A 72,089-nucleotide genomic window follows, 5' to 3' on the forward strand; every position below is an offset into this window, starting at 1 on the left:
ATGAGAGCTTAGGACATCAGGCCTAATTTAGGCCCAAGCTTGAAGTATAAGGGTTTATGTAGGTGAGTTGTTGGCCTGCTAGCGAGGATGGGCAATATTTCAATGGCAACTTTATTTCATCCTGCTGAGCTAAATTTCTTGGAATATGATTCAATGCTGGCATTATGCCCATTGCTATCCTTCAGCACTGACCCTGTCAGAGTTTGCAAGGTCAGTGGGGTGGCACTTAATTTGCATAGAGCAGGCGGGCGCAAATGCCGCCCTCCCATAAACCTGGCCATTTTGCCAATTCTTTGTGGGTCTGGGTCACACATTCACCCATACGGAAGCTGGCGCACCCTGATTCACTCGCCACCCTTTACAAGGCAATTTGGGAACTCCCGGAAATAGCTGAGACATGACACAACCAGCCTCCGCCATTTCCCAGAAGCTTCTGCTAGTCTTGTGCCAGAGTTATGGTGGGAAATCAATAGAACCCCTGAGGAATTTCAGCCCCCATATTTTAATTGTAATTTTTTCATACTTCTGAAGTACATTCTGTTGCCAAGATTTTCTAGGTCTCATTGTGCAAGAAAATTAGGTAGAAATTTTTCAGGAGGAGAGGGTTTGTTGGAATTCGACTGGGTAGAGCAGGTGTGTAACAAACCCTTCCCTGCCCCAAACAAATAGGACACCTGCGAAAGGCAAGGTTTACAAAGATAAAGGCATGACGTACGGAGATAGCAGGAAAAAGAAACGACAGAGGAAAGAAAATAGTAAAGAGATAAAATAGAAATGACCTCTAAGGTGGATGAATAAGGTAAGTTAACTGTATAAATGGTGGATTGAAGACAGTTCAAATGAATCATGAATGCCACGTTTTGAAAGTGCAGCATTTATATAGCGCCTTTGAAGTAGTAAAACATCCCAAGGCGCTTCACAAAAGTGTTATTGGACAAAATTTGACACTGAGGCACATTAGGGCAGGTGTCAAAGAGGTTGATTTTAAGGAGCCTCTTAAAGGAGGAGAGAGGGGGAGAGGCAGAGAGGTTTAGGGAGGGAATTCCAGAGCTTAGGACTTAGACCGCTAAAGGTATGGCTGCCAATGGTGGGGTGATGAAAATCGTGGATGCACAAGAGGCCAGAATAGGAGTAACACAGAGTTTTTAAAGGGTTGTTGGGCTGGAGGAGGTTACAAAGACAGGGAGGGGCGAGGCCATGGAGGGATTTAAACACAAGGATGAGAATTTTAAAATTGATGCGTTGCTGGACCGGTAGCCAATGTAGGTTGGTAAACACATGGGCACTGTGTGAACAGGACTTGGTACGGGTTAGGATACGGGAAGCAAGGTTTTGGATGCGCTCAAGTTTACAGACATGATCAGGACAGTAAGAACAAAGAAGTAGATCATCACAGATAAACGGATAGGGCTCTATTTTAGCACCCGCTATAGGGTGCGTTCCTGGCGGGGGGGCTCCCAAACTCGGGGAATCCCGGAGCGGGTCGGGAGCCCGGCTCCAACCCGCCCACTTCTGGGTTCCCCACAGACGCGCCGAAGTACGCGCGCAGCCCCCGCAGGTTGGACTCCCGCAGGCAATTAAAGCCGGTGGGGTGCCACTTGAGAGTATTTATTCAGGTATTTCAGGTCATTAACAGACCTGATTAAGGGAATATGTCAGGAGGGGTGGGATTTTAGAAACAACTGGGGCTGTTTCGCATTATGGGGGAAATCTCCCAGTTGAAATGGACGTATTGCAGCTGTCAGCCTGTGGCAACTGCAAAGGTCCATTTGACAGGTGGGGGGGAGACCCTCACCCATTGCAGGAGGCCACTCTGTCACTTTGGACAAAGTTTGGCCTCCACCACCCTCCTCCTGACAATCAAATTCACCAACTTGCACACTTACACCGGTGTCCAGACACATGTACCTACCTTGCGTACCCCCTCAGATGTACATCTTTCGGATGGGGGCCGCCGTAGCTGCAGTCATGACCTCCTCGGAGGGCGAACAGCATCACCAGCCTCACCAGCCTCGCCGGCAACGCCGTCCACCTCTGACACGTGGAGCTCCACAACACAGTGCTGTGACACATCCACCTGCACAGCAGGAGGGAGGGCTACCGCAGAGAGAGATGCGTCACAGGGGGCATTACCCTCGCCACAGGGTCCACAGACCGAGGCTCAGCTTCCTGGACCTCTCTGAGCAGCAGTGCACACGGAGGCTCAGAGTCACTCGACATGTAGACGTGGACATCTACAGCCTCCTTCATGGCGAGCTGCTCCCGGCTGGCCCGAGCACCATCTTCTTACCTGTCGCTGTCAAAGTCACCACTGCCCTCAACAACTTCTCCTCCACATCCTTCCAAGGTGCCACCGGGGACATCGCCGATGTTTCTCAGTCATTTGCACAAAAGAGCCCTGCAAAAACACCTACACCCACTCTGCAGTGACACAATGGGTGGCATCAGTTGTGGGTCTTCATTGTGATCCTCAGGAAAGGGCATTATTGCACAAACCAGACAAGATTCGCAAAGACGTGGCAGTAGTGGTGCCAATATAATATGTGATGTGAGTTGGTCAGAAATTCAATATAAGTAAAAACCATGACAAACCCTCAAACACCTTTGTGCATCCCCTTCATGCTCACGACACGTTTGCCTTACGCTGGCTACTGCACATATGTGATGCATGCCCTGTGGCTGCAGCACAGGTAGTGGCAGGTTGAGTGAGGCTGACTGTGAAAGAGATGCACGAGAGGGTGAGTATGAGATAGAGCCATGAGATTGTATGAGGATTGGGTTGAGTGGTAGTGGCGGGATGAGTACTGGCGAGGTGAGTAAGTGCAGGTAAGATGAGGATGAGCTTTGAGTGGGTGTGAGGGGTGATGTGACAGCGTAGTGTTGGCAGTGCAGAAGGAGATGTGGGGTGGGGGTGGTGATGTGGCAGATGGAGTGTAGGGGAATGAGTAAGTGTACTCACTTTGGCTGACCTACTTAGGTCATTGCAGTGCCTCCTGCACTGTATGCAGGTGGGAGATATGTTGCTGGTGCAGGTGACCTCCTCTGCCACCTCGAGCCAGGCCTTCCTGGTGGCAGAGGCAGGCCGCTTCCTCCCGCCCGCCGGGGGGAAGATATCTGGCCTCCCCCTCCTCCTCACCCCATCTAATGATACCTGGAGTGAGGCATCATTAACCTGGGAGCAGCCTTCCCCCTGGGCTGCTCCATGCTGTAATTTTTTCTATTTGTTGCAGCATCTGTCAGTGGAGGACTGCCCCTTTAAATAGAGCTCCTCCAGCTGACAGACCTTACTGCGCATGCGCAGCCCGCCCGACGCGCAGATCAGCAGTGGGGAACCCGGAAGACCAGGTAAGTGGATCCAATTAGGCTGCGATCGTGCGCAGGGCAGACTGATTTCGCCGGGCGTGTCACCCACGCGCCCAATAGCCCCCCGCCGCAAACCCGCAGCCCTGGCAATATCGAGCCCATAATCTGGAAAACAGATGAGGGAAGAAGAACATATCTATTGCTGGCCTCTTTGAAGGAAATATAATTACATGGAGCCCCACTGAGTTTGTACAAAAACTTCTTTAGAACATAAGAACATAAGAAATAGGAGCAGGAGTCGGCCAATCGGCCCCTCGAGCCTGCTCCGCCATTCAATAAGATCATGGCTGATCTGATCCTAACCTCAAATCTAAATTCATGTCCAATTTCCTGCCCGCTCCCCGTAACCCCTAATTCCCTTTACTTCTAGGAAACTGTCTATTCTGTTTTCAATTTATTTAATGATTTAGCTTCTACAGCTTCCTGGGGCAGTAAATTCCACAGACCTACCACCCTCTGAGTGAAGAAGTTTCTCCTCATCTCAGTTTTGAAAGAGCAGCCCCTTATTCTAAGATTATGCCCCCTAGTTCTAGTTTCACCCATCCTTGGGAACATCCTTACCGCTTGGTTAGTTGGCCTACCTGCAAAGGATGGAGTTAGAAACACAAAGCAAACATGTTGGGGGTAATTTTAACCCCAAAGAACGTTCAGGTTTGGGGAGGGTGGGAGGTAAAAATAACAGATTTTTGAAGTGGGACCACAACCCGGCTTCAACTTCCAGGTTTAACCCAGGCCCATTTGGATGCTTTTGCCCATCCAAAACCCAAAAGTCCCATCCCTATATAATTCCAGCGGGCGGATTGTTAAAGGGGCAATTTGCCTCATTACAATGGTTGCAGCATTTAATTTTTTGTGGATTATAAATGTAAAACATAATTAACCTTACCTGCATGGGTTTCCCATTGCTTCTGATTCTCATCCAATAAGAGGAGGCGAGAAGGTCTGAATCCATGAGGTGAGTGCCTTTATTGCATTGTTTGTGGGCCAGGAGAAGTAGCAATGCTTCATCCAGGCCCAACAAGCTCACCTGGTGCAACAGGACCCCCGTGATCAGTCGATTCCCCCCCCACCCCTCAGGTAGACCCCCCCCATGGCCAGCCCCCCTCCTCCGATGTCTCCAACCAGCCTCAGGGTGTCTCCAGCCTTCTGATGTCTCCAGCCTTCTCCGACTTCCGACTGTTCTCCCAACCCGATCAGCGCCCCCCACCTCCATGATCTTCTCCAAGGAACCCCACCCTCGATCTTCTCCATGACCCCGCCCCCCTCCCCAATGTGGTCCATGGCCAATGATCTCTCTCTCTCTCCCTCCTCTCCGATTCATGGCTCCTTTCTCTCCAGTCAGGCAGCTAGCCTGTCAATCTGGCTGGCTGGTGCGCGGGGAAGCTGGAAACAAAAATAATTACCTCCACTTGCGTCACGATCGCAGATGTAAAGCACTCACTTGACTTCCGGGTTCCCCACGCGAACATCTTCCCATCCGCTCGGTTCCCAGCTCCGAGTGAAGAGCATGCCCTTTCTGACGGCAGCCCAAAGCCATCATTGGTGGAGATGCCTCGAGTGATGTTGGAGTGACTTTTGAAATTAGATTGGCTTTTGGAAAGGAGAAAAGTTGATCCACAATACAACTGAAATTGAACTCCAACAGGAATATTCAGTGCTGATTCTGAAGAAGAAAAAAAGGCTTTCTAAAAATTAAGGGGTCTCTGGGAGCAATGGGTGTGCAGGGTATTTTGTATCTGTGTGAAAATCCATTCCCACTGAACGGCCCATATCATCTCTATACAAGAAGAATTTGAACGTTAGATGGATATAAAATTTGAAGGGTATCTTAGCCTCAGTGGAGTGTTAGATGGGGGATGCATTAAATTGGTGCTTGTACTGCTATTTTGCAAGAAGCCTTAGGGGTAAGTGAGCAGATACTCCTGAGAGGGAGGAATACATGGTTAGGTTTATTTGTTATAACGATTTTCACTATGAAGCATTCTTAATGTTATTTTCTGTGTTGGGACAATATTTGGGACAATCCTTAACAACTGTTGAGCAATAGATATGAAAAACAACTGACAGATTTCTATATGTATGTACTGTTTGAGTATAGCTGCAATTTATTTTATCTTCTTTTGGTATTTTATACTTGAAGTTGAGTCTGTTTAACAACAAAAAGGCTGATTTTCCTCTCTGGCCTGTGAATGTACTGGAAGTGTGCTCCTGCTGCCCTTATAGTACACATTTCTTGTTTTGCTTCACTTGCATATAATGAGTATATCCACTCTTCAGAAGAAGTTGGCGTGTTGCCATAGGCTTTGAGAAGGTTGTGGGTTCAAGTCCCACACGAGAGACTTTGAGCACAAAATCTAGGCTGACACTCCAATGCAGTACTAGGGAGTGCTGCACTGCCAGAGGTGCCGGCTTTCAGATGAAAAGTTAAACCGTCTGCCCTCTCAGCTAGACGTAAAAGATCCCATGGCACTATTTCAAAGAAGAGCAGGGGAGTTATCCCTGGTGTCTTGACCAATGTTTATCTGTCAAACATCACTAAAACAGATAACCTGATCATTCTTTCATTGCTGTTTGTGGGATCTTGCTGTGGGCAAATTGGCTGCCACGTTTCCTACATTACTTCTACAAATACATAAAGGGCAAAAGGGTAACTAGGGAGAGAGTAGGGCCTCTTAAGGATCAACAAGGTCATCTATGTGCGGAACCACAAGAGATGGGTGAGATCCTGAATGAATATTTCACATCGGTATTTACGGTTGAGAAAGGCATGGATGTTAGGGAACTTGGGGAAATAAATAGTGATGTCTTGAGGAGTGTACATATTACAGAGAGGGAGGTGCTGGAAGTCTTAACGCGCATCAAGGTAGATAAATCTCCGGGACCTGATGAAATGTATCCCAGGACGTTATGGGAGGTTAGGGAGGAAATTGCGGGTCCCCTAGCAGAGATATTTGATTCATCCACCGCTACAGGTGAGGTGCCTGAAGATTGGAGGGTAGCAAATGTTGTGCCTTTGTTTAAGAAGGGCGGCAGGGAAAAGCCTGGGAACTACAGACCAGTGAGCCTGACATCTGTAGTGGGTAAGTTGTTAGAGGGTATTCTGAGGGACAGAATCTACAGGCATTTGGAGAGGCAGGGACTAATTAGGAACAGTCAGCATGGTTTTGTGAGAGGAAAATCATGTCTCACGAATTTGATTGAGTTTTTTGAAGGGGTAACCAAGAAGATAGATGAGGGCTGTGCAGTAGACGTGGTCTACATGGACTTCAGCAAAGCATTTGACAAGGTACCGCATGGTAGGTTGTTACATAAGGTTAAATCTCATGGGATCCAAGGTGAGGTAGCCAATTGGATACAAAATTGGCTTGACGACAGAAGACAGAGGGTGGTTGTCGAGGGTTGTTTTTCAAACTGGATGCCTGTGTCCAGCGGTGTGCCTCAGGGATCGGTGCTGGGTCCGCTGTTATTTGTTATTTATATTAATGATTTGGATGAGAATTTAGGAAGCATGGTTAGTAAGTTTGCAGATGACACCAAGATTGGTGGCATTGTGGACAGTGAAGAAGGTTATCTAGGATTGCAACGGGATCTTGATAAATTGGGCCAGTGGGCCGATGAATGGCAGATGGAGTTTAATTTAGATAAATGTGAGGTGATGCATTTTGGTAGATCGAATCGGGCCAGGACCTACTCCGTTAATGGTAGGGCGTTGGGGAGAGTTATAGAACAAAGAGATCTAGGAGTACAGATTCATAGCTCCTTGAAAGTGGAGTCACAGGTGGATAGGGTGGTGAAGAAGGCATTCAGCATGCTTGGTTTCATTGGTCAGAACATTGAATGCAGGAGTTGGGATGTCTTGTTGAAGTTGTACAGGGCATTGGTGAGGCCACACTTGGAGTACTGTGTACAGTTCTGGTCACCCTATTATAGAAAGGATATTATTAAACTAGAAAGAGTGCAGAAAAGATTTACTAGGATGCTACCGGGACTTGATGGTTTGACTTACAGGGAGAGGTTAGACAGACTGGGACTTTATTCCCTGGAGAGTAGGAGGTTAAGGGGTGATCTTATAGAAGTCTATAAAATAATGAGGGGCATAGATAAGGTCGATAGTCAAAATCTTTTCCCAAAGGTAGGGGAGTCTATAACGAGGGGGCACAGATTTAAGGTGAGAGGGGAGAGATACAAAAGGATCCAGAGGGGCAATTTTTTCACTCAAAGGGTGGTGAGTGTCTGGAACGAGCTGCCAGAGGCAGTAGTAGAGGCGGGTACAATTTTGTCTTTTAAAAAGCATTTGGACAGTTACATGGGGAAGATGGGTATCGAGGGATATGGGCCAAGTGCAGGCAATTGGGACTAGCTTAGTGGTATAAACTGGGCGACATGGACATGTTGGGCCGAAGGGCCTGTTTCCATGTTGTAACTTCTATGATTCTATGATTCTTATGATTCTATGATTACAACAGTGACTACACGTCAAATAAGTACTTAATTGCCTGTAAATCACCTTGGGACGTCCTGAGGTCATGAAAGGCAGTATGTAAATGTAAGTCTTTCTTTTTTCTTTTGTTTTTTAAGGTGATTTAACGGTGCACTTCCCTGTGCCTGGCTGCTGTAATTGTGGGCTAACTGCATTGTCCCAAGTCTGGCTGCATTGCCAATTACATTTGGTAGATGGGTTGCATTTGGTCTTTTTCTTGGCTGACAGATTCCATTTGGCATTGTTTATTTGTCAGGATAGTCTCCTTTTATGTCTAGAAAATGTTTTGGAAGAAGCAGGATGCCCAGCCTTGAGAAAATGCCACTGAGACATTGTTGCAGGAGAAACCATGAACGGAGGGCAATGCTGTTTGCCTGCCAGGGCCATGAGGTTCCCAAGGCTGTCTGTAAAAGAGCATGGCAGGAAATGATGGATGTAATTAATGCCATCAGCACGGTGCCAACAGAACTGGGTGCAGTGCCAGAAAAAAAATCAATGGGGTCATCTTTAAATATGCAGCTCGGGCTATGGTGATGTCAAAGGGGCCTGATCTGCTGTTTTAACCTGAGGCCTGAGCCAGGAAGTCGTGGTGGCTACCCACTAGACAAAACCTGCCAGAAACAGCAACCAAGGCCAGAAGGAGCCCAATAAGGTGAGTTTTGTAAATGTTTTTTTTAGTTTCCTTGTGAACAAAGAGGAGCTGGAGTGCTCCTCTGAGCCCCACGAGGAATCCTTGGGTCTCCCCTGCCCCAGGCTTCCTCCCTCCTCCCCCAAGCAGGATTCCCCTCCCATAGCACTTACCTTGTGTCAGAGAACGTATCTCGGGGTTCCCTGTCGAAGGCCCCCTGCTGACTGATTTTAATGGTCGGGCAGCTGCTTCCCGCCTACTTCCTGGCCATTTTCATCAGGATGTCGGCAAGTGGCATGCTAATGAGGCCTGGCCGTTATAAAGAAAGAACGAACGGACTTGTATTTATACAGCGCCTTTCACGACCTCAGGACATCACAAAGCGCTTCACAGCCAATGAAGTACTTTTGAAGTGTAGTCACTGTTGTAATGTAGGAAACGTGACAGCCAATTTGCGCACAGCAAGATCCCACAAACAGCAATGTGATAATGACCAGATAATCTCTTTTAATGATGTTTTTTGAGGGATAAATATTGGCCAGGACACCAGGGAGAACTCCCATACTCTTCTTTGAAATAATGCCATGGAATATTTTATGTCCATCTGAGAGGGCAGACGGGGCCTTGGTTTACGTAAGAACATAAGAACTTAAGAAATAGCAGCAGGATTAAGCCATTCGGCCCCTCGAGCCTCTCCCGCCATTCAATAAGATCATGGCTGATCTTCCACCTCAACTCCATTTTCCCTCCCTATCCCCATATCCCTTGATTCCTTAGAGTCCAAAAATTTATCGATTTTAGTTTTGAATATACTCAACGACTGAGCATCCACAGCTCTCTGGGGTAGAGAATTCCAAAGATTCACAACCCTCTGAGTGAAGACATTTTTCCTCATCTTGGTCCTAAATGGCCGACCCCTTATCTTGAAACTATGACCCCTAGTTCTAGACTCTCCAGCCAGGGGAAACAGCCTCTCAGCATCTACCCTCTCAAGCCCTCTAAGAATTTTATACTTTTCAATGAGATCACCTCTCATTCTGCTCAACTCCAGAGAATATAAACCCATTCTACACTATCTCTCCTCATCGGACAACTCTCTCACCCCAGGAATCAATCGAGGTTTAACATCTAATCCTCAGTACTGCACTGGGGGCGTCAGCCTAGATTATGTGCTCAAATCTCTGGAGTGGGACTTAAACCCACAGCCTTCTGACTCGGTAACGAGAGTGCTACCAACTGAGACACAGCTGGCACGGCCGAGTCTGCCTACTGCCGCTCCCGGTCTGGCACTCCGCTTACTAGGCTGCGTTCCCGTCTGGGAGTTAAAATCAAGCCCACTGTTTCCCCACTGGAGCACTCAAAGTACGAATAGTTACTCAAACCTTGTTGCTGAAATCATTGACAGACTTGTTATCCAAGTCGCTAGCTGTCTCTTTAATATGGGGCATTTCAAAATGCAACCTCCAAACTCATAGTGCCCACTTTATGTAGGTGTGGCCTGCCTCTGACCTGCAGCCACCAGAAACAAAGGAAGGCTTTTCTGCAGCTCCCAGAGATGTCACTTGACCACGGATCTGCACAGCAACGCCTCATTCGGGGCTAAGGACAATCTGGATGGAGATCCGGTGAAACAGGTCACCACCCATTTTTCTTCCACTATGCTCCCAGAAAATCGGTGTATTTGGAGCATCTATAGAGGAAAATCGGCCTGACAATATTTATAGTTAATTATATTATTTCTAAGGAGAAAGGAATAGAAGGTTATGCTGATAGGGTTAGATGAAGTAGGCTGGGGGAAGGCTCGTGTGGGGCATAAACACCAGCATGATCCTTTTGGGTCCAATGGCCTGTTTCTGTGCTGTACATTTTATTGAAGATGGTTGTTCAGCCTTCCTATAGAGAAAGCAGAGTGGCCACATTTTACTATTAAATAGACAAGTGGAATTTCGTCCTCCAGTTTTAACCCCATCAGAGTTTGTGGGGTCAGTGAGAGGGCACCTCATTAGCTTGGACCAGGCAGGTGCAAGACCTCTGCCTGCCCCATGCCAAACTTTGACCTCCACCCACCCTTGGGGGGTGGGGAGGGCGGGGTGGGGGGAGCCCAGTGCCTTTCCCTTTCTCTCCCCACCCCACCCCCCAATCATCATCAGCCCTTGGGTATAGAAGCCAATCCATGACATTTATATCATTTTTTGTTTTATTTCAGATTTCCGGCATCCGCAGTATTTTACTCATGATATCTATATGGCGGGGGGAGGGGGAGGGGGAGGGAGGGGTCCAAGCCACATTTCATGGATGGTTTCTATCAGTGGTGATCACATGCATCCTTGCCTCCATTCATTTAGCTGCCACACAAATGTCAGGTCACAACTGTAGAGCAGGACCAGGAACTCCTGGATAAGGGAAGCCCTGCCTCGGGCCTTGTAAGGGGCAGATAGAAATTTTGCCCCTTACAAGACACTGAGGAAAGTCCAGGAAACAGCAGAAACCTGATGAAACCTGCACGAAATTTCAGCCCAGTGGCCTGGGTTCCTTTAGGATTACACTGTGTTTAGCTAATTAATTTAGTTGAGGGGAATAAACCATGAACTATTACTTCACCAACTAATTGAAGCATAGCTCAGATTAGTGCAGGACATGGAACGAATTGCGGAATCTGATACAAAATTGCTCTTAGGTGATGCAGATGAATCCCTCAAGCCTCAGGGGTACCAAAAGGTGGCCCTTGAGGGGTCATGATGCCACCACTTAATGGGTGTGGACCTGTTCCAGGGAACGCATTTCCCAACTTCCCATTTGGAAATCAGTACAGGAGAGGCAGAACGGTTTCAATATTGGAGAATCCGAGATCTCGGATATCTGGCAGGTGGGCAGATTTGCTTGTTCTATCCACTTCTCGATCTTATGACTACTACTGATGTCGGATGTATGTTGGACGCTGGATTGATTACACTGGTACTTGCACAGATACGTGTGAACAGGTAAGAGTATTTAGGCTGGAGATATCAATTTTAACCAAAAATTTTATTTTAAAAAAAACATGTTTTTTTGGACCTCAACTATCAGGGGAAGTGATCAAAGAAAATCTAGTAAAGTGATGAGGATCAGAGAGACTGAAATATCAATAGTTTTGTGCCAGGTACGAATGGCTTTTATTATTTAGGTTTTATGGATGTATTAACATCAGACTGCTGTCATGCATGCTACTACAGCAATATAATGAAATGATTAATAGAGTTATTACAGGAATGATAAGATTTGTGTTAACTTGTTTGATCCTAAAACCAGAAAGAGATCTTGAGAATTACAGGCCAGTTAAAGAGATAGATTGCATGATCTTGGTGAGTTGACAGTGCGGGTGGAAAAAGCTCCTGTTGGTGAATTTAGATTAAGTGGTTTTTATTTGCAAATAAAATGTCAGTACTAAATTTGCCATAGAAAATGTGCTTGCATATTTTTTTTTATTCATCATTTATATTTCAGAAACAGCCCATTTCCCAGCTACTTCACCAGATGTTCATAAAGCACTCAGCTGTTCAATGAATATAGACTGTTTGCAACATACCCTCCCAACATCTAGATTGGCTCTTAGGGGCCTCCATATCCTGTGACCGTGCACTGGTTAATATGTTTGTGTAAAGTGGAGATGTGCACTATTTTAACACAACCAGTAACCTTTTCAGAATAAGCAGATGAATGACTACACTAAATAGTGCACAGAAGCATTTGAAGCAATTGCATTAACCTGTGCGTTACCAGACTAAAACAAATCCCTATGTGTTCTAATAAATGGTCTGATAAGATACACAGAGATCAGACATACATGTATGTATTACCATTAATTCATTGACCTGTCTTGTCTTACATACAGAGGCGACTCCATTGTGGTTTTAGAACTGATTTAATGAATGTACACACCAGCAAGACCCACCAACTGGCATTGTGTAATCATAAAATCGTCACTATTGTGTCAAAAGTCTAAAATTTCTAGGTTTTTACACACTGCATCTATGGGGTCGATATTGACCCTCTCCGTTAAAATACAACAGGTCATTTCAGTTTCATTGTTGGACCCAATTCTCCTCCTGGAATGGAGAAATCCTTTTCTAAAGAACCACTTCTGAATTCGTTGTGCGCCATTTTTACGGCGGCGGGTAGCGAAGAGTTTGAGTGTCCCGTCTTGGAGAGGTGGGAAACTTATCATATTTAAATCAGGCTCCCACAGTACAGTTGGGAGCCTGATTTGAATTTAACAGTTTCCGGTTGGGTTTCCCAAGGCTCGGGAAACCTGGCAGCTAAATTGAAACGGGAGCAGCCGGCTGCAGAAGGTAAGTGCTTTTTAGAGTACTCCTTGTGAGCCAGGAGAAGTAGGGTGCTCCCCCGACCCCTCGAGCAAACCTTCGGCCTCTTTTCTGCCGATCTCAGCCTCTCCTCGCAGCCGCGATCAGCCGATCCTCATCCCCCAAACCCTGATCTTGAGCCTCCTGCACCGCGCTCAGCCGATACCCCCCCTCTCCAATCCTCGGTCTCCATCCTCCTACCCCACAATCGGCCGACCCTCTCCCACATACCCCGATCTCCAGACTCCTGCCCCACTATCTGCTCACCCCCTCTCCAATCCTCGGTCTCCATCCTCCTACCCCACCATCAGCCGACCCCCTCCCACATCCCCCAATCTCCATCCTCCTACCCCACGTTCTGCCCACCCCCCTCCAACCCCCGATCTCCGGACTCCTGCCCCACGATCTGCCCACCACCCCCCCCCCACATCCCCCGATCTCCAGCCTCCTGCCCCACAATCTGCTCACCCCCCCTCCAACCCTCGATCTCCAGCCTCCTGCCCCACGATCTGCTCACCCCCCCCCTCCAACCCTCGATCTCCAGCCTCCTGCCCCACGATCTGCTCACCCCCCCTCCAACCCTCAATCTCCAGCCTCCTGCCCCACGATCTGCCCACCCCCCCCTCCAACCCTCGATCTCCAGCCTCCTGCCCCACGATCTGCCGATCCCGACCCCAAGCCCCAATCTATCCCGATTGCCGGGAACCATCCCCAACGGTCTGCAGCTTTGGCCTCCTGCCACTGTCTTTCCCACCTGGCAGCCAGCCAGCTTCTCAATCTGACCAGCTGCCGGGCGGGAAACAGAATAAAAAAATGATAATGTAGGTCCTGCCGATTAAATTAGGTAAGACCTCCACATCCCTGGGATTTCCAAGTTTCCCTCTCCCCCCCCCACCGCGCTCCCCCACTCCCTCCCCGCCTCCCTGTTAATACCAGGGGCTATAATTCTGATTCATAATTCATACAAGGATACTTAAAAAAAAGTGGCTAGCAAAATCAGTCATGTCCATGTCACAATCTACATGGAATGATTTTTGTCTGATTGTGCTCCTGTGAAGCACTCCTCCTCCACCTGGGGCCTTTTACTGCGTTAAAGGCGCCATATAAATGCAAGTTGTTCAAAATGGGAATAGTGCCCGAGGATTGGAAAGTAGTTAACATTAACACCAATACTTCAAACAGAGGCATAAAGATGACACAGGAAACTACAGGGAACTGAGTCTAACATCCATTGTGGATAAATTAGAATAATAAAATGCCTAGGTTGGTATTGTAAGAGGAATGTTGGCCTTAATTGCAAGGCAATTGGAGTACAAAAGTAAGGAAGTCTTATTATAATTGTACAGGGCTTTGATGAGTCCTCACCTGGAGTATTGTGTACAGTTTTGGTCTCCTTAACTATGGAAGGATATACTTGCCTTAGAGGCGGTGCAGCGAAGGTTCACTAGATTAATTCCTGGGTTGAGAGGGTTGTCCTATGAGGAGAGATTGAGTAGAATGGGCCTATACTCTCTGGAGTTTAGAAGAATGAGAGGTGATCTCATTGAAACAGATAAGATTATGAGGGGGCTTGACAGGTTAGATGCTGAGAGGTTATTTCCCCTGGCTGGCGAGTCTAGAACTAGGGGACATAGTCTCAGGATAAGGGGTTTGCCATTTAAGACTGAGATGAGAAGGAATTTCTTTATTCAGAGGTTGGTGAATCTTTGGAATTCTCTACCCCAGAGGGCTGTGGATGCTGAGTCTTTGAATATATTCAAGGTTGCGATAGACAGATTTCTGGACTCTAGGGACTCAAGGGATATGGGGATCTGGCAGGAAAGTGCAGTTGAGGTCGAAGATCAGCCATAATCTGATTGAATGGCAGAGCAGGCTCAAGGGGCCGTATGGCCTACTCCTGCTTCTATTTCTTATGTTCTTATGAAGTCAGGACAGATTTTTAAGCCTATTCCCTTCCTCACATACTGTAAATCAGTCAGGAATGTGCAAAATTGATGCCCTCCCCCCACCCCCGGTAATTTCCTCCACCACTTTGCCGAAAGTACAGCAGAAACCCTGTTCGCACTGTGTTTCCAGCGAAGTTACAGCGGTTAAGAAGGAGCAGCTCGGAGAAAATTCCCAGCCTTAATTTCCATTTTCTTCAATTTTTATTGCTGGTTTTTGGAGGGAGCCAGTTGTGGAACCAAAAATAGCCAAATATTGTCGACAAAATTAACAGAAAACTTACTGGAATACAGCATTCATAAACAGGAAATCCTGAAAATACATAGCAGGTCAGTCAGCCTCTGTAAAGAGAAAAGACAGGTTTTGACATTTTGGGTGTGCACCCTTCATCAGCATTTGTGTGGGTGTGTGAAAAGGTTTGAACTTTCAGCTTGGGTGGCCCTCTGGTTTCACCTTTACTTACTGCCTCCACGCTCTTATAGGAACCTAGGAACAGGAGTCGGCCTTTCAGCCCCTCGAGCCTGCTCCGCCATTCAATTAGATCATGGCTGATCTGTACCTCAACTCCATTTACTGCCTTAGCTCCATATCCCTTGATACCCTTATCCAACAAAAATCTATCAATCAGCCTTGAAAGCTCCAATTATCCCAGCATCCACAACCATTTGGGGGAGAGAATTGCAGATTTCTACCACCCTTGTGTGAAAAAGTGATTTCACTCCTGAATGGCCTGGCTCTAATTTTAAGGTTAAGTCCCTTGTTCTTGATTCCCCTACCTGAAAATAGTTTCTCTGTATCTACCCTATCGAATCCTTTTAACATTTTGAACAACTCGAGCAGATCACCCCTCAATCTACTGTACTCAAGGGAATACAAGACAAAATTGCAAGCCTTAAAGCCAAAATTGTCCAAAGTGGCCTCTCTTAATTGTAGGCCATGATTTTAGCATGGTGGCGTAAGGTCAGGGTGGGTGGATTTGCACGTGGGGAACCCGAAGGCAAAGTGAGCCCGTTTAAATCTGCGATCGTATCTCGATTAAAGCCCACTATTTAAAGAGTCTTACAACACCAGGTTATAGTCCAACAGTTTTATTTGAAATCACAAGCTTTCGGAGGCTTGTGATTTCAAATAAAACTGTTGGACTATAACCTGGTGTTGTAAGACTCCTTACATTTGTCCACCCCAGTCCATCACCGGCATCTCCACATCATCACTATTCAAAGGGCCAGTCGAAGAATGGATTTCGAAGGAGAAATGGAGTCCAGAAAAGCAAAGGCTGCTCCTAGATTTAATGATGCCTCCTGGGTGTACTGCTGTCTGCAGTGAGAGCCAGGAGGGAGGTAATGATTCCAATGGATGGCAGAAAGAAACCTGGCTCTGTAACTAAAAATGCTTGACTGGAGGTGACAGAAGAGGTGAGCAGCAGGAGCAAGGTGCCCAGGTCTTGGGTTCAGTGTAGGAAGCATTTTAATGACCTGACCAGGTCAAGAAAAGTGAGCTGATTCACCCACACCCTGTGTTGTTAAACATCACCCCCCTCCCCACCCCCGTCACTCTGTGTTGGCACGCCTATCCCATCACATAACTCCTCACACCCACTTAAAATGTCAGCAGCAGCAACCATCCCTCACTTTCTATGCACTTCCTCAACTGCCCATTTATTCACCCACCACTGCCACTCACCCCAATCCTGATGCAATGTCATGTATCTGTCTGATAGTCAACCTCTGATGCATCTCTTTCATGGTCTGCTTGACCCAAAGCAATGCATTCATAACATTAATACATCACCTTCAGTCACTCACAGGTCTGTTCTTTCTCCCCTTGTAGGAGAAAAGAGCACAAAACAGAAAGTAGAGGAGCAGGACTAGAGGTGGCCCAACACATAATGGAGGTGACAGATGTGGAAGTGGAGGCCATGGAAATAAGTTGGACCGTCACATGCTCATCCATCGGAGATGGAGAAACTGGGAACCCGCAGATGGCTGGTGACAGAACTTAAACATCTTTCACACACAAGATGAATTGATTTTATCAATGATGTAACCGTGCCAGTCCTCAGTATGGTCATTGGAAAGATTGTCACTTTTGCGATGGATCAGTAATATTGCTTTCTGTTGTCTTCCAGGGCCTTCACGGGGAATCAGCAGAAATGGAAGAAAGCCATTCCTCAGAGGAGGATTCCTTCTGAGGATGCACCGTCACAGGATATATAGCCATGCACCAGCGCTGATACTTTGGTGGGTCCTGTTAGACAGTTAGTTGGGTTGTCACCTGGTGATTCACCACTCAGGTGAACACGAGCAGATACTCGTAGCAGGGGCAGCTGTGGAGAGTCCGCATCAGGGGGCACACACCTCTCCAAGCTGCTCAGCTGGAAGATAGATGCTGAACCCCGGGGGCCATCGTTGAGAAGGAGAATGATAGGCAGCAGCAACTTTGCTAGGTAATGGAAAAAAACGGTATGCACACTCTCCACAATAGCGGAGAGAATGGAGGAGTCCAACTACATCGCTAGTGGATTGGTGGTGCAGTAAAGTGTGAGAATGTCTGCAATGGAGAGAATGGTACTTTCCATTGAACTTCAAGCACGGCTCTCAAATGAGTCCATGCGGGCCATGTGGACTCTGGATGCCAACATGGCTGCCGCCTTAAACAGGCAAACAGATACATTAATCATGGCCTTAGAACGCGGCACATCTGCTCTGCTCACCAACCTGCTAGCCAGCAGAGTGGTGAGAGTGATGTTGCGTCGACCCGGGAGAGGGATGATGGCGAAAGGGGACATGGAAGTGCGGACTCCACTCAAAGCGCTCCCACATTCCCCCCCACCCCTCCCGCAACCAGTACCCACAATGCTGCCTCCTCTCCCGATGGCCGAGTCTGCCCCTGCACAGGTGCAGGTGGAGCAGTCTTTGGTGGTGCCCTCGCGGGCTCCAAAACCTAGAGGGTGTAGGCTGAGAGCATCTCAGTCAGGGCAGGGATCTGAGCAACCTGCCAATACCACTGCTGACGCCACAGGGAATGCACCACGTAGAAGCAGTAGAAAGAGAAAGGCTCAGCAGCTTTAATTCACCAAGGGGGTTTAATGAGCTCTCATGTTGTTAAATTATGTATTTTTTTGTTATAGCACATTAAATTTAATCATTATCACCACCACTGTCACGTCTTGGCCATTATTGAGTCCCTTTTGTGAATTCGCCCTTTCATGTGCTTCATCATGAATGCCAAGACATGATGCTATCCATTGGCGCATGTGCAATGGTTGAATGCTTGGTTGAAGGACTGTTTTGTGCAAAGGGAGGGGTCTGTGGTGGTGGTTGTTCCAGGCGGTCTGAATATTTCAAAGTCTTCAATTTATACATCTCATTATTAGAATCTATTAGAGATTAGGGCATCCCTGGCATCACTGTACGCGGCTGCTCTGGCAATGGGTTCCCCATCTTCATTTTCCTTCACCTCAGATGTACTAAGGAATAGATCCATTGCGATTACCATCCTGATCTTGTCAGTTTGAGGGGCTCCAAAATGTTGGTAAATTTGTCGGAACACAAGAATTCTCAACAAAGAAATCTCAGTCTAAACACAAAGAACTCTTGGGGAATGAGGCAGGCCAAGTGGAACAAGTGTCAGTGAACAGCGATCATAGTATTATAAGGTTTAGTATAGCTATGGAAAAGGACATGGACCACTCTAAAGTAAAAATACTCAATTGGAGGACGGCCAATTTCAGTGGGATGAGAACAGATCTGGCCCGGGTAAATTGGAATCAAAGCTTGGCAGGCAAAACTGTAATTCAACAATGGGCAGCCTTTAAGGAGGAGATGGTTCAGGAACAATCCAGGTACATTCCCACGAGGGAGAAAGGTAGAGCAATTAAAGCCAGAGCTCCGTGGATGACAAAAGAGATAGAAAGTAAGATGAAGCAGAAAAAAGGGGCATATGACAGATATCAGGTTGATAACACAAGTGAGAACCGGGCTGAATATAAAAAGTTCAGAGCGGAAGTGGAAAAGGAAATAAGAGGGGCAAAGAGAGAGTATGAGAATAGACTGGTGGCAAATATAAAAGGGAATCCAAAAGTCCTCAATGGGCATGTAAACGGGTAGTAAGAGGAGGGGTGGGGGCTGATCTGGGACCACAAAGGAAACCTACTCATGGAGGCAGAGGGGATGGCTGAGGTACTAAATAAGTAATTTGCACCTGTCTTCACCAAGGAAGAAAATGCTGCTAGAGTCTCAGTAAAGGAAGATGTAGTGAGATACTAGATGGGCTAATAATTGATAAAGAGGAGGTACTAGAAAAGCTAGCTGTACTTAAAGTAGATAAGTCACCCGGTCCGGATGGGATGCATCCTAGGTTGCTGAGGGAAGTGAGGGTGAAAATTGCGGAGGTACTGGCCATAATCTTCCAAATATCCTTAGATGCGGATGTGGTGCCAGAGGACTGGAGAATTGCAAATCTTACACCCTTGTTCAAAAAAGGGTGTAAGGATAAACCCAGCAACTACAGGCTAGTCAGCTTAACCTCGGTGGTGGGGAAACTTTTAGAAACGATAATCCGGGACAGAATTAACAGTCACTTGGACGAGTGTGGATTGATTAGGGAAAGCCAGCACAGATTTGTTAAAGGCAAATCGTGTTTAACTAACTTGATAGAGTTTTTTGATGAGGTAACAGAGAGGATCAATAAGGGCAATGTGGCTGATGTGGTATATATGGACTTTCAAAAGGCGTTTGATAAAGTGCCGCATAATGAACTTGTCACCAAGATTGAGGCGCACGGAATAAAGGGGGCAGTAGCAGCATGGATACAAAATTGGCTAAGTAACAGGATGGAGAGAGTAGTGGTGAACGGTTATTTTTCGGACTGGAGGAAGGTGTACAGTGGTGTTCCACAGGGGTCAGTACTAGGACCACTGCTTTTCTTGATATATATTAATGACTTGGACTTGGGTATACAGTGCACAATTTCCAAATTTGCAGATGGCACAAAACTTGGAAGTGTAGTGAACAGTGAGGAGGATAGTGATAGACTTCAAGAGGATATAGACAGGCTAGTTGAATGGGCGGAGACGTGACAGATGAAATTTAACGCAGAAAAATGCGAAGTGATACATTTCAATAGAAAGAACGAGGAGAGGCAATATAAACAAGAGGGCACAATTCTAAAAGGGGTACAGGGACAGAGAGATCTGGGTGTATATGTGCACAAATCATTGAAAATGGCAGGGCAGGTTGAGAAAGTGGTTAAAAAAGCATACGGGATCCTGGGCTTTATAATAGAGGCATAGAGTACAAAACTTTTTTACGCAGCGAGTGGTTAGGATCTGGAATGCACTGCCCGAAGGGGTGGTGGAGGTAGATTCAATCATGGTTATCAAAAGGGAACTTGAAAGGAAAAAAATTGCAGGTTTACGGGGATAGGGTGGGGGGGAGGGTAGGATTAGCTGGATTGCTCTAGCATATAGCTGGCACGGACTCGATGGGTCGAATGGCCCCCTTCCGTGCTGTAACCTTTCTATGATTCTATGATCCTAACTCCCAGCCAAATGTTTGTCTGAGAGAACTGAGTGTCTTTTATTGAGATGTTTAAAGGGCCAAAAGAGCTTCAGCAGCAACTTGCCTCCATTTCAGAACGGCGTGTTTCAGAAGCCACAGGAGATTCGTTCAGGAGTTGTTAAATCCGTTACTGTTGCAGAATCCACAAAAAGTGAAGTACCTGAAGTGTTTCAACTACTTGAATTGGCCCTTTAAATATCGACCCGCTGGCTTTAAGTGGCAGCGGGACTTCCGGGTTTCTTTTGCACGCACGCATCCTACGTGCTTGGGTTAAACCCAAAAGTGGACGCGTTGGAGCCGAGATGCTGTCCTACTCCAAAAAGCTGCTACTTTAACCTCCCACCCATCCCCAACCCACCCGTCCTTGGGGGTTAAAATTACCCTCATAGTTTCTGATCCCAACTCCAGTTCTATTCCTTTGGATTATGTGCCATCTTGTGTAAGCAGTGAGCTTTCTATGTGTTAGCAAGTGACCATGCATCAAACAGCTAGTTGTGTTTCAATGATTTTATGTGTAAAGTTCCGGTAAGATGTCAACATGCCAAGGTTTTCAGTTGTATGTTGTAGATTCTGTGTGTGCCTTGCTTGTGTACGGTATGCATGATGAGCAATAAAAGAGCTGTACGGTTGAATGAATGGAGGTTTGGCATGGGCCAGCTGTATACGTGCAACTGGTTGACAGGAAAGCCTTTTGTGGCATGTCATCTACCTAGTAAATCCATCCCTGGAAATTCTTACCTTGGCAGCTTCCCATCTTCTTCCTCATCTGTTCCCAGATCCTGCGGGTAGTGTACACAAAGCTGATTATGCCCTTCACTTCCTGCTAGGCATGATGTACTGCTCTCCTCTGACAATGGTCCCTTGGTGTGTTAAAAGGGGAAAACCACTGCACACCCATTTCATGTGATTGCCCTTTCACTTTGCCAGCCGTAAAATAGGTACTTTGCTAATCTATCATATGCTGATGTACTCCATTTCCTGCCTTCACATTTGTTTTGGTATCCACTATTTTTTTGCTGGCCACTTCTTTTCCGCACACAGCCAACAATATTTATACCTATATGTTGTATCCTCTGTTTCTACTGATCTCCCTATTTGACAAGCTTACAGTTCATTTTCATATCTAGATAATTTATGTAGATTAGAAACAACAGGAGACAAGCATTGACCTTTTTGGGACTCCCTTCCACATTTCCACACCCCACCCTCAGCCCAAAACAATGCTCATGCTTACTTCTTGTTTTCTACTTTTTAACCAGTTTCTTGTTCAGCAAGTATTCATGTTCTATCATGGATACTTGTGGCTTTTGGTTTAATTAGAAGTCTTTCATGTGGAACTCTGCCAAAAGCTTTCTGAAAGCCTAAATAATTTCATAACATGAAGAACGACCAACTGGATGAAAATTGCCTACATTTGTGGACTTGTACCCTGAAATAAATACACATTTTTAGGAAAAGAAGGTAAAATTGAGGAAAATGGAGGGAAAAAATAAAAAGAACAATATACATTGATGTTCAGGTAGAGAAACAAGCAATCATAACTCTAAATATTTCTATTATTCATAATCCTAATTTGTACCATCTTTACAGACCATTCTCACTGCAGATTTCCCTTACTGTGTCCACATTATTCTAGATTGCAACCCCTTTAGTTTACACCAGCCTTCATACCACTGTGTGCGATATAACAGAACCCATTGTTTGACACATAACTACATTTTACAGAACTAACATACAATACCCCTTAGGCTCCATCTTCGTCAATTAGGAGTCATCATGCATTTCCAGCAGTGATATTTACTGTGCTATGTGCAAGATATACTCAGCTAGATTGCTAGATGCTTTGCAGGTGGTTTCAGACAGCATCTCAGGACCGTGAAAGCTAAAGGCTTTTCCAAACCTATTGTTCCCTCCTTCACATTATCAAACTGTGATTTTCATGAACTTCCTGCCTATGTTTTTCGTTGAGATGCTTGTTACAATCAAACAACAGCAAAAACAACACTAATTTTACTCATAAATTATAGAATTGTATTTTTTTTAATTCATTGATGGGATGTGGGCATCGCTGGCAAGGCCAGCATTTATTGCCCATCCCTAATTGCCCTTGAGAAGGTAATGGTGAGCTGTCTTCTTGAACCGCTGCAGTCCGTGTGGTGAAGGTTCTCCCACAGTGCTGTTCGGTAGGGAGTACCAGGATTTTGACCCAGCGACGATGAATGAACGACGATATATTTCCAAGTCGGGATGGTGTGCGACTTGGAGGGGAACGTCCAGGTGTTGGTGTTCCCATGCACCTGCTGCCCTTGCCCCTTGTTTTCACACAGTTATTTCTTCCACTATATAAAAGTCTAACTCTATATTCCACTAATCCCTCCCCTATCAGCAATTCCCTCTTTACGCTGATTAAAATTAATGCTCATTGTAACTTGCTTTATGTTCATAATTAACTTCTTCTGTCATTGTGATTTTTCTTATCCCTTTTAACTACCTTATTATTCATCTAGCTTCACCAATTATAGCTAAAGAAAGAGGCATCACATTGACCCACTTTCCTTTGGAAAACTCTGGATCAGGCTGTGTAATCATATCAATTTTAATTGGTACACACCAGGCAAATTAACCGATAGGTCAAAATGGTGGGTTAGTATTAATAGAAGATAGAGTGCCGACTGGAATAGTAGGGATGACTGATGGATATGCTGAAATTTTAGTTCAACTTTTTTATTTGTATAGCTAGGCCAGGCAACCATTTTGAGAAATACTGCTCCAATTCCAATGAGTTTATTGGTATCGCTGCAGTGTATGGTCATTTTTTTAAAAGATGGCAACAGATATTTTAAAAGTGAGATCTGTGATTGGAGAATGAATGTAAATGGTAAGTATGATTACTTTGGGGATAATTTTAACCCCTCCCCCCCAGCTCAGGCAGGGGGGAAACGGGTGGGGGGTTTAAAAATTTAAAAATGGGATACCCGACTCGGACGTGCCCACTTCCAGTTTTAACATGGGCGGGTTGAGAATGGGCAACTGATCTGCTCACCAGAGGCAGGTCAGTTATTTAAATGTTTTAATGAGGCTGCATGCCTCAGTTTTTAGCTCTCTTTCAGATTTAACGCTGGCCGGCCAGGTTTCCCTGGCCTCGGGAAACCCAACAGCTGAAGGGAGGCGAGAACGGCTGGATGGAAGAGGTAAGTGCCTTTCTGGCATTGCTTATGGGCCAGGATGAGTAGTAATGCCTCCCCAGGCCCACCAAGCTTACCCGCTTCCATCCCCGCAATCCGATCCCCACGATCTCCGACCCTATCCCGATGTCCGACTCGCGATCTCAGAACCCCCCCACCCCAGCCCCGATGATCGACCCACGATCTCTCTCTCCCTCCCTTCGTCCGCTCCACTCCCTGGCTGTGGCCTGGTGCCGCAGGCCTCTCTGCCCAACAGCCTGCCAGCTTCTTAATCTGGCTAGCTGCAGCCAGGAAACGGATTCAAAAAAATTTTAAATCAGGCCCTACCGTTAAATTCGGCAGGACCCCTGGGATACCCGTATTCCCGGGTTTCCTGGCCACTAATCCTGCTCCCCCCACCCCTCTCAGCCCTCTGCTCCCTCCTTGCCTTCCTGTAAATATCAGGGCCTTTGATTCTGTGCAGCTAGAAAAAATAATATTTGGGTGGGATCGGAAGTGATAAAGCATTGTTGTATTTCATAGAATCTGTACGATCAGCTTCTATTACAATCTCAGACATTGCTGTACAGAGAAGCACATAAATTAAATAGTATATCCGTTGTGCTTTTCCCAATTGACAATGAAGAACAAGAAGAATAGAAAAACTGAATATTTTAAATTGTGAGAAACTACTGAATGTTGGTTTTCAGAGAGATTTGGGTGTCCTTGAACATGAAACACAGAAAGTTAACATACAGGTTCAGCAAGCAATTAGGAAAGCAAATGGCATGTTGGCCTTTATTGCAAGGGGGTTAACATAAGAACATAAGAAATAGGAGCAGGAGTAGGCCAATCGGCCCCTCGAGCCTGCTCCGCCATTCAATAAGATCATGGCTGATCTGATCCTAACCTCAAATCTAAATTCATGTCCAATTTCCTGCCCGCTCCCCGTAACCCCTAATTCCCTTTACTTCTACTAAACTGTCTATTTCTGTTTTAAATTTATTTAATGATGTAGCAAGAGTAAGGAAGTCTTGCTGCAAGTATACAGGGCTTTGGTGAGACCTCACCTGGAGTACTGTGTACAGTTTTGGTCTCCTTAGCTAAGGAAGGATATACTAGCCTTAGACGAAGGTTCACTCGATTGATTCCTGGGATGAGAGATTGAGTAGAATGGGCCTATATTCTCTGGAGTTTAGAAGAATGAGAGGAGATCGAATTGAAACATATAAAATTCTTAGTGGGTTTGACAGGGTAGATGCTGAGAGGCTGTTTCCCCTGGCTGTACAGTCTAGAACTAGGGGATAAAGTTTCAGGATAAGGGGTCGGCCATTTAGGACTGAGATGAGGAGGAATTTCTTCACTCTGAGGGTGGTGAATCTTTGGAATTCTCTACCCCGGAGAGCTGTGGATGTTCGGTTGTTGAGTATATTCAAGGTTGAGATCGATCGATTTTTGGACTCTAGGGGAATCAAGGGATATGGGGGTTGTGCATGAATGTGGAGTTGAGGCCATGATCTTATTGAATGGCGGAGCAAGCTCGAGGGGCCATATGGCCTACTCCTGCACCTATTTCATATGTTCTTATGTTCTAAGAAATACATTTCTATCTTATACTTAGCTAGGATGCACTGCACACACAAATTTGTGCTCCCAATAATTTCTGCAACTGAAAATATCTGTTGAACTTCCCCATTTACTAGGATGCTACCGGGACTTGATGGTTTGACTTATAGGGAGAGGTTAGGCAGACTGGGACTTTTTTCCCTGGAGAGTAGGAGGTTTCGGGGTGATCTTATAGAAGTCTATAAAATAATGAGGGGCATAGATAAGGTAGAAAGTCAAAATCTTTTCCCAAAGGTAGGGGAGTCTATAACGAGGGGGCATAGATTTAAGGTGAGAGGGGAGAGATACAAAAGGGTCCAGAGGGGCAATTTTTTCACTCAAAGGGTGGTGAGTGTCTGGAATGAGCTGCCAGAGGCAGTAGTAGAGGCGGGTACAATTTTGTCTTTTAAAAAGCATTTGGACAGTTACATGGGTAAGATGGGTATAGAGGGATATGGGCCAAGTGCAGGAAATTGGGACTAGCTTAGTGGTATAAACTGGGCGACAGGGACATGTTGGGCCAAAGGGCCTGTTTCCATGTTGTAACTTCTATGATTCTATGATTCTATGATTCATTGGGCCGACAACCAACAGCAAAAACATATAGTTCTCCGATATAGAACGGTTCCAGGGATGAGGGACTTCAGTTACGTGGATAGACAGGAGAAGGTGGGGTTGTTCTCCTTAGTGCAGAGAAGGTTAAGAGGAGATTTGATAGAAGTGTTCAAAATCATGAAGGGTTCAGATAAAGGTAAATAAAGAGAAACTGCTCCCATTGGCGGAAGGATCGAGGACCAGAGGACACAGATTTAAGGTGATTGGCAAAAGAACCAAAGGCGACATGAGGAAAAGCTTTATTACACAGCCTGAAAGTATGGTGGAAGCAAATTCAATCGTGGCTTTCAAAAAGGAATTGGATAAATACGTGAAGGGAAAAATTTGCAGGGCTACGGGGAAAGAGCGGGAGAATGGGTCTAACTGGATTGCTCTTACAAACAGCCGGCACAGGCTCGACGGGCCAAATGGCCTGCGTCTGTGCTTTTTCAAAATTCGTTCATGGGATGTGGGCGTCGCTGGTGAGGCCAGCATTTATTGCCCATCCCTAATTGCCCTCGAGAAGGTGGTGGTGAGCCGCCTTCTTGAACCGCTGCAGTCCTTATGGTGACGGTTCTCCCACAGTGCTGTTAGGTAGGGAGTTCCAGGATTTTGACCCAGCTACAATGAAGGAATGGCGATATATTTCCAAGTCGGAATGGTGTGTGACTTGGAGGGGAATGCGCAGGTGATGTTATTCCCATGTGCCTGCTGCCCTTGCCCTTCTAGTTGGTACAGGTCGCAGGTTTGGGTGGTGCTGTCGAAGAAGCCTTGGCGAGTTGCTGCAGTGCATCCTGTGGATGGTACACACTGCAGCCACAATGCGCCGGTGGTGAAGGGAATGAATGTTTAGGGTGGTGGATGGGGTGCCAATTAAGCGGGCTGCTTTATCTTGGATGGTGTCGAGCTTCTTGAGTGTTGTTGGAGCTGCACTCATCCAGGCAAGTGGAGAGTATCCCATCACACTCCTGACTTGTGCCTTGTAGATGGTGGAAAGGCTTTGGGGAGTCAGGAGGTGAATCACTCACTGCAGAATACCCAGCCTCTGACCTGCTCTTGTAGCCACAGTATTTATATGGCTGGTCCAGTTAAGTTTCTGGTCAATGGTGACCCCCAGGATGTTGATGGTGGGGGATTCGGCGATGGTAATGTTGTTGAATGTCAAGGGGAGGTGGTTAGATTCTCACTTGTTGGAGATGGTCATTGCCTGGCACTTGTCTGGCGCGAAGATCATTGATGAAGCAACTGAAGATGGTTGGGCCTAGGACACTGCCCTGAGGAACTCCTGCAGCAATGTCCTGGGGCTGAGATGATTGGCCTCCAACAACCACTAACATCTTCCTTAGCGCTAGGTATGACTCCAGCCACTGGAGAGTTTTCCCCCTGATTCCCATTGACTTCAATTTTACTCTGGCTCCTTGGTACCGCACTCGGTCAAATGCTGCCTTGATTTCAAGCGCAGTCACTCCCACCTCACCTCTGGAATTCAGCTCTTTTGCCCATGTTTGGACCAAGGCTGTAATGAGGTCTGGAGCTGAGTGGTCCTGGCGGAACCCAAACTGAGCTTCGGTGAGCAGGTTATTGGTGAGTAAGTGCCGCTTGATAGCACTGTCGACTACACCTTCCATCACTTTGCTGATGATTGAGAATAGGCTGATGGGGGCGGTTATTGGCCGGATTGGATTTGTCCTGCTTTTTGTGGACAGAACATACCGGGGCAATTTTCCACATTGTCGGGTAGATGCCAGTGTTGTAGCTGTGCTGGAACAGCTTGGCTAGAGGCGTGGCTAGTTCTGGAGCACAAGTCTTCAGCACTACAGCACTAATGCTGTAACCATTCTATGATTCTATGATTCTATTCCTATGAAAAATATTAATTCTATCGACAAAATATTATACCAGGTATCAATATTGTCCAGGTTACTAGGGCTTGGTTCCTTATAATTAACTCTGAGAGATATTCTTTTAAATTGTTCACCAATCGACTACTGATACTGCAACAAAAATAAGAACAGAAAATATAGAAATGTACAGCAGGTCTGTCAAAATCTATAAACAAAAAGATGGGATAACCTCGTCGATGTGGACTCTTCATCAGAATTGGAAAATCGAATTCCTGATGAAAGATCCCACTTCCGAAACATCAACCTTTGTTTCAGATTCTAACAGATTCGCTGCCTATTTCTAGCATTCTCTGTTATTCTTTCAGATTTCCAGCACTCGCAATTTATTTCATCTTATTCCTTCTTGTGCTATAACAACTTCCAATTGCTTTTCGTGCAACGAAACATACTGCGGTGCTCTACGGGAGGGAATGGTGGACACCGAGCAGGAAGAAGGAACGTGGCTCAAAGAGTGGTGGGGGAGACAGGGGTTTCAATTCATGGGGCACTGGTACCAGTACTGGAGCTGTTCCACTGGGACAGGCTGCACTTAAACCAGGTTGGGACCAGTATCCTGGCAAGTTGAATAACTAGGGCTGTAGATAGGGCTTAAACAAAAAGTTGGGGGGGGGGGCGAGGGTTCAGGTGAGGGGAAATTTATAAATCTAAAGAAAAAAGTCAAGGCCATAGAGCAGTGTAACGATTTGGGGAAAGATAAGCAGAGTGTGACAGGAAGGGACAGAGAGTTCAACGGTAAAGGTGCATCAGTAAAAAGTTAAAATTAAAGGCGCTGTACCTGAATGCATGAAGCATTCATAACAAGATAGATGAATTAATGGCACAAATAGAGATAAACGGGTTTGATCTACCAGCCATTACTGAGACCTGGTTGCAGGGTGATGAAGGTTGGGAACTAAATATTCCAGGGTACTTGACTTTTCGAAAAGACAGACAAAATGGAAAAGGAGAGCGTGTAGCCCTGATAATAAAGGATGACATAAGGACAGTAGTGAGAAAGGCTCTTGGCTCAGAAGAGGTGATCTTATTGAAACATGTACGATCCTGAGGGGACTAGAAGGGCTAGGTGCTGAAGGGATGGTTCCCCTTGTGGGAGAGACTAGAACTAGGGGCCACAGTTTAAAAATAAGGGGTCTCCCATTTATGATGGAGATAAGGAGAAATTTTTTCCATCAGAGGGTCGTGAGTCTGTGGAACTCCCTTCCCCAGGGAGCGGTGGAGGCAGGGTCATTGACTATTTTTAAGGCTGGGTTAGATAGATTCCTGATTTACAAGGGAGTCAAAGGTTATAGTAGATAGTTGGGAAGGTAGGGTTGAGGTCACAATCAGATCAGCCATGATCTTATCAAGTGGCAGAGCAGGCTCGAGGGGCCGAATGGCCTACTCCTGCTCTTAATTCGTATGTTCGTAAGATCAGGAAGTAGAATCAGTAAGGATGGAAATCAGAAATAACAAGGGGCAGAAAACATTGGTGGGAGTAGTTTATAGGCCCCTGAACAACAGTTAAACTGTTGGACAGCATATTAATCAAGAAATATGAGGAGCTTGTAACAAAGGTAATGCAATAATCGTGGGGGACTTTAATCTTCATATAGACTGAACAAATCAAATTGGCAAAAGTAATTTGGAGGACGAGCTCATGGAATGCATTCGAGACAGTTTCCGAGAACAATACACGTGGAACCAACCAGGGAACAGGCTATTTTAGATTTTGACTTGTGTAATGAGACTGAGTTAATTCGTAATCTCATAATAGAGGATCCTCTGGGGAAGAGTGATCATAATATGATAGAATTTCACATTGAGTTCGAGAGTGATATACTTAAGTCTGAAACTAGAGTCTTAAACTTAAACAAAGACAATTACATAGGTATGAGGGTTGAGTTAGCTAAAGTTGATTGGGGAATTAGATTAAAAGATATGATGGTCGACAAGCAATGGTGAACATTTAAAGAAATATTTCATAATTCTCAATGAATATACATTCCATTGAAGAATAAAAACTCCACGGAAAAGTGGTCCATACATGGCTAACTAAAGAAGTTAAGGATAATATTAGATTAAAAGATGAGGCTTATAATGTTGCCAAGTAAAGTAGTAAGCTTGAGGATTGGGAGAGTTTTAGATACCAGCAAAGGATGACCAAAAAATTGAAAAAGAGGGAGAAAATAGAATATAAGAGTAAACTAGCAAGAAATATAAAAAACAGATCGTAAGAGCGTCTATAAGTAGGTAAAAAGGAAGAGAGCAATGAAATTAAACATTGGTCCTTTAGAGGCAGAGACCGGAGAAATTATAATGGGGAATACGGAAATGGCACAGACGTTAAACAAATCTTTTGTATCTGTCTTCACAGTAGAAGACACAAAAAGCATACCAGAAATAGTGGGGAACCAAGGGTCTATGAGAGTGAGGAACTTAAAGTAATTAATATTAGTAAAGAAAAAGTACTGGAGAAATTAATGAGGCTAAAAGACAACAAATCCCCTTGACCCGATGACCTACATCCTAAGGTTCTAAAGAGGTAGCTTCAGAGATAGTGGATGCATTGGTTGTAATTTTCCAAAATTCCCTAAATTCTCGAATGGTCCCAACAGATTGGAAGGTAGCAAATGTAACACTGCTGTTCAAGAAAGGAGGGAAAGAGAAAACAGGAAACTACAGGTTAGTTAGCCTGACATCAGTCGTCGGGAAAATGCTGGAATCTATTATTAAGGATGTGGTAACAGGGCACTTAGAAAATCGTAATATAATTAGACAGAGTCAGCGTGGTTTTATGAAAGGGAAATCATGTTTAACAAATGTATTCAAGTTTTTTGAGGATGTAACTACCAGGGTAGATAAAGGGGAAGCAGTGGATTTAGTATATTTGGATTTTCTAAAGATATTCAATAATGTGCCACACAAAAGGTTGTTACACAAGATAAGGGCTCATGGGGTTCGGGGTAATATATTGGCACAGAAAGAGGAATGGTTAACGGATAGAAAACAGAGAATAGGAATAAATGGGTCATTTTCAGGTTGGCAGGCTGTAAGTAGTGGGGTGCCACAAGGATTGGTGCTTGGGCCTCAGCTATTTACGATCTATATTAATGACTTAGATGAAAGGACCAAGTGTAATGTATCCAAGTTTGCTGGTGATACAAAGCTAGATGGGAAAGTAAACTGTGAGGAGGACACAAAGGCCCCGATATTACCAGGGAGGCGGGATGGCAGCAGGGGTGGGGGGGGGCGACTGGCTGCCCAGTGAAATCGGTCCATTCCCCACGCGATCGCGGGTAAATTGAAGGAACTTACCGTGGTTTCCGGCGTCAACCTGAGCAGTGGGCAGACTGCACACCCACATCATAGGCTGTCAGCTGGAGGAGCCCTATTTAAAGGGGCAGTCCTCTAATCCTGCTCCTGCAGCAACCCACCCAAAAGTGCAGCATGGAGCAGACCAGGGGAAAGGCTGCTCCCAGGTTTAATGATGCCTCACTCCAAGTCCGACTGGATGGGGTGAGGAGGAGGAGGGAGATTTTATATCCAGCGGACGGGAGGAAGTGGCCTGCCTCTACCACCAAGAAGGCCTGGCTCGAGGTGGCAGAGGAGGTCACCAGCAGAAGCAACATCTTCCGCACCTGGATCCAGTGCAGGAAGCGCTTCAATGACCTAACTAGGTCAGCCAAAGTGAGTACACTTACTCATTCTCCAACATTCCGTTTTCCACATCACCGCCCCCAACTCCCCAACTCATTCTGCACTGCCAACACTACTCTATCACATCACTCCTCACACCCACTCAAAGCTCATCCACAACTTACCTGCACTTACTCACCTCCCCAGTACTCATCCCACCACTACCACTCAACCCAATCCTCATACAATGTCATGGCTCTGTCTCATACTCACCCTCTGATGCATCTCTTTCACGGTCAGCCTCACCTAAACCAATGCATTCATCAGTTGGCCACGTCATCATCCCTCACTCACGCCTCTCTACTTTCTCCCCTTATAGGAGAAGAAAGCCCAGAATGCACGGGAGAGGGCGAAGATGGGAGGAGGGCCCCAACATCAGGTCGACTTCACGGACGCGGAGCAGGAGGCTCTTGAAGTGAGCCGCACCCTCGAGTGCCTGTCCGTCGGGGACGCCGAGACTGCCATCCAACAAACGGCTGGTGACGGAACTTTAACATTCAGCACTCACAATAGCAAATGATGTTAACATGTCTTGCCATCTTCAGCACCTCAACATATGTCATCATGCTTAATATTGCCTTCTGTTCTCTTACAGGGCTTTCAGCGACTGATGTGATGGCGGAGGGCAATTCCTCAGAGGACCTGCCGGCCACTGAGGGGGTACCGTCATATCTGAGCGAGCCATTCACCAGCGCAGATACACACACCTCGGTGGGTCCCCGTCCGCAGTTAGTTGGGGTTGCACATGGTGAGTCACCACACACGTGTGAGCACGAGCAGACATTGGTGGCAGGGGCAGCTGTGGAGAGTCCACATCGGTGGGAGCACTCTTCTCCAGGCTCTGCTCAGCTGGACACAGATGCTGAACCCTGGGGGCCATCCTTTAAAAGGAGAATGATCGAGGGGCAGCAGCACATTTGCGAGGTGCTGGAACAGGTGCCACGCACACTCTCCACAATCGCGCAGAGGATGGAGGAGTCCAACTCCTGCACAACTGGAATGGTGGCACAGGTACAGGAGGGGATCTCTGAGATACTGTCATAGGGACATGAGGGCATCTCTGAGATAGTGTCACGGATAAGTGCGGGAATGTCTGCGATGGAGGGAAGGCTAGCCTCCATCGAGCTTCAAGCACGGCTCATCAATGAGTCCATTGAGGTCCTGACAACGGCCCTTCAGACTCAGGGTGAGCAAATTTCTGCCACCTTAAACAGGCAGGCAGATACACTGGCACTGGCCTTACAAGGCTACACACATGTCCCCCAAAATGTCATCCAGCAGGGTGGTAGGAGTGATGTGGGCCTGGCCCAGGAGAGGGATGATGGTGAAATTGGACATTGAAGTGGGGACGCCACTCAAAGCATTCCCACGTCTCATCCGTTGTCCCCCTTTCAACCAGTACCCGCAATGCTGCCTCCTCTCCAGGTGGCCGAGTCTGCACCTGCACAGGTGCAAGTGGTGTAGTCTTTGGAGGGGCCCTCACGGGCACCGAAACCCAGAGGGCGTAGGCCCAAAGCATCTAATCGGTCAGGGCATGAACAAGTGCAACCTGCCACTACCTCTGCTGCAGCCACAGGCAAAGCACCACATAGAAGTAGTCAGAAGCGTAAGGCAAAGGTTTTGTGAGCACAAAGGGGATACACAAGGGTGTCTGACAGATGGTCATGTTTTTTATTTATATTTGATTTTTGTTAATGTCACATTAAATATTATTATTGTCACCACTACCGCCACATCTTGACCATTCTTGACTGGCTTGTGTAATAAGTCCCTTTCATGAGGTTCACCACGAACACCCACACTTGATGCCACCTATTGGTTCACTCTACAGTGGGTGTATGTGCAGGGGAAGGGGGAGGGGGCTGGTGTGGCCGCTCCTCTGGCCAGGTGGTGAGGACTGGACTCCTCACGCTGTCTGATGTTAGGAGAACAGTTCACATATCAGTGACTCCCTGGCCTCACAAGCAGCCAGGTGAGCTGTTGTTCTGCCCATGGGTTGCTCCTCTTCCTCTGCCTCCTCGTCCTCGTCCTCCTCCTCCTTGTCCTCCTCATCCGCCTCGTCCTCCTCCTCAATATGGGTGGCAGATGTGGATGGGGCCTCCTCCAGCGGCACCCCACTCTGTTGTGCCTTGTTGTGCAGGGCACAACAGATGACTATAATGCGTCCCACTCTGTGTGGTGCGTATTGAAGCGCTCCCCCAGAACAATCAATGCACCTGAAGCGCATCTTGAGCAGCCCTATAGCATGCTCAATTGTAGACCTAGTGGCGATGTGGCTGTCGTTATATCGATGCTGTTGCTCAGTGGTGGGGTTCCTCAGAGGTGTCATGAGCCACGTGTGGAGGGGGTATCCCTTGTCCCCGAGGAGCGGGTGTTCGGTCCGTGGCAGAGGGGCGGGATGTTGGACTCCCGGAGGATGAAGGAATCGTGGCAGCTGCCAGGGTATCTGGCGCACACGTGAAGGAATCTTTTGCGGTGGTCACAGATGAGCTGAGTGTTGATGGAGTGATGGTCCTTCCTATTGATGAACAGTCCTGGCTCGTGTGGAGGTGCTCATATTGCTATATGGGTGCAATCGATTACACCCTGCACCCGTAGGAAGCCAGCCACAGCGTGGAATCCCACTGCCCTCTCCGTCTGGCTGAGGTCATCCATAGGGAAGTTGATATAGTGCGAGGGCCCTGCGAAACAAGCCGTTGGTGACCTGCCTTATGCACTTGTGTGCAGATGACTGAGAAACCCCGGCAATATCCCCAGTGGCACCTTGGAACGATCCGGAGGCGAAGAAGTTGAGGGCAGTGGTGACTTTGACAGCGACAGGTGAGAAGATGCAGCTCGGGGCAGTCGGGTGCAGCTCGGCATGAAGGAGGCTGTAGATGTCCGACTACCTGGTGACTGATTCTGAGCCCCCGTATGCACTGCTCCTCCGAGAGGTCCAGGAAGCTGAGCCTCGGTCTGTAGACCCTGCGGCGAGGGTAATTCCTCCTGCGACACCGCTCTCTCTGTTGTTGCCCTCCCTGCTTTTGTGCAGGTGCCTGTGGTGCAGCACTGTGTTGTGGAGCTCCACGTGGCAGAGGTGGACGGCGTGCCTGGCGAGGCTGGTGATGTTGCTCGTCCTCGGATGAAGTGACGAATGCAGCTATGGCGCCCCTCCATCCTGAAGGTGTGAGTTTGAGGATGAGAGGTTTGTCCTATGAGGAGAGATTGAGTGGAATAGGCCTATACTCTCTGGAGTTTAGAAGAATGAAAGGTGATCTCATTGAAACATATAAGATTCTGAGAGGGCTTGACAGGCTAGATGCTGAGAGGTTGTTTCCCCTAGCTGGAGATTCTAGAACTAGGGGGCATAGTCTCAGGATTAGGGGTCGGCCATTTAAGGCTAAGATGAGGAGAAATTTCTTCACTCAGAGGGCAGTGAATCTTTGGAATTTTCTACCCCAGAGGCCTGTGAATATATTCAAGGCTGAGATCGATAGATTTTTAGACTCTAAGAGAATTAAGGGATATGGGGATCGGGCAGGGAAGTCGAAGATCAGCCATGATCTAATTGAATGGCAGAGCAGGCTCGAGGGGCTGTATGGTCTACTCCTGCTCCTATTTCTTATGTTCTCATGTTCTAATGGAAGGTAGCGGAGATGATGGAAAGCGCGGTTAAAGAGGCAACTTTTGAGGAAGCCTTTGAAGAGGGGAGATAGAAGTAATGAGGCAAAGAGGTTTAGGGAGAGAATTCTAAACTGCAGGGGTGAGGTGGCTGAAGGCTCTCCCACCATTGGTGGAGCAAAAGGAAACAACGATACACAATAGACCAGAGTCAGAACAGTACAGGACTCGTGATGGAACGTGAGAGGGAAGAAGTTTACATAGGTAGGGTGAAACGAGGGATTTGATATGCAAGATAGAGCCTTGTAATCTTCAAATAGTTGGTTGTTCAATGGTTGGTTAAATTATTTTACTAAGATCGAAACATCCAGTGGAACCGTGTCCCTACAATTAAAACCCTCTGATAAACCAAACTGACCGCTACCTGACATGATTATAGGCTCTGTCCATACAATCTAAACAAGCTATTGGGTGTTTAAAAAAAAGCATTTCTCTTGTATATCATAATATTTTATTTTATCAGAAGATTGACAGGAAAAATTGAGGATTCCTATTATAGGAGATAACTTCAAATAATATCACTGGCTTCGTTGCCGTCATAGCCTTTGGTGGTGGAGTCTGTGTGGAAAGATATATTTGGTGCCAAAGAATATGTTAAAAGAAATACTTGACGAAAGGGTATAAATGTAATAAATAATTTATTCCTTATTTAACATATTTATATTTTTCAGGATAGTTTCAGCTTGATTCAACCGATAGTTAGTAGCATTGTCACCATTGAGTCAAAAGATTGTGAGCTCAAGATTCATTCCAGGTTGCAGCACCAATGCAGCACTGAGGGAACATAGGAACTTGGAACCATAGGAACAGGAGTAGGCCATTCAGCCCCTCAAACTTGTTCTGCCATTCAATTAGATTATGGCTGATCTGTATCTCAATTTCATTTACCTGCCTCAGTTCTGTAACCCTCAATACCCTCACCTAACAAAAATTTATCAATCTCAGTTTTGAAATTTTCAATTGACCAAGATTTTTTGGGGAGAATGTTCCAGATTTCCATTATCCTTTATGTGAAGAAGTGCTTCCTGGCATCTGAATGGCTTAGCTCTAATTTTAAGGTTATGCCCCCTTGATCTGGGCTCCCACACCAAAGAAAATAGTTTCTTTCTAACCCTAACCCTGTCAACTCCATTAATCATCTTAAATACCTCAATTAGATCACCCCTTAATCTTCTATACTAAAAGGAATACAAGCCTTGTCTGTGCAACCTGTCCTCATAATTTAGTACTATATTGTTGGAGGTGCTGTTTTTTGGATGAGATATTAAACAATGGCCCTATCTCCCTGGTTTTTGGGTCCATTTTTTCCCACTGATTTTCTCTTTATTTTAACACCAAAAATAAAACACGATTGAAAAGTTTTTTTAAATTGGCAATAAAAACTGAGTTTAATGGTCCTTTACATCGAGTTACATGAAAACTACAGCACAGAAACAGGCCATTCAGCCCAACTAGTCCATGCTGGCATTTATGCCCCACAGGGGCGTCCTCCCTCCCTACTTCATCTAATCCTATCAGGAAACCCTTCTATTCCTTTCTCCTTCATGTGCTTATCTAGCTTCCCCTTAAATGCATCTATGTTATTTGTCTCAACTATTCCTTGTGGTAGCATGTTCCACATTCTAACCACTCTTTGGATAAAGAAGTTTTTCCTGAATTCCCTATTGGATTTATTCATGATTATTTTATATTTTGGACTCCCCCACAAGCGGAAACATTTTCTCTGCATCTACCCTTTCATTATCTTAAAGACCTCTATCGGGTCACCCCTCAGCCTTCTCTTTCCGAGAGAGAACGGTCCCAAATTGTTCAGCCTTTCCTAATAAAGATATCCTCTCAGTTCTGGTATCATCCTTGTGAATCTTTTTTGCACCCTTTCCAATGCCTCTCTATCCTTTTATAATATGGAGACCAGAACTGTGCACAATACTCCAAGTGTGGTCTAACTAAAGTTCTATGCAAGTTTAACATAACTTCTTTGTTTTTCAATTCATTCCCTCCAGAAATGAACCCTAGTGCATGATTTGACATTTTTATGACTTTATTAACTTGTAGTGATTGATGTCAATGTACCCCTTGATTCCTTTGCTTCTCTATCCCGTTTAAACTCTTATTATCCAAGCAGTATGTGGCCTCCTTATTCTTCCTACCAAAATGTACCACCTCACTTATTTATATTGAAATTCATCTGGTAACATTGGAGAGGGGATAAATAATTCACATTTTGTTCTTTCAGAACACCGAGATTTTTTTTGAAGAAGCAAACAAAATATTTTTGTAATTCTTAAATATGCATGTACAACTACAGGTTTTAATTAAAAAATAAATGGACCTAGAAATTCGATTGCACAATGTCCATTTTTTGGGTGAAAAATATGGCATCTTTCATGACCTCAGGACATCCCAAAGCACTTTACAGACAATAAAGTACTTTTGAAGCGTAGTCACTGTTGTAATGTAGGAAATGCAGGAGCCAATTTGCGCACAGTAAGCTCCCACATTTCAGTCCACGCCTGAAATGCGCCACGCGACATATTAGTTTAAGAACTCTATAGTAATCCAGGGCATCCGCTTGAACCAGGAATTAGGCCACTTGCTTATTCAAATTAGGGAGCATAACACCAGCTTCAAACCTCTTCATAGAATCGTAGAGAGGTGACAGCATGGAAGGAGGCCATTCAGCCCATCGAGTCCACGCCTGCTCAATGCACGAGCAATCCAGCTAGTCCCACTCGCCCGCCCTATCCCCATAGCCCTGCAATTTTTTTTCCTTTCAAGTACTTATCCAGTTCCCTTTTGAAGGCCATAATTAAATCTGCCTCCACCACCCCCTCAGGCAGTGCATTCCGGATGCCAGGCACTCGCTGTGTAAAAACGTTTTTCCTCATGTTATCTTTGGTTCTTTTGCCAATCACCTTAAATCTATGTCCTCTGGTCCTTGACCCTTCTGCAAATGGAAACAATTTCTCTCTACCTACTCTGTCTAGACCCTCTATCAAATCTCCTTGCAACCTTCTCTGTTCCAAGGTTCCAGCTTCTCCAGTCAATCCATGTAACTAAAGGCCCTCATTCCTGGAATCCTTCTAGTAAATCTCTTCTGTACCCTCTCTAAGGCCTTCACATCTTTCCTGAAGTATGGTGCCCAGAACTGGGCACAATACTCCAGTTCTGGCCGAAACAATGTTTTATAAAGGTTCATCATGACTTCCTTACTTTTGTACTCTATGCCTCTATTTGTAAAGCCCAGGATCCTGTATGCTTTTTTAACCACTTCCTGAACCTGCCCTGCCACCTTCAATGATTTGTGCATATATACCCCCAGATCTTTTAGAATTGTGCCCTTTAGTTTATATTGCCTCTCCTCGTTCTTCCTACCGAAATGTATCACTTCACATTTTTCTGTGTTAAATTTCATCTGCCACGTGTTCGCCCATGCCACCAGCCTCTCTATATCCTCTTGAAGTCTATCACTATCCTCCTCACTGTTCACTACCCTTCCAAGTTTTGAGTCATCTGCAAATTTTGAAATTGTGCCCTGTGCACCCAACTCCAAGTCATTAATATATATCAAGAAAAGCAGTGGTCCCAGCACTGACCCCTGGGGAACACCACTAAACACCTCCCTCCAGTCCGAAAAACAAACGTTCACCACTACTTTCTGTTTCCTGTCACTTATCCAATTCTGTATCCATGTTGCTAGTGCCCCCTTTATTCCATAGACTGCAGTCTTGATGACAAGCCTATCATGCGGCACTTTATCAAATGCCTTTTGAAAGTCCATATACACCACATCCACTGCATTGCCCTCATCTACCCTCTCTGTTACCTCATCAAAAAACTCTATCAAGTTAGTTAAACACGATTTGCCTTTAACAAATCCATGCTGGCTTTCCCTAATCAATTCGCACTCATCCAAATTACTTTAAATTCTGTCCCTGATTATCATTTCTAAAAGTTTCCCCACCACCGAGGCTAAACTGACTGGCCTATAGTTTCTGGGTTTATCATTTTTTGAACAAGAGTGTAACATTCGCAATTCTCCAGTCCTCTGGAACCACCCCCGTATCTAAGGATGTTTGGAAGATTATGGCCAGTATCTCTGCAATTTCTACCCTTACTTCCCTCAGCAACCTAGGATGCATCCCATTCGGACCGGGTGACTTATCTACTCTAAGTACAGCTAGACTTTCTAGTACCTCTTCTTTATCAATTTTTAGCTCATCCAGTATTTCAACTATATCTTCCCTTACTGAGACTCTGGCAGCATCTTCTTCCTTGGTAAAGACAGGGTGCAAAGGACACATTTAGTGCCTCAGCCATCCCCTCTGCCTCCATGAGTAGACCTCCTTTATGGTCCCTAATTGGCCCCACCCCTCCTCTTACTACCCGTTTATTGTTTACATGCCTGTAGAAGACTTTTGGATTCCCTTTTAATTTGGCCGCCAGTCTATTCTCATACTCTCTCTTTGCCCCTCTTATTTCCTTTTTCACTTCCCCTCTGAACTTTCTATATTCTGCTTGGTTCTCACTTGTGTTATCAACCTGACATCTGTCATAAGCCCCTTTTTTCTGCTTCATCTTACTCTCTATCTCTTTTGTCATCCAGGGAGCTCTGGCTTTAGTTGCCCTACCTTTCTCCCTCGTGGGAATGTACCTAGACTGTACCCGAACAATCTCCTCCTTTAAGGCCTCCTACTGTTCAATTACAGTTTTGACTGCCAATCCTTGATTCCAATTTACCCAGGCGAGATCTGTTCTCATCCCACTGAATTGTCCCTCCTTCAATTTTAGAGTGGTCCGTGTTCTTTTCCACAGCCATTCTAAAACTTTTGATACTATGATCGCTATTCCCTAAATGCTCCCCCACTGACACTTGCTCCACTTCGCCTGCCTCATTCCCGAGAACCATGTCCAGCAATGCCTCCTTCCTCGTTGGACCAGAAACGTAGTGGTCAAGAAAGTTAGCCTGCACACATTTCAAAAATTCCTCCCCCTCTTTGCCCCTTATATTTTTATTTTCCCATATTAGGATAGTTGAAGTCCCCCGTTATCACTACCCTATAGCTTTTGCACCTCTCTGTAATTTCCCTGCAAAGTTGCTCCTCTATATCCTCCCACTAGTTGGTGGCCTATAGAATACACCCAGTAGTATAACGGCACCTCTAATGTTCCTTACCAAATAAATTCTGTCCTTGACCCCTCAAGGACATCCTCTCTCTCCAGCACTGCATTATTCTCCTTAATCAATACTGCCACCGCCCCCGCCCCCCCTCCTTTATTTCCTTCCCTATCTTTCCTGAACACCTTGTATCCAGGAATATTTAGAACCCAATCCTGCCCTTTTTTGAGCCAGGTCTCCGTTATCGCCACGACATCATATTCCCGTGTAGCTATTTGCGCCTGCAGCTCAACTTGTTTACCACGCTTTGTGCATTTGCACACATGCATTGCAAACCAGTTTTAGACCTCCTTGTACTCTTTCTTAGTCTGCTCCCACCTAATACTGTATTATTTCTTGCACTAGTGCTATCTTTCTCTCCCGATCCTTTGTGCCCCATGTTTCTCCTTTCCAATGCTATATCCTGGTGCCCATCCCCGTGCCAAATTAGTTTAAACCCCCCATCCCCCAACACTAGCGAACCTCCCCATGTGGACATTGGTTCCAGCTCCATTGAGGTGCAACCCGTTCGATCTGTACAGGTCCCACCTCTCCCGGAACTGGTCCCAATGCACCAGGAATCTAAAGCCCTCCCTCCTGCACCATCTCTCCAGCCACATACTCATCTGCTCTACCCTCCTATTTCTATACTCGCTAGTGCGTGGCACCAGGACTAATCCGGCAATTACTGCCTTTGAGGTCCTGCTTGCTAATCTCTTTCCTAACTTACAGCAAAGTGATGGAAGGTGTCGTCGACAGTGCTATCAAGCGGCACTTACTCACCAATAACCTGCTCACCGATGCTCAGTTTGGGTTCTGCCAGGACCACTCAGCTCCAGACCTCATTACAGCCTTGGTCCAAACATGGACAAAAGAGCTGAAGTCCAGAGGTGAGGTGAGGGTGACTGCCCTTGATATCAAGGCAGCATTTGACCGAGTGTGGCACCAATTGAAGTCAATGGGAATCAGGGGGAAAACTCTCCAGTGGCTGGAGTCATAACTAGCATAAAGGAAGATGGTAGTGGTTGTTGGAGGCCAATCATCTCAGCCCCAGAACATTGCTGCAGGAGTTCCTCAGGGCAGTGTCCTAGGCCCAACCATCTTCAGCTGCTTCATCAATGACCTTCCCTCCGTCATAAGGTCAGAAATGGGGATGTTCATTGATGATTGCACAGTGTTCAGTTCCATTCGCAACCCTTCAGATAATGAAGCAGTCCGTGCCCGCATGCAGCAAGATCTGGACAATATCCAGGCTTGGGCTGATAAGTGGCAAGTAATATTCGCGCCAGACAAGTGCCAGGCAATTACCTTCTCCAACAAGAGAGAGTCTAACCACCTCCCCTTGACATTCAACGGCATTACCATCGTCAAATCCCCCACAATCAACATCCTGGGGGTCACCATTGACCAGAAACTTAACTGGACCAGCCACATAAATACTGTGGCTACAAGAGCAGGTCAGAGGCTGGGTATTCTGTGCCGAGTGACTCACCTCCTGACTCCCCAAAGCCTTTCCACCATCTATAAGGCACAAGTCAGGAGTGTGATGGAATACTCTCCACTTGCCTGGATGAGTGCAGCTCCAACAACACTCAAGAAGCTCGACACCATCCAGAACAAAGCAGCCCACTTGATTGGCACCCCATCCACCACACTAAACATTCACTCCCTTCACCACCGGAGCACAGTGGCTGCAGTGTGTACCATCTACAGGATGCACTGCAGCAACTCGCCAAGGCTTCTTCGACAGCATCTCCCAATCCCTCTCCCACCTAGAAGGACAAGAGCAGCAGCCACATGGGAACAACATCACCTGCACGTTCCCCTCCAAGTCACACACCATCCCGACTTGGAAATATATCACCGTTCCTTCATCGTCGCTGGGTCAAAATCCTGGAACTCCCTTCCTAACAGCACTGTGGGAGAACCTTCACCACACGGACTGCAGTGGTTCACGAAGGCAGCTCACCACCACCTTCTCAAGGGCAATTAGGGATGGGCAATAAATGCTGGCCTTGCCAGCGACGCCCACATCCCACGAACGATTACAAAAAATAATGTTCTGCAGCCGCTCAGTGACATCCTTGAGCCTGGCACCAGGGAGGCAACATACCATCCTGGGATCATGTCTGCGGCCGCAGAAATGCCTGTTTGCTCCCCTAACTGTAGAGTCCCCTATCACTCTTACTGTCCTGTCCTTTCTCCTCCTCTTATCAAAATTCATTGGCGACTGACCACATCATGTACCATGTCAGCTGCGGTCAGTTCTGTCAGGCACATAGCAGCCAAAGCAACGGTCCTTAAAGGGACCGCTGGAGGCTGCCACCCATAAGGGAAGTTAAAAGTTTTTTACTTACCTGAAAGTTGAGCTCCCAATTCAAACTGCAGGTTGCTATCGGCCCGTGCTCGGCCCCCTCCCGATTGACTCCCCCTACCTCCCACCCCCGGACTCACCTTCAGTCCTCAGTCAGTGCCCAGCCTGCCGATCTCGCTCTCCATACCCCCCACCCTTCGCGACTGTCGAACTGCCACTTGTGCCGTGACTGGTACCTGCAGCTCGTCGGCAATATACAGATGAGGCCGGTGGGACCAATTTACTGTGGTCCTACCACCGGAATCTTAAAGCTAGATCACGTTCCAATTCGGGACTAATCTTTCAGATGAGACATTAAATTGTGAACAATAGTGGGTCCCAGCACTGATCCCTATGGAACATCACTTCCCACCTATTACCAGTCTGAGTAGCTACCCTTAACCCCTACTCTCTGTTTTCTGTTTTGTAATCAACTTGCTATTCTGCTACCTGTCCCCTGATTCCACATGCCCTGACCTTAGCCATGACTCTACAATGCAGTACCTTATTGAAGGCACATTAAACCATGGCGCCGTCTGCCCTCTCAGGTGAATGTAAAAGATCCCATGGCACATTTTGAAGAGGAGGAGGGGAATTCGCCCAAGTCCTGGCCAATATTCATCCCTCAACCAACATCACTAAAAAAATCAGATCATCTGGGCATTATCTCGTTGCTGTTTGTGGGACCTTGCTGTGCGCAAATTGGATGCCTCGTTTCCTACATTACAACCGTGACAAAGTAGTTCATTGGCTGTAAAGCGTTTGGACATCATGAGGTCGTGAAAGGTGCTATATAAGTGCAAGTCTTTCTAATCCAATTTCTAGGCCACATGGTATTTAGTTATCTGCAAACCTCTGTATTCTTGCTGGAAAATATATAGTTAAACTATGGTTTCGAACATTGGTGAGAAAGGTGTTTGCAAACCAGCTTCACTAAAAGAACAGCTTCTCCGTTTTTTATCAAATTGCTGTTTGTGGGACCTTGCTGTCTGCAAATTGGCTGCTGCGTTTCCTTCATTACAACAGTGACAACATTTCATTGGCTGTAAAGCACTTTGGGACGTCTTGAGATTGTGAATGGCGCTAAATTAATGCAACTTCTTTCTTTCTGCTGCACCAAGACTGGCTACATACAATAAACCATTGGTATCTCCTTTGATTATTTTGTACTGATATTGGTTACAGCAATATATTTTACTTTTGTCCTCGTGTATTAGTGAGAACAATGCTTTTCTCAAATTAAAAAACTAATAAACTTGTGTCGTAATTTTTTTCTGTTTGTCTTTCATTATCTTTATAATAATCTGTCGTACAATATGAATAGGCTGCTCAAAGCAGGCCCTATGAAAGAAATCTCCAAAATACATAACTTTTTAGACAAATGGCTGTTGAAACCATTATATTAATCCTGAATGGAATACATAGTAGAAATGCTTTTCTCACTCAATGTATTTCTGCTGCAGACAATATTCCTAACTCGCTGAGGCCTTTTCACTTAATAAAATGTCTGTCCATTGTAAAAAAAAAACAAAATACATTCAACTGACAAAGTGTGCTTGGTGATAGTCTATAAAAAGAAATGAATCCAGTAAACTATTGCAGAAACAAATGGTTTAGCAAGATAATGGACCTCTCAATGTTTTTTGAATTAGTTTCTTTTTTCACTGATGTATATGCAGGCTCAGTTATTTTCTAAAAGCTTGCACATCATCCAGTTCCATTTTGCTCCATTTTATATTAATGTTATCTCAAAGTATATTTGCATTAATAATTCTTCAATTAAAGCAAATCCGGTTGACAATGGTTCTTCCAAAGGAAATAACATAAAGCAGAAATGGAAAGGACGCTAACTCTGAATAAGTGGCAGACTGAATTTAAATGTGTGACTTAGTGGTTGTTCCACTCCCTTAATGACAACAACTTCCATTTATATAGTGCCTTTGATGTAGTGAAACAACCCAAGGCGCTTCACAAGAGCGTAATAAGACAAAAGTTGACACCAAACCAAAGAAGAAGACATTCGGACAGGTGACCAAAAACTTGGTTAAAGAGGTAGGTTTTAAGGAGGGTCTTAAAGGAGGAGAGAGAGGTGGTGAAATTTCAGGATGGAATTGCAAAGGACCTCGACAACTGAAGGCACGACCGCCATCGGTATGGTGCAGGAAGTGAAGATGGACAAGAGGCCAGAATTGGAGAAATGCAGTGCTTTCGAAAGGTTGTAGGACTTGAAGAGGTTACAGCGATAGGGAGAGGTGAGACCATGGAAGGATTTGAACACGAGGATGACAATTTTAAAGCCAATGTGTGTCAGCGAGCACAGGAGTGATGAGTGAACGGGGCTTGGTATGAGTTTTCCTCATTGAAAATAGTTACAAATAGTATGACTAAAGATAAGTCATTGGCCCCGATATTCATGGGGAGGGAGCAGGAGGGGACGATTAGCGGCTGGAAAACCTGGATGTATGCGTTTGCCAGAGGTTCTGTTGAAATTAATGGCAGGGCCTGATTGAAAGTTTCTCAATCTGATTCCAAAAAATCGGAATTGGATTCGCAGCCACAGCCAGCCAGATTGAGAGACTGGATGGCTGTTGGACGGGTAAGCCTGCGGCACCAGGCCACAGCTGGGGAGTGGAGAGGAGGGAGGGAGGGAGGGAGGGAGAGGTCGTGGGTCGATGGGAGAGTGGTGCACTGCCCGGAGAGATCGTGGGTCAGGGTGGACGTTGGAGGCAGGGACCGGAGAGGTAGGTCGGGGAAACAATCGACCATGGGGAGGCAGGGGGGAGTGATTGCGGGGGGGTCCTGATCATGTGGAGGTGTCTGATCACAGGGGTCTAATTGGAAGCAGGATTGGTTGGTGGGCGGGGGAGAAGCACACCTGCTCCTCCTGGCCCACAAACAGTGCCGGAAAGGCACTTACCTCTTAGATCCAGCCATTCCCACCTTCCTTCAGCTGCCAGGTTTCATTAAAATATTTAAATTAGGGACCCGCCTCCGGAGAGCAGGTTAATCGCCCGTTCCCCAACCCGCCCATGTTAAAACCGGAAGTTGGAGGCGGGTTCATAGAATCATAGAATCATAGAAGTTTACAACATGGAAACAGGCCCTTCGGCCCAACATGTCCATGTCGCCCAGTTTATACCACTAAGCTAGTCCCAATTGCCTGCACTTGGCCCATATCCCTCTATACCCATCTTACCAATGTAACTGTCCAAATGCTTTTTAAAAGACAAAATTGTACCCGTCTCTACTACTGCCTCTGGCAGCTCGTTCCAGACACTCACCACCCTTTGAGTGAAAAAATTGCCCCTCTGGACCCTTTTGTATCTCTCCCCTCTCACCTTAAATCTATGCCCCCTCGTTATAGACTCCCCTACCTTTGGGAAAAGATTTTGACTATCTACCTTATCTATGCCCCTCATTATTTTATAGACTTCTATAAGATCACCCCGAAACCTCCTACTCTCCAGGGAAAAAAGTCTCAGTCTATCCAACCTCTCCCTATAAGTGCGGTTTCCCAATTTTTTATTTTTAAGCGCCCCCCTCCCCCCCACCGCCTCCCCCATCGACCGCCCTGAGGGGATAAAATTATCTCCATTGTTTTCATACCTCCCTATACAAAAAATTGTTTTGATCAAGTAGAAAGAGAAGGGACAGAATGCATGATTAAATCTTTCTTACAGAACAGTTGGTTTATGCGTCTTGCTTCAGGGCAAAATATATATTTTATGAGTATCATTTCTATAGATGTTTCTGCTGACACGTTACAAGCAGATGAAGCCAACTGGCCTGATTTTTATTTGTTCAGAACTGCTGTCGACTGTTTTGGGGTATAACAGGAAGGGCGGCATTCACATACAGTAAAGATAGAAACACTTGTATTTGATTCTTCGTGACATCCAACTGACATCCACCGATAGACTCACAACTAGTCATGTTGCAAGAGAAATTTCATGTGACGGGAGGCCAGTCTTATTTTAAAGGTGGAACATGTTTCTTCGATCGATCGTACAATCAACATTTACTCATTAACAGACTTTTAAATGTAAGCTGGTGTAGAGGCAAATGTCCAAATAGTTTTTAAATGAACGGCAAATTAAACAGATTAAAAGGGGAGATTGTAGTTTGCCATTTTTAAATATAGAAATCAGAAAGTGGTCAATAAAATAGTTCAAGGCAATGAGTATGACAACTTCAAACTTTCAGTCTGTCTATCCTAAAAGTGAACAGTATTGTTAAGCTAATAACTATATGAGATAACAAAGCAGGTGAAGGATTCTACTTGCTCATAATTTATTCACTATCTGTACTCGTTGTGTGGCTCAAATAATCAGTGAACGATTTATTGACTTATTAATAATGTTAATGATGTCCAATCCTGGTCAAATGTGAAATAGTTTCCAGGTGGTGGATGAGTTTCAGATACCAATCTTATATTTTCTAATGTATCATGAGCATTTTCTGGTGAAGAATCTGCCACCCACTGACACATATTTAAAACATCCAATTGGCATTTCCCAATGTTTAAAAAATTAATTAGTATTCATTAAAATTGTATCTGGCCTTTGTCAGGCCAGATTCTGCAGGTTTGGTCTTCTCATTTTAAAAATAGGATATGAGATATTGGAAGTATACAAAGGAAACTTACTAGATCATTCCAGAACTAAGGGGTATAACGCTATGAGGAAAAAGTGGCTGACTAATCTCTGTTGTCTCTAGAAAAGAGAAGAGTGAGGGACGATTTGACAGAGCTACTTAAGATTATGAAGTGTTTGGAGAGCGTGCATTCAGATAAGTTTTTCTGCTGAGTATGGAGTTTAGAGGTCAGGGAGTCAAAGTTCAAGGGCAACAAAATAGCAACTTCAGGCAAATTTTATGGAACAGGCTACCAGCAAGGCTAGTCGGACAATAAACTGGGACTGGAGAAGTTCTTGTCTGCAAATGGGATTCAGGGTCATTATATTTGTAAATACATCTTGTGGGAAGTGAGACAGGTGAGCTAGATGGAATAATGGTCTACTCCTGCCTGAATATTGTCACTAAGGCCAGGGAGCTGCTCCTGTTCCACAAGGCAGTGGGAACCCTAACAACGTGCACAATCGGGGTTTCCAACGCATGCCCGGCAAAGTTACGGTGGCAGAGCAGGGGCAGCACCGAGGAAATTCCCAGCCGATGTCACTAATTCCAGTCGGACACCATAACTGCTGAAAGTGAGCGGGAACATTTCCAGGTCAAAGTTTTCTTTTTATCTATTATTTTTCATAACCCTTCATTTTCAGAAACACATATCCTTGCTCTCAGTGCTACAGCAGTAGAATTATATTGACAAGATTTATGTTCTGATGCGCCATGTATACCAGGGCTCTTGTTTTATCACTATGAGGCTTATTGGCAAAGAAAAGTAAGAATAAACGTTGTACAAGGATGTTATAACAGTAAGGTCAAATTTTCATTCAGAATTGTTTTTCTTTTGTTTTTTGGATTGTGGTTTCAAACCTGGTCCAGCTGGATCCTGTAGTAAAAGGTTGGAAACAGGCAGACGCCTCATGCATGCACTTCAATAGAGGTCAAGTGACATTATTTAAGAACCTGCCAACATTTTCGTCTCTGCCTGCCTGTCGACAGTCACCATTGCCACTCACCAGCCAAGTTGGGAGACGGCCATTTCCAGCGATATGTCAAAGTCATCCTCAGCTGCTGTAAGCCACAGCTGGATGGAGTTTTGAGACATTTTTCTGGCAGATGAAAATTGCCCTTATAGTGTTCATAATAATTTGAGGAATTATACAGAATTGCTCAGTACTGCCAGTCTGGATTATGTGCTCCAGTCTCCAGAGCAGGACTGAAACCATTTCTGACTTAAAGGCAAGAGTGCTGCCAACTGAGCTAAGGCGAACACCAAAGGCTGCCTTCTCAAACTCCCAAATGTCGAGCCTTTGGCCCCCTCCCCCTTCCTCTGCCCCTTCCTCCACCCTTCCCCACATGTCTCCTGCCCCCACAGCTGTCGATGTGTTCAATTACTCCCTCACCCCTGCCTTTGATGCCCTAGACCTCAGTAAAGCACTTACTATCTCCCAATGATGGGCCAAATGGCCTCCTTCTGTGCCATAACTTTAATTGATTCCATGATTCTATGTTCTCCTTCAACCGCTCTCCCCTGCTCCCTCCACCCTCACTTCCAACAACACTTGCGAGGATCTCACTGACCTCTTTGCTATTAAGATTGAGACCATCCATTCAGCTACCTCTGCTACATCCCTCACTTCCCCTTGCCCACCAAGCTATTGCTCGCCCCTAGCCCTGAACTCGCATCTTTCTCCAGTTTCTCTCCTATCTCCCCACATGTCCTTTCCAAGCAGATCAAAAATGCTGAACAAATATTTTGTTTCAGTCTTTACGGTAGAGGACACTAAGAATATCCCAACACTGGACAAACAGGGGGCTCTGGGTGGGGGGAGCTTAATACGATTAAAATCACTAAGGAACTGGTACTCAGTAAATTAATGGGACTCAAGGCAGATAAATCCCCTGGACCTGATGGCTTACATCCGAGGGTCTTGAGGGGAGTGGCAGTAGGGATTGTGGATGCTTTGGTAATAATTTTCCAAAATTCTCTGGACTCGGCAAAGGTCCCGGCAGATTGGAAAACTGCTAATGTAATACCCTTATTTAAAAAGGGTAGTAGGCAGAAGGCTGAAAATTATAAACCAGTTAGCCAAACATCTGTGGTGGGTAAAATTTTGGAGTCTATTATTAAGGAGACAGTAGCGGAACATTTGGATAAACATAATTTAATGGGACAAAGTCAGCATGGCTTTACGAAGGGGAAGTCATGTCTGACAAATTTGCTTGAGTTCTTTGAGGACATAACATACAGGGTGGATAAAGGGGAACCAGTGGACGTAGTGTATTTAGACTTCCAGAAGGCATTCGACAAGGTGCCACATAAAAGACTATTGCTCAAGATAAAGAATCACTAGATTGGGGGTAATATTCTGGCATGGGTGGAGGATTGGTTATCTAACAGGAAGCAGAGAGTTGGGATAAATGGTTCATTCTCGGACTGACAACCAGTAGCCAGTGGTGTTCCGCAGGGGTCGGTGCTGGGTCCCCAACTCTTTACAATCTATATTAACGATTTGGAGGAAGGGACCGAGTGTAACCTATCAAAGTTTGCAGATGATACAAAGATGGGAGGGAAAGTAGAGAGTGAGGAGGACATAAAAAACCTACAAGGGGATATAGACAGGCTGGGTGAGTGGGCGGAGATTTGGCAGATGCAAGACAATATTGGAAAATGTGAGGTTATGCACTTTGGCAGGACAAATCAGAGAGCAAGTTATTATCTTAATGGCGAGAAACTGGAAAGTACTGCAGTACAAAGGGATCTGGGGGTCCTAGTGCAAGAACATCAAAACGTTAGTATGCAGGTGCAGCAGGTGATCAAGAAGGCCAACGGAATGTTGGCTTTTATTGCTCGGGGGATAGAATATAAAAACAGGGAGGTATTGCTGCAGTTATATAAGGTATTGGTGAGACCACACCTGGAATACTGCATACAGTTTTAGTGTCCATACTTAAGAAAAGACATACTTGCTCTCGAGGCAGTACAAAGAAGGTCCACTCGGTTAATCCCGGGGATGAGGGGGCGGACATATGAGGAGAGGTTGAGTAGATTGGGACTCTACTCATTGGAGTTCAGAAGAATGAGAGGCGATCTTATTGAAACATATAAGATTGTGAAGGGGCTTGATCGGGTGGATGCGGTGAGGATGTTCCCAAGGATGGGTGAAACTAGAACTAGGGGGCATAATCTTAGAATAAGGGGCTGCTCTTTCAAAACTGAGATGAGGAGAAACTTCTTCACTCAGAGGGTAGTAGGTCTGTGGAATTTGCTGCCCCAGGAAGCTGTGGAAGCTACATCATTAAATACATTTAAAACAGAAATAGACAGGTTCCTAGACGTAAAGGGAATTAGGGGTTACGGGGAGCGGGCAGGAAATTGGACATGAATTTAGATTTGAGGTTAGGATCAGATCAGCCATGATCTTATTGAATGGCGGAGCAGGCTCGAGGGGCCGATTGGCCTACTCCTGCTCCTATTTCTTATGTTCTTATGTTCTTATCTTCTCAATGAGACCTATTTTCAGCTCTCTCAATCCCATTCCCACTAACCTGCTGACTGCCCAACTTCCCTTCCTGGCCTCAATGTCAGCTGATATTGTAAGTCATTCCCTGTCCTCGAATACTGTCCCTCTCCTTTTAAAATCTACTGTCATCACTGCCCTCTACGAAAACATATCCTGAACACTTCTGTCCTGCCAAAGTACCGCCCCATCTCCAACTTTCCCTTTCCGCTCCGAAGTCCTTAAACATGTTGTCACTTTCCAAATCCATGCCCATCTTTCCTGCAACTCTATATGTCCTTCCTCATCCTTTGCAACCTCTCTGCAGCCTTTCACACAGTTGACAACCTTTCTGCAGCCTTTTTCACGGTTTACAACACCATCCTTCTCCAACCTCACCTCTGTTGTCCAGCTGAGTGCAACAGTCCTCACCTGGTTCCACTCTTACCTATCCAGTCGCAGTCAGAGAATCTCCTGCAATGGCTACTCTTCCAATGAAGAGCATCAGTAGCACTGGCAGGTTGCTTATTTCATGTTAAGCAGGCACGGAACCAATTCGGGACCATGGGTCTCCTAGCCCATGTGAACAGGAGCGCAATCGGAGTGTGCTGACCATTTCGCCCCCATTTTCAAGCGATAACAAATTCAGGACCCTTAATATTTTTAGTTGACAACAGATTTTTCTTGTTAAGAAATGAACTTCCCACACATGATTTGTTCTACTGACCTTGCACCTGCCATGCCTTCTTCTAATTATAATTTCAAGCTGCCTCTAACTAGGTTAGATAAATGACCCATCCGTATTACCAATTAAGGAGTGAATTGAAAGGAACCATGTTGAAAAATCTTTTCTGGACCTAAATAAAACAATGCTACGCATGATCCTTAGAACAATATCTTTGATAGTTCTGGAAAAAGTGTATCATAGTCAGGGACATTAAGTATTTCAGATAGCATAGATTGAATTAAAGATCATTTGGTCCATCTTGTTTGTTCCCTTCACATATCATGTTAAATCTGCCATTGACTCTTTCTCATTTATTCAATACTCTAAGGGAAATGTATGTATAATAGCTCTCTGATCCACAAAGTCAGTCAACGAATACTCTGAGATATCCACCTGAACGTACTTTCTCCTTTCTTCCACCCTGGCCATTTGATTTCCAGAATCCCTGATTCTAACGGCACCCAGGACTTATCATCTATTTGAATAACAGTCATCTAATTTCAAAAGAAGCCGTCACATAACTGAACAAAACAGTTTGTCTGCGTTTGAATTGTGTGGCTTGGCTCCTCCCCTCAAGTCAACAAACTAGGCGACAATCAAACTGTCCTTACCACATTTGTATTGTTTTAGGCTTATTCTGAATGCAGTTTTTTTTTCAAAATTCCTTACGTATTGCGGCTGAGAAGGAACTTCTACCAAGCTAAAAATGTTTCATTTATAAACCACTCAGGTCAGGCCATAACACCTGATTTATACTACAAAAACTGCTTGGAACTAATACTAATCCTGTAATGTAAATTCATCCTTAAAAGATGACCAACGTGAACATGGCTGTAACCATCTTGAGGGAAGTTAATTTTATTTTTCCTCCACTACTAGACTGACTTTGCAGGCAAGTGGCTACCCAATGCTTCATTTTCCTGACTTTCTGACCTAATAGATGCATCAATATTAGCATAGGTATCTCCTGGTATTAGGCAAATTACCTGCCCCCAGAAACTCCAGCAGGGTCAAGCATTTGGATCAAGGACAGTGTGTAATTCCCTGACGAAGGAGATAATCATCTGACGAAGGAGATAATCATCTGACGAAGGAGATAATCTCCGAAAGCTTGTGATTTTAAAATAAATTTGTTGGACTATAACCTGGTGTTGTAAGATTCCTTACATTTGTAATTCCCGTTCTGCCACAGCTGGGCAAGTGGAATGAGATCACGGGTTGTCAGTCCCCGTGTATCCAGCAAAATCCAATCTCATATAATTCTTTGAAAGAAAGAAAGACTTGCACTTATATAAGTTTCTGCTTTGGGCGCAATCAGGAAATTGCGCCCAAAATGCGCTTGAAACCGTGCTCGTTAGGTTACACTTCAAGTTTCCGCTAAAATTCATATGCATAATCACAAGCGTAAAATCTTCCATGAACCAGTGCAATCGGGCAGTGTAATAGAACATAATCGTTTCTTTTTCTTTCCATTAAAAAATATTCTTTGATGTGTTTAAGAGTGGTAACCTGGTGCAGTTTTATTAATACTGCTGAAAATGGATTATCTGGCCATTGTTTCTGGGTCCTTGCTGTGCACAAATTGGCAGCCGCATTTCCTACATTATAACAGTGACCACACACAAAAAGTATTTCATTGGTTGTAAAGCACTTTGGGACTTCCTGAGGTCATGAAAAGCCTTATATAAGTGCAAGTCTTTCTTTCTTTCAAAGAATTATATGAGATTGGATTTTGCTGGATACACGGGGACTGACAACCCGTGATCTCATTCCACTTGCCCAGCTGTGGCAGAACGGGAATTACACACTGTCCTTGATCCAAATGCTTGACCCTGCTGGAGTTTCTGGGGGCAGGTAATTTGCCTAATACCAGGAGATACCTATGCTAATATTGATGCATCTATTAGGTCAGAAAGTCAGGAAAATGAAGCATTCGGTAGCCACTTGCCTACAAAGTCAGTCTAGTAGTGGAGGAAAAATAAAATTAACTTCCCTCAAGATGGTTACAGCCATGTTCACGTTGGTCATCTTTTAAGGATGAATTTACATTACAGGATTAGTATTAGTTCCAAGCAGTTTTTGTAGTATAAATCAGGTGTTATGGCCTGACCTGAGTGGTTTATAAATGAAACATTTTTAGCTTGGTAGAAGTTCCTTCTCAGCCGCAATACGTAAGGAATTTTGAAAAAAAAACTGCATTCAGAATAAGCCTAAAACAATACAAATGTGGTAAGGACAGTTTGATTGTCGCCTAGTTTGTTGACTTGAGGGGAGGAGCCAAGCCACACAATTCAAACGCAGACAAACTGTTTTGTTCAGTTATGTGACGGCTTCTTTTGAAATTAGATGACTGTTATTCAAATAGATGATAAGTCCTTGGTGCCGTTTTCAGGTGTATTCATTAGCTTGCATGGTCCAAAATGAGAGAGAAAGGCAGCTGGAACTTATGAAGGGAACCATTCTGGCCAATTAGCTCCTGAAGTTGGTAAGAATATAAGGCGGCATTAACTGTGTTTTTAAAAATAAATTATAAAATATTGTTTAGTATAGGAATTGGAAACCATGTTAATATTTTCCCTGTTTCGCATAATTAGTATAGCCTAACAACTATTACAAATATATATTATTGTTATTTATTCATTTGTGCATTTATTGTTCAATAAATTAATTGTTAAAGCCTATAACAAGTTCCGTTGTGCAGATGAAAAGAATCCAATGGAGGTGCATGCTCAATCCACTTGTCACACACCATCCAGATTTCGATATATATCACCGTTCCTTCAACAATGCTTGATCAAAATCCTGGAATTCCCTATCTAACACCATTGTGAGAGTACCATCACCACAAGGACTACAATGATTCAAGAAAAAAGACCCACCATTACCACTTTCTCGGGGCCAACTAGGATGGGCACTAAAGGCGGCCTTGTCAGTATCACTCGCACCCTGGGAACAAATTTAAAAAATTTAAAGAAATGATTTCTGCTCACTATTACAAGCTTTTAAAATCTTACCTAGATATCAGGGAGTGAAGATACCACCGAGGCTTTTGGGGGACAGGGCTAATAACTGAATTTGAAAGTGGTCTAAAATATGGAAGCTGGAACACCTAAGGTAAGAAAGACAGAGAGAATCACAGAATTATAGAATGGTTACAGTACAGAAGGAGGCCATTCAGCCCATTGAGCCCATGCCAGCTCTTTGTAAGAGCAATCCAGTTAGTCCTATTCCCCCGCACTTTCCCTGTTGCCCTGCAAATTTTTTCCCTTCAAGTATTTATCCAATTCGTTTTCGAAAGCCACGATCGAATCTGCTTCCACCACCATTTCAGGCAGCGCATTCCAGATCATAACGACTTGCTGCGTAAAAAAGTGTTTCCTCAATGAGACCTAACAATATAACACTGATTCCCAACTGAAGCGGAGTGAGATTCTCTCCTCTAAGGACCCTCATTTCACTTCACTCTGGTGTCAGATCAGGCCCTGAATCCAGATACAGGTTGTATTCACACTATAATTGCAGAATCATTTGTAACAGTGCTACAATTGTAGTGCAAATGCACCCTAAATTGGATTCTAGGAATCTTGTGCTTATGAGCCAGCCTTGACCGTTTAAGCTATTACATCTGGCTCCTGTATAATCAGGCGTACAAGTGGGTTAACAAATCTGCTGCAGGTCTGCAGAAACCAGATTTGACAGTTTAAATGCCAGCAGATTGATTACAGAACCTGACTTAAAAGACGACCAACGTAAAAGACTCTTGTGCCTCCTGTACAGATCAGAGAGACAATCCCTGAATAGCTAGAGGGTTCTTTGAATCAGCTCGACCTTGGCCAAGTCTCAGAAGAAGAAAAAGTAAAATTGACAGGCACAGGAGAATTCTGATAGGCAGTTATCTGTAGATCTGATGCAGCAAAACTTTGTTTATAGTTAAGTTAGACAATCTCAAAACTAACAAGCAGGACACAATGACAATCTGAGCAGTGTGTCCATTGTTTAACATACTACTGATGAATCTCCAATATTTCTGCACATTTTTGATGCGGATAGCACTCAGTGAGAAATTAATTCTGTACATTTGATATATTTTGAATGTTTTAGGATGAGAGGGTTGGGATCCGTGGGATGAGAGGGTTGTCCTATGAGGAGAGATTGAGTAGAATTGGCCTATACTCTCTGGAGTTTAGAAGAAAGAGAGGTGATCTCATTGAAACATATAGGGCTCGATGTTAGCAGGGCTGCGGGTTTGCGGCGGGGGGGCTATTGGGCGCCTGGATAACGCGCCCGGCGAAATCAGTCAGCCACCCGCGCGATCGCAGCCCAATTGGATCCACTTACCTGGTCTTCCGGGTTCCCCACTGCTGATCGCGCGTCGGGCGGACTGCGCATGCGCAGTAAGATCTGTCAGCTAGAGAAGCTCTATTTAAAGGGGCAGTCCTCCACTGACAGATGCTGCAACAAATAGAAAAAATTACAGCATGGATCAGCCCAAGGGGAAAGCTGCTCCCAGTTTAATGATGCCTCACTCCAGGTATCAATAGATGGGGTGAGGAGGAGGGGGAGGACAGAGATCCTCCCCTCGGCGGGCGGGAGGAAGCGGCCTGCCTCTGCCACCAGGAAGGCCTGGCTCGAGGTGGCAGAGGAGGTCACCTGCACCACCAACATATCACGCACCTGCATACAGTGCAGGAGGCGCTCCAATGACCTCAGTAGGTCAGCCAAAGTGAGTACACTCACTCAATCCCCTACACTCCGTCTGCCACATCACTGCCCCCACCCCACATCTCCTTCTGCACTGCCAACACTACTCTGTCACATCACCCCTCATACTCACTCAAACCTCATCCTCATCTTACCTGCACTTACTCACCTTGCCAGTACTCATCCCACCACTACCAGTCAACCCAATCCTCATACAATCTCATGGCTCTATCTCATACTCACACTCTCATGCATTTCTTTCACGGTCAGCTTCACTCAACCTGCCACTACCTGTGCTGCAGCCACAGGGCATGCATCAGATATGAGCAGTAGGCAGCGTAAGGCAAACGTGTCATGAGCATGAAGGGGATGCACAAGGGTGTTTGAGGGTTTATCATGGTTGTTACTTATATTGAATTTCTGAACAACTCACATCACATATTATATTGGCACCACTACTGCCACGTCTTTGTGAATCTTGTCTGGTTTGTGCAATAATGCCCTTTCCTGAGGATCACTATGAAGACCCACAACTGATGCCACCCATTGTGTCATTGCAGAGTGGGTGTAGGTGTATTTGCAGGGCTCTTTTGTGCAGACGGCTGAGAGACATCGGCGATGTCCCCGATGGCACCCTGGAAGTTGTTGAGGGGAGTGGTGACTTTGACAGCGACAGGTAAGAAGATGGTGCTCAGGCCAGCCGGGAGCAGCTCAGCATGAAGGAGGCTGCAGATGCCCACGGGTACATGTCGAGTAACTCTGAGCCTTCGTGTACACTGCTGCTCAGAGAGGTCCAGGATGCTGAGCCTCGGTCTGTGGACCCTGTGGCGAGGGTAGTGCCCTCTGCGACGCATCTCGCTCTGCGGTAGCCCTCCCTCCTACGTGTCAGAGGTGGACGGCGCGGATGGCGAGGCTGGTGAGGCTGGTGATGCTGTTCGCCCTCCGAGGAGGTCATGACTGCAGCCAGGGCGGACCCCATCCGGAAGATGTACATCTGAGGGGGTCCGCTAGGTAGGTACATGTCTTTGGACCCCGGGGTAATTGTGCAAGTTGGTGAATTTGATTGTTAGGAGGAGGGTGATGGAGGCCAAACTTTGTCCCAAGTGACAGAGTGGCCTCCTGCAATGAGTGAGGGTCTCCCCCACCAACCTGTCAAATGGACCTTTGCAGCTGCCACAGGCTGACAGCTGCAACAGGTCCATTTGAACTCGGAGTGTTTCCCCCAGTATGGGAAACAGTCCCAGTTTTCTATAAAATCCCACCCCTCCTCACATAATCCCTTAATCAGGTCTGTTAATGACCTGAACAAGCAAGATAAATACTTTCAAGTGGCATCCCGCTGGCTTTAATTGCCTGCAGGATTCCCACCAACGGGGGCTGCGCGCGCACGCCGACGCGTCAGTGGGGAACCCGGAAGTGGGCGGGTTGGAGCCGGGCTCCGGTCCCGCTCCGGGATTCCCCGATTTTCGGAGCCCCCCTGCCAGGAACGCACCCGATAGCGGGTGCTAAAATGATGCCCATAAGATTCTGAGAGGTTGATTCCCCTGGCTGGAGGGTCTAGAACTAGGGGGCGTAGTCTCAGGATAAGGGGTCGGTCATTTAAAACTGAGATGAGGAGGGATTTCTTTACTCAGAGGGTTGTGAATCTTTGGAATTCTCTATCCCAGAGGGCTGTGGATGCTGAGTCATTGAGTATATTCAAGGCTGAGATCGATAGATTTTTGGACTCTAGGGGGATCAAGGGATATGGGGATCGGGCAGGAAAGTGGAGTTGAGGTTGAAGATCAGCCATGATCTTACTGAATGGCAGAGCAGGCTCGAGGGGCCGTATGGCCAACTCCTGCTTCTATTTCTTATGTTCTTATGTTTAACTGTTACGTTGCATTTGTGCAATGAAATAACCTCAGGCATTAGATACCACTAAAGTAAAAACAGAAAATGCTGGAAACACTCAGCAGGTCAGGCAGCATCAATGGAGAGAGAAACAGAGTTAACATTTCATGAAAGGTCATCGACCTGAAACATTGGTGGGAATTTTAACCCCCCAGGACAGCCGGGAGAGGGATTTAAATTCTTTAAAATGGGATGCCTGAACTCAACCCGCCACGAACGTGCCTACTTCCGGTTTAACAGGGGCGGGTTGCGGGGGGCGGGTGAATAATCTGCTCTCGAGAGGCAGGTCGGTAATTATAATATGTTTATGAGCTGCCTTCTTCAGATTTTACAGCCATCTGGATTGAACGGCTACGGGCCGAGTTTCACAGGGCTCGGGATACCTGGCAGCTGAAGGGAGGCGAGAACTGCCGGATCCAGTAGGTAAGTGCTTTTGCAGCACTACTTGTGGGCCAGGAGGAGCAGGCGTGCTTCTCCCCGGCCCCCCAAGCTAACCAGCTGCGATCTGCCGACCCCCCTGCGATCTGATGTCTACCCGTTGCGATCTGATGTCTCCCCCTCTTGCGATTTGCCAACCCCCCCATCACCGACGATCCAATGTCTCCCACCCACGATCTCTCCCTCCCCACCCCACCTTCTCTCCGGTCCCAGGCTGCGGCCTTCTACTGCAGGCCTTTCCGCCCGGTAGCCAGCCAGCCTCTCCATCTGGCCGGCTGCCTGGCGGAAAATGGAGAAAAAAAAATTCGGCAGGACCTCTGCCTTTCCTGTATTTCCAGATTTCCCGGCCGCTGACAGTCGACCCATTCCCTCCCTGCCTCCCTGTAAATATCGGGGCTGTTAACTGATTCCCTCTCCACAGATGCTGCCTGACCTGCTGAGTGTTTCCAGCATTTTCTATTTTTATTTCAGATTTTCAGCATCCGCAGTATTTTGCTTTTATTATATATTACTATCTAGGTAGAAAATCAGCAATTAAACCAATAATTAAAGGCTGAAACAGATTAAAATTAGTACGGTGGTGGTTCTGTATCACTTTTTGGAGCGCTAAATGTGCATGCAACTAAGCTACATTTGAAATAGGTTTTAATTCCTGCTCTGTCGAACAGAAATTCATAATCACAGAGCTGTCCTATATATTCTGCTAAATATGAAAGTGCTGTGATTTATAGAACTATTCGAATTCTGACACAGTCACAGAGAAGTCTTAGGTGCATGGTTTTACAAATGAACAATAATGATTCTGGTATAATTTGCTTTAAAAAGCCAGTAGTAAATGTAACATAGATGGAGATTGTACTCTCAAGTATTTTATGAATTACCTTGAGCAGGGCAGGCCACACTTTATATGTACACCTTAGCCAATTGAGGAAAATGTGAGCACATGTGCCAGAACAGTAAAAAGACGGGCCCCAGCATCACCTGGTAGGACTCACTCCACATTTTTTCTTTTTTCTTTTTAAATTTTAGCTTGAAATAGTGATGAGTTTTATAGCACTGTGACAAGAGGAATATGGATGCAGACATTTAGAACATTTAGTTTTATTTATGTATTCAATAAAAAACAAATAAACATTACTTATGTGTTTTTTAAAATGTTAATGATTTCATGCAAATAATCATGACACCTCTGGAAAAAAAAGCTAAATGCTAGCAAAAGCGATGAGCTTCGTACCGTCGATCCCACATACCTCAATGATTATGTTCAGATTACTTACAAGAAGGTTAAGAGCGGAACAATATCTTGGCAAAGATCCATTTGGGTTTCGCAGAAGATGTGGATCAAGAAGGGAACAGGGAATACGAGAGTTCTGTGCGAGATGAGTACAGAACTTAATCAAGAGACGCACATTTGCTTTGTAGATTTTAAAAAAGCCATTGATAGAGTGAACTGGATCAAACTAATGGAGGTACTTAGGAGTGTTGGTATGGATTGGAGAGGTAAGTGCCTGATAAAGGCTTTGTGCATGGGATAAACTGCAAATGTTAGGGTAGCAGATATAGACATAGACTATGTTAGACATAAAAATACGGCAGGGGGACTGTGATATACTCGAACATATTAACATCGAGCGGGAGGAGGTATTGGCGGTTTTAGCAGGTCTAAAAATGGATAAATCCCCAGGCCCGGACGAAATGTATCCCAGGCTACTGTGTGAGGCAAAGGAGGAGATTGCGGGGGCTCTGACACATATATTTAGAACCTCTCTGGCCACAGGGGATGTGCCAGAGGACTGGAGAACCGCTAATGTAATACCATTATTCAAGAAGGGGAGTAGGGAAAAACCGGGGAACTACAGGCCAGTGAGCCTAACATCAGTGGTAGGAAAATTATTGGAAAAAATTCTGAAGGACAAAATTAGTCTCCACTTGGAGAAGCAAGGATTAATCAGGGATAGTCAACATGGCTTTGTCAAGGGAAGATCATGTCTGACTAATTTGATTGAATTTTTTGAGGGGGTGACTAGGCGTGTGGATGAGGGTAACGCAGTGGATGTGGTATACATGGATTTCAGTAAGGCCTTCGATAAAGTCCCGCACAGGAGACTGGTCAAGAAGGTACGAGCCCATGGAATCCAGGGTGCCTTGGCACTTTGGATACAAAACTGGCTTAGTGGCAGAAGGCAGAGGGTGATGGTCGAAGGTTGTTTTTGTGACTGGAAGCCTGTGGCCAGTGGGGTACCACAGGGATCGGTGCTGGGTCCCTTGCTGTTTGTGGTCTACATTAATGACTTGGATATGAATGTAAAAGGTATGATCAGTAAGTTCGCTGATGATACAAAAATTGGTAGGGTGGTAAATAGCGAGGAGGATAGCCTCAGTCTGCAGGACGATATAGATGGGTTGGTCAGATGGGCGGAACAGTGGCAAATGGAATTTAACCCGGAAAAGTGCGAGGTGATGCACTTTGGAGGGACTAACAAGGCAAGGGAATACACAATGAATGGGAGGACCCTAGGCAAGACAGAGGGTCAGAGGGATCTTGGTGTGCAAGTTCACAGATCCCTGAAGGCGGCGGAACAGGTAGATAAGGTGGTAAAGAAGGCATATGGGATACTTGCCTTTATTAGCCGAGGCATAGAATATAAGAGCAAGGAGGTTATGATGGAGCTGTATAAAACACTGGTTAGGCCACAGCTGGAGTACTGTGTGCAGTTCTGGTCGCCACACTACAGGAAGGATGTGATAGCTTTGGAGAGGGTGCAGAGGAGATTCACCAGGATGTTACCAGGGCTGGAGCGCTTCAGCTATGAAGAGAGACTGGGAAGATTGGGTTTGTTTTCCTTGGAGCAGAGGAGGCTGAGGGGGGACATGATTGAGGTGTACAAAATTATGAGGGGCACAGATAGGATGGATACTAAGGAGCTTTTTCCCTTCGTTGAGGGTACTATAACAAGGGGACATAGATTCAAGGTAAAAGGCGGGAGGTTTAGAGGGGATTTGAGAAAGAACTTTTTCACCCAGAGGGTGGTTGGAGTCTGGAACTCACTGCCTGAAAGGGTTGTGGAGGCAGGAACCCTCACAACATTCAAGAAGCATTTGGATGAGCACTTGAAATGCCATAGCATACAAGGCTACGGACCAAATGCTGGAATATGGGATTAGAGTAGACAGGGCTGATGGCCGGCGCGGACACGATGGGCCGAAGGGCCTCTATCCGTGCTGTATAACTCTATGACTCTATGACTCTATGAGATGGAGAGTCAGAATCAAGAGTGACTGGAAGAGGAGTGCAACAAGGATGCTGCTTGTACCCTTGCGTTGTTCAACGTGTATACAGTAACAATAGTAAGTGAAACGTTTAATCGGGTAGAGGAAGGATTGAAAGTTGGAGGTCAGCTCATGAAAGCTGTCAGATTTGCTGAAGCCAAAGCCTTGCTAGCAAGTACCATGAATGGACTACATTTTTTGACAGCTGCATCAATGGATTATGGAATGAAGATCAATGTGGGTAAGACCAAAGTTACGAAGGTTTCTAGGAATGTAGGTGCAAGAGTGATCATTTTAATATACAAGGAAGAGTTGGATCAGGTGAGATAATTTCAATATCTGGGAAGTATAATGACTGAAGATGACAGATGAGCCAAGGAGGTGAGAGCTGGGGTTACAATGAGAAAAGTTGCATTTAATAGAAGGGAGACGATATTGACTGGACAACTGAATAGTGAGAAGTTTGATATGGAGTGTGGTGCTGAAACGTGGATGCTGAGGAAAGAGGAGGTCAGGCTTCTAGAGATCTTTGAGATGTGGGTTTGGAGATGCATGGAGAAAGTAATGTAGAAAGGTAAGAAAAGTAATGAGGAGGTGTTGGCAATGATACAAGAAGAATGTAGTTTGATTCATGTCATCATAAAAAGGCAAATGAATTGGATTGGACATGTGCTGAGAGGGGATGGGATGTTGAAAGAGGTGTTAGAAGGATGGATAGAAGGAAAAAGAGGGAGGAAAAGAAGGATGCTTCTGGGTCATCTGAAGAATGGGAGGTCGTATGGAGAATTGAAGAAAGAAAAACAAGTCAGAGTGGTTTGAAGAAGTGGGGAATTGAGCCTGAACCTGCCTTAGGCAGACCACTGATGCGATTAGGTCAGTAATTAAATGATGATGCTGTATTCTAGAGAAACATTAAAGTGGATGATTTGTCTGTGCAGATATGTGGGTATGATTTATAACTTTAGACTTCACAGAATCCGAGGAGTTTTTAATAGACTATACCATAATATATTGAAATATACAATTACATAACTTAACAAAATTCAGATAGAAGTGGGCAATGAGCATTTGGTACACTCTACAATGCTTTCCAATTATATTATATTTTCAGAAGTCACAAATAATCATGATATTAACTGAATAATATGACAATATATTAAATGTATATATTTGCCACAATTAGGTGGTTTTGTGAATATATTGGGGGTAATTTTGACTTTGGACAATAGTGTAAAACGGGCGATATGGATTCAGCTGCCCATTATACACCTCTCCTGATTTTCATTTCCAAAAATATTAATGCTGATACATTTTGTGAATCCATCTCAGACACAAATTACTGATGGATTTTGAAGTATATTAGTTGATTTGGGAGATGGAGCTCATCAATTAAGGAAAATCTTTAAGGTCCTATTAATTTTCTGTGCGAGTAAGAATTAACATAATAAATTCCATTGAGATGGACTTTAAGAAGTGTGTTACAAAAATTTTTGGGTGCATGCCTCTCCTTTTGCCATTCATTGCCTTACTAAACTTTAATTATTAGTTCACTTGTCTAATTAATTATTGGTTCAAAGGATTTTTTTTTAAGTAGCCTACATTGCAATTAATTAAAAGATCACGAGTGGCAAGCCATCCCCAAGACACCTTTACCAACTCAATCAAGAAAGAGTGTGGATTTGTGGCCTGTTCCTAACTAAGACTTTGAGGAGGTGTCAAGCACAAAAAGTTGGCCAGTTGAAGAACATGAATCAGACATTGGTCTAAAACAGTCTGCTCTGTTGCTAAAGATCTGAGAATCACTCATTATCTGCTCTGTTGATCCTCCCTTTAGAGATAAATCTTCTATTATTTTTGACTAATGCCTGATCGATGTTCCTTTGTTCTTCAGTCTTTTAGCTGATTTCAATCAGAGTTATAACTCCTTGTAAATTCCCGGCTCGAAATCAATGGCTGGCTTTCTTCCTCTTCTTTTAAAGATTGTTTTGCATCTGTAATATAATTTGACATCTGCCGTATGATGACCTTTGGCTAGACACAAAACTTTTTGTATATGCTACTGCATCTCCTGGTGAGCCAGAGGGCAGTCTGTCTTCTGCTATGTAATGTACAAACTATTATCAGGGCCACTGATTTACGGTGATTGAATACGTGAAATCGCATTTTTATTGCAAAGCATTATGGAGTTGTTCACAGTGGTAAGATATTGGAGCATTGGAGCGGGGGTGTTTCAGCCACAGAATAGTAAAAGGGGATTCTGGAAGTACAGGAAGTGGTGTTTCCGGAGTGTGGAGGAGAAAGAAAGAAAGAAATCGCATTTATATAGTGCCTTTCACAACCTCAGGACATCCCAAAGTGTTTTACAGCTAATTAAGTAGTTCTGAAGTTTAGTCACTGTTGTAATGTAGGAAACGCAGCAGCCAATTTGCGCACATCAAGGTCCCACAAACAGTAATGACATAAGTGACCGGATAATCTGTTTTACTGACGTTGATTGAGCGGTTGGCCAGGTGAGAGCTCCTCTGCTCTTCTTTGAATAGTGCCATGGGATCTTTTACATCTACCCGAGAGGGCAGATGAGGCCTCGGTTTAATGTCTCAGCCAAGATAGAACTTCCGGCAGTGCAGCACTCCCTCAGCACAGCACTCAAGTGTCAGCCTGGATTATGTGCTCGAAATGAGAAGGTCGTGTCAGAGTTTAGCATTGGTGAATGGTTGGTCTTGGGGAATGGGAGCACAGTGATGATGGTGGCAGGGCATGGAAGAATTGCGATGGAGATTCTGGAGTCCAGGTACTAGGGGTGGTCAGTATTGAGCACATGGAAGTGGTGGGAGGGTTAAGCTGAGGTGTGGCATTAGTGTGCAGATGGAAGCATTGGAATGGTGCTGGTGGGATGTAGAAGCATTGGGGAGGGGGCTGCTGGGTATAGGGGTGCTGGGAAGGGGGTGCCCAGGGAGGGGATAGGGGAGCGAGATGATAAATAATATTTTATCTTAGTAAAAGTGCAACAGGCATTTTAAAGAACTTGAAGGTTCCTGGTTATGGGCAGGAATTTTGTAATAAGAATTTTTGTATGGGGTGGGTCAGCAGTGGTCAAAAGGGGAAATTGCATTTTTCCAACAGAATATTTCAAAACTATAAGGATTGCTGCCTGTACAAAAGCAAGCATAACTAACTCAAAATTACAAGTGCATTATAGAAAGTAGACATTAAGGCCTGGATTTTTCCTTAGAGAAGTGGATCAGGGCAGGACTTCCACCCCCAACCCAACTCCCCCATTTGCTTGGGCTGAGGTCACTTATTTCAGTAAGCAGGCTCCTAGCAGTATCACTACTCTGCAGTGGGACCACATCACTGCAATCATGGGAACTCCTTGTACTGTTACAGTTTTCTTCCTGCAGTTTGCACTCAAATGTAGAGCAAATTGAGATCATTATAATAAACTGAGTTCAAATCAGTTAAGCATTTGTTTTTTGTTGTAGCTCTTGTTTCGTGTATTATAAGCAGTGGATATATTCAAAGTCAGCGAAAGTTTGAAATCTAATTCAACAATGACTAGACAAATCTCTCTATTCAAAGTGAATGGATACATTCTTTCTCTATATGTATAGATTCCTATACAAATACACACACACACATGCAGTAACCCACTATAGAATACACATATTCAGTTATAAGCCTGCAAAAAATATAAATATCTCCCCACCAGGAGACCATCAAGTAGTATGTTGCAATCTCTGACTCATCTGCCCATCAGACATTCATTAAAACACATAGCAAGCTCAGCTTTATTGTTTTGTACAGTAATGTATTGGCATGCATGTTGATGCACTGTGTCTTTCAATACCTTTTGTCTGTTTTATTCATTGGTACAGTGTGCTGTTTCATGTTGCCAGATAAATAGCAACATGGGACCTCATAGCTCATTCAAAACACAAAAGTCGCTTCTGCCTCAGGATGAAAGAAGAGCTTTTTTAAGTTAAAAGCCATTGACCTCTTTTTTGGTCAATTGTAATTCAACCTCACTCTTGATCTACATCATGAAGGCGCGGAATCTGTGTCTCATAAGAATCAATAAATTACTAATGTAAGGAATCTTACAACACCGGGTTATAGTCCAACAAATTTATTTTAAAATCACAAGCTTTCGGAGATTATCCCCTTCGTCAGGTGACCTTCGTCACCTGACGAAGGGGATAATCTCCGAAAGCTTGTGATTTTAAAATAAATTTGTTGGACTATAACCTGGTGTTGTAAGATTCCTTACATTTGTCCACCCCAGTCCATCACCGGCATCTCCACATCATGGCTACTACCAATAAATTACTAGGGAGTGGACGGCAGGTACCACAATAATGGCTGCAATTTTAACTCCCCCCACTTGGTGGAAATCGGTAAATTTAGATGATTCGGACTTGAGCATAGGGAGCACAATCTCAAAATTTCAGACATCACGAAAGTGAGGGATTTCACAGACAGTGAGGAGAACTGTAAATGATTTCAGGACGGCATACACAGATTAGCAGAATGGACAGAAAAGGAGAAGATGCAATTTAATGCGGATGAGAGTCAGGTAATACATTTTGGAAGGCATAACAAGATTTGGTAGTCTACATTCAATGGAAAGATGCTAAAGGGTGTGGATGAGCAGAGAAATCGAGGAGTACATAATTTGCAAAATGCAAATGAAGGCAGATAAAGTTGTTTAAAAGGCCAACAGCAATATTGTGTTTTATAAATAGGGGTATAGAGTATAAGAGTAAAGAAGTAATTATGAATTTATACAAAATGTTGGTTAGGCCACAGTTAGAGAGCTACGTGCAGATTTGGTCAACCTAAAAAGTACACCGAAGCCATAGTACTGCGCTGGAGTGTCAGCCTGGATTATCTGCTCAAGTCTCTGGAGTGGGATCCCAAGTATAAAGCGATGAGTTATGGGTAAAGAATAGAAAAAATAAGCTGTACAGTCTAGAGAGAAGATGGTTAAAGGGTCAGGGAGATGGACTTCATCAAAGTGTATCAAATATTAAATGGCATTGGTAAGGTAAACCTAGAATATTGCTTTAAATTAAGCTAATCTTTGAAGGTGGCATGACAGATTGAGAAAGCGGTTAAAAAAGCATACAGGATTCTGGGCTTTATAAATAGAGGAATAGAGTACAAAAGCAAGGAAGTTATGATGAACCTTTATAAAACACTGGTTCGGCCAACAACTAGAGTATTGTGAGGGCACGGCATTTTAGGAAAGATGTGAAGGCCTTAGAGAGGGTGCAGAAAAGATTTACTAGAACAGTTCCAGGGATAAGGGACTTCAGTTATGTGGATAGACTGGAAAAGCTGGGGTTGTTCTCCTTAAAGCAGAGAAGGTTAAGAGGAGATTTGATAGAAGTGTTGAAAATCAAGAAGGGTTTCGAGAAAGTAAATAGAGAAACTGTTCCCATTGGCGGAAGGGTCGAGAACCAGAGGACACAGATTGGCAAAAGAACCAAAGACGACATGAGGGAAATTTTTTTTATGCAGCGAGTTGTTATGATCTGGAACGCGTTGCCTGAGTGGGCGGTGGAAGCAAATTCAATCATGGCGTTCAAAAGGGAATTGGATATGTACTTGAAGGAAAAACATTTGCAGAGCTACGAGGAAAAAGCGGGAGAATGGGACTAACTGGATTGCTCTTACAAAGAGCCGGCATGGACTCCATGGGCCAAATGGCCTCTTTCTATGCTGAAACCATTCTATGATTCTATGATTCTATTATAAAAAATAGGACTATATATATCTATAATGTATTAAAAATCCAAAACTGCCTGTCGACAAAATCTTCAATATTTCTGGTTACCACATATTTGTCACAGTTTTCTCATTACAAATTCTTAGTCCATATTTATAATGAAAACTGCTTGTAATTATACTCTCCTGTCAATGATGGTGCTGCAGAACCTTAATTTTACAGTTTCTGCCCCTCAGACTGCACTGCAGAGAAACTCCTATACGCCCAACAATTCTATTTTTCTGCATCTCAAATTCCTGTAAGTTTTGTTATAAATAATTATGTAAAAGTACATAAAAATAAGGAAAAAACACCTGACTTTAAAATGGGGACATAATTATGCCTACACGCCCTGGTCCAATTACTCCCACCCTCTAACCCACTTCGCCTGAAGACTATACTTAGTCTAGACTCCTTGGGGGAGAAGTTTGTTTAGGTCCTTTTTCGGGCCTATAATGGGCAGTGTGCTCGCAGCATGCACCAGAAGCCAGAGGCTCGAGGCTCGTCTGAAATTGGGAGTCCAGAGACAGCTCGCCAGATGGCTCCCCACCAATTTGGGCCTACTGCGTGCTGGCACTCCTGCTCCTCCTGGCTCCACATGAAGTTAAGTTCAAAAGAAGAAATTTACATTTTGTTGGCAACCTCCAGAGGTCTCTTTAAGGACCGCTCGTTAGGCTGCAGCAAGAACGGGAAAACCTGAGCAGAGAATATCCGGCGCATGCTCCACTCGCCGCTCAGCAATTTCCAAGAGCGGTCCTTAAACAGGAGTTAGGCCCCTCACTAGCATTTGGAAGGTGCAAACTGCCTGTTTAAGGCGGCCACCAGGGACGCCTAAATATCTCCCAAGCCAAAATGGCATCGGAGATATTTCAGGCGCCCTTGGGGCCCGGGATATAGCAAAAATTGTACACTTTCACTCCCGCTTTGCATCTGCAAATGGTTGTAACGAGGTCCAATTTCGCCTCCGCTGTGTGCAACACTCATAGATGATTGACTAATAAACTTACACCATGGAAAGTAAATTTAAATCAACATTAGAAAAAACATTTACTCAAAGATAAATGTTTAGAATAATCTACTGGATGGGTTGGAGTGGTAAAAGTATTAGGGATGCTAAAAATCCCACCGGATACCATAATGGGAGCATTAGAGTCCCAGAAGAGTAAGCTTCAATGGGCCAAATGATCTTTTTTATCCTTGATTTTTCTGACGTTTTTGTTCAGATGCTTCCATTCATTCAAGAAGATGATAAAAGTTGAAGGCAGTTGACATTGCTTATTTGCCCTCTAACATGGTGACATTCAACAGTGCTGGTTCATGTTAACCATTGTAAAAATAATCAGTGGAAACCCACTTTCCAGCACTTGGTCCATAACCTTGTAGGTTACCGCTCTTCAGGTGCATATCCAAGTACTTTTTAAATGAGTTGAGGGTTTCTGCCTCGACCACCCTGTCAGGGAGTGTGCTCCAGACACTTTTTTTTATTCGTTCATGGGATGTGGGCGTCGCTGGCGAGGCCGGCATTTATTGCCCATCCATAATTGCCCTTGAGAAGGTGGTGGTGAGCCGCCTTCTTGAATCGCTGCAGTCCGTGTGGTGAAGGTGCTGTTAGGAAGGGAGTTCCAGGATTTTGACCCAGCGATGATGAAGGAATGGCAATATATTTCCAGGATGGTGTGTGACTTGGAGGGGAACGTCCAGGTGGTGGTGTTCCCACTGCTGCTGCCCTTGACCTTCTAGGTGATAGAGATCACGGGTCTGGGAGGTGCTGTCAAGGAAGCCTTGGCGAATTGCTGCAGTGTATCCCATGGATGGTACACACTGCAGCCACAGTGCGCTGGTGGTGAAGGGAGTGAATGTTCCTCAGCTCCCCTCTAATCCTTCTACCAATTACTTTTAATCTATGCCCCCTGGTGAATACTCATGAATACTTTCCGTCTGTCCTCACAAAAGAGAGGGACAATGCAGACATTGTAGTTAAGGAGGAGGAGTGTGAAATATTGGATGGGATAAACATAGTGAGAGAGGAAGTATTAAGGAGATTAGCATCTTTGAAAGTAGATAAATCGCCAGGCCCAGATGAAATGTATCCCAGGCTGTTAAAAGAAGCAAGGGAGGAAAAAGCGGAGGCTTTGACCATCATTTTCCAATCCTCACTGGATACAGGCGTAGTGCCGGAGGATTGGGGGACTGCTAACATTGTACCATTGTTTAAAAAGGGAGAGAGGGATAGACCGAGTAATTCTAAGCCAGTCAGTCTAACCTCGGTAGTGGGCAAATTATTGGAATCTATTCTGAGGGACAGGATAAACTGTCACTTAGAAAAGCCGGCATAATCAATGACAGTCAGCACGGATTTGTTAAGGGGAGGTTGTGTCTGACTAACTTGATTGAATTTTGTGAGGAGGTAACAAGGAGGGTCGATGAGGGTAGTGCATTTGATGTAGTCTACATGGATTTTAGCAAGGCTTTTGAAAAGGTCCCACATGGCAGACTGGTCAAAAAAGTACAAGCCCATGGGATCCAAGGGAAAGTGGCAAGTTGGATCCGAAATTGGCTCAGTGGCAGGAAGCAAAGGGTAATGGTCGACAGGTGTTTTTGTGACGGGAAGGCTGTTTCCAGTGGAGTTCTGCAAGGCTCAGTACTAGGTCCCTTGCTTTTTGTGATATATATTAATGATTTGGACTTATATGTAGGGGGCATGATTAAGAAGTTTGCAGATGACACAAAAATTGGCCATGTGGTTGATAGTGAGGAGGAAAGCTGTAGACTGCAGGAAGATATCAATGGACTGGTTAGGTGGGCAGAAAAGTGGCAAATGGAATTCAATTCACAGAAGTGGGAGGTATTGCACTTGGGGAGGGCAAACAAGGCAAGGGAGTACACAATACATGGGTGGATACTGAGAGGTGTAGAGGAAGTGAGGGGCCTTGGAGTGCATGTCCACAGATCCCTGAAGGTAGCAGGACAGGTAGATAAGGTGGTTAAGAAGGCATATGGAATATTTTCCTTTATTAGCTGAGGCACAGAATATAAGAGCAGGGAAGTTGTGCTGGAACAGTATAAAGCACTGGTTAGGCCACAGCTTGAGTACTGCGTACAGTTCTGGTCACCACATTACAGGGAGGATGTAATTGCACTAGAGAGGGTACAGAGGAGATTTACGAGGATGTTGCTAGGACTGGAGAATTTTAGCTATGAGGAAAGATTGGATGGGCTGGGGTTGTTTTCTTTGGAACAGAGGAATCTGAGGGGTGATTTAATTGAGGTGTACAAAATTATGAGGGGCCTAGATAGAGTGGATAGGAAGGACCTATTTCCCTGAGCAGAGAGATCAATAACCAGGGGGCATAGATTCAAAGTAATTGATAGAAGTATTAGAGGGGAGCTGGGGAAAAATGTTTTCACCCCGAGGGTGGTGGGGGTCTGAAACACATTACCTGAAAGGGTGATAGAGGCAGAAACCCTCAACTTATTTAAAAAGTACCTAAATGTGCACCTGAAGTGCCGTAACCTACAAGGCTGCGGACCAAGTGCTGGAACATGGGGTTAGGCTGGGTGGCTCATTTTTGGTCGGCGCAGACACGATGGGACGAATGGCCTTCTTCTAACTGTAAATTTTCTATGATTCTATGATTCTATGGACTGTGACTGAAGAATGTGCAGACAAACAACTTTGCGTTATTTGTACAGCGAGCTACATGTCAGTTATCAAGTGAAAACAATCCTGCCTCCTTTATTCGTGGAACACATTTTATTTTGCTCAGAGATTGATGTACACTTGGAGTAGCTAAAGGTGAAATTTTAACTGCAAAGACTATTTGTTAATCATAGCAATTGCAGCACAGAACACAACTTCCGCTGTATTTATAAAGTGCCTTTAATGCCGAAAAACATCCCAAGGCACTTTACGGAGTCATGAGAAAAACGAATGCCCAACCAAAGAAGGAGAAAAGAAAGGGTGATTGGTAAGAGATGTGACTCTTAAGAAGGGTCTTCAAGGAGGAGAAGGAGGTGGAGTGGCAGAGGGGTTTAGGGAAGGAAACCATTCAGCCCATTGCACCTGGGCTAGTGCTAGCTCTTCAAATGTATCTACCCATTCAAAATCCTTTTTGCCACCTTTCCCTTTATCCATTCATGTTTTTCCTTTTTAAATACTTTCCTTTTCAATTTCCTTTTAAGTCTCTGCCTCAATAGCCACTTGTGGTAAAGCATTCCAGGTTCTAATAATACTTTGTGAAAAATCTTAATTGGACCTTAAATTTATGCCCTTTAGTTACCGACTCGCTGACCAGTGCAAATAGTTTCCCCCTATTTACCTTATCAAACCTCCCTCATAATTTGGAATACTTTTCAGATCTCCTCTTAACCTTCTCCATTCTATTGAAAGTCCTATTTTCTTTAGTCTCTCCTCACAATTAAAGCCTCTCATCTCCAATATCGTGCTAGTGAATTGCTTCTGTACCCTCCCCATCGCCTTAACGGTGTTGTAAATGTAAAGCACCCAAAACTGGACACAACATACCAATTACTTACCCAATAATTTATATTATTGACTAATATTGACTAACCTGGCTAACCTGTCTGAACACCAACGACACCTTTGATTGCTGTGATCGTCTCCCAGCCGAGGTGTTATAGGGGGCAGTTGGAAAGATTATCTGTAATCACCAGGCATTGTTCTCTGACTATATATGCTATGCGTTTTTAGAATCCCTTCACTCACCTGATGAAGGAGGTA

The sequence above is a fragment of the Heptranchias perlo genome, chromosome 4, assembly GCF_035084215.1.
Source record: "Heptranchias perlo isolate sHepPer1 chromosome 4, sHepPer1.hap1, whole genome shotgun sequence".
NCBI classification, from domain to species: Eukaryota; Metazoa; Chordata; class Chondrichthyes; order Hexanchiformes; family Hexanchidae; genus Heptranchias; species Heptranchias perlo.